This window comes from Capsicum annuum, chromosome 6, assembly GCF_002878395.1.
Source record: "Capsicum annuum cultivar UCD-10X-F1 chromosome 6, UCD10Xv1.1, whole genome shotgun sequence".
Classification (NCBI taxonomy): domain Eukaryota; kingdom Viridiplantae; phylum Streptophyta; class Magnoliopsida; order Solanales; family Solanaceae; genus Capsicum; species Capsicum annuum.
Genome location: NC_061116.1, coordinates 35,578,409 through 35,650,497, shown reverse-complemented (window position 1 = coordinate 35,650,497; position 72,089 = coordinate 35,578,409). Strand labels below are relative to the sequence as shown.

At 35.2% G+C, this 72,089-nt stretch overlaps 1 protein-coding gene and 1 long non-coding RNA gene across 3 annotated transcripts; both read left to right on the top strand.

Moving 5' to 3' along the window:
* The first annotated feature begins 46,414 nt into the window (after positions 1-46,414).
* LOC124899683 lies at positions 46,415-52,270 on the top strand. Of its 2 annotated transcripts, XR_007057021.1 has the most exons (5): positions 46,415-47,201; positions 47,268-47,522; positions 47,965-48,046; positions 49,220-49,277; positions 50,479-52,270. It is a non-coding gene; the product is annotated as an uncharacterized LOC124899683 (long non-coding RNA). The 2 variants fall into 2 exon arrangements; XR_007057020.1 differs by having other exon boundaries at positions 46,415-47,522.
* A 1,634-nt stretch (positions 52,271-53,904) lies between these two features.
* On the top strand, positions 53,905-54,216 carry LOC107874389. The gene has a single exon (XM_016721184.1). It carries the CDS (start codon positions 53,905-53,907, stop codon positions 54,214-54,216), a length of 312 nt encoding a protein of 103 aa, XP_016576670.1.
* Positions 54,217-72,089: the final 17,873 nt, after the last annotated feature.

The window sequence follows — 72,089 nt, the reverse complement described above, 5'->3', positions numbered from 1 at the left end:
GTAACTTCTAACAGCTTCCCCCTGAAGATCATCATGAGACCTGGTAGGGTTTAAAAAGAAGTTGATACAATGCCTGAACCATAACATAATGGATATTCATTTGATGGAGACTCTTTATCGGGCTTTGAACTCTATTATGAAGCCCGTCATGGATAATGTTGTAGGAGGGCCCTTTGTTGATCTTACTTTTCCAGAGGCCTTGGAGATGCTTGATCGAATGACCAAACAGAGAAGAGTTTGGCATACTAGGGATTCTTTGGTAGCAAGACCTACTGTGTTTGGTATTAGGACTGTAGAGTAATGCAAGAAAGAGGAAGAACATGACCAGGATATGGCATATTTAAAGACACAGATGGATTTGTTGACTAATCATCTATTGTCTGGAAAAATGGAGAAAGTGAAAGCTGTTGCATCCCAGGGAAGAGCTGAATTTAATTTGGAAGAAGAGGCGAACTATCTAAATAATTAGGAGGTTCTGAGGCAATAACCAAGGAAATCAAGGTTGGAATTATTATGATAAAGCTGGTTAAAAAGATACAGATCAAGGGAATTGGAAGAGCAAAAATGATAGGATTGAACTATATGTACCTCCTGAAAATAGAGATAATGGTGCAACTAGCTCTAGAAAGATGTCTATGGAGGATATGATGTAGAAATTATTCAAGGGAGTTGAGACTATCAACTCTGGGGTGACTACTATGAAGAGTGATTTTCTTCTATGAGTCAGGTTGTGGACTCACACTCAATGTCTATCAAATAGTTAGAGCAGAAAATGATCCAACTCTTAGCAGCATTGAATCAAAAAAAAGAGCGGAACTTTGCCAAGTGATAGAATTCAGAATCCTCAAAATAATGGCTCCTGTATGGCAATTACCACACGGAGTGGTAAGTTATTACCAGGACCATCTGTGGGCAAAGCTGTGATTAAAGACATGATTCAAGAGGATATTAAGCATGAAGAAAGTTATCCAATGGAGTCTGAGAAACTGGATAAAGTTATTGATAATACACAATCCAACTATCAGTAGGGTGATGAGTTGGAGAAGAGCAAGGGAAAGGAGAATGAAGTGGTGGTTACTTCGCTCCCAAAACTACCTCCTCTATTTCCCCATCGGTTGAAAAATAAGGTTGACGACACAAAGTTTGGCGAGTTTATGGCCATGTTTAAGCAGTTGACAATTAATTTTCCATTGGTAAAGGCATTGGAGCAAATGCCCAGCTACGTAAAATTCATGAAAGACCTTGTTACAAAGAAGCAGATAGTTAGTTATGAGACAGTGGACAATCTCTATCATTGTGGTGCTATTTCCACAAGGTCGTTGGTGCAGAAGAAGGCAGACCTGGGAGTATTTACTATCCCGTGCACTATTGGGCCTCTTGATTTTGCAAAAGGTCTATGTAGTTTTGGAGCCAGTATAAACTTAATGCTTCTTGATGTGTATAAGAAACTAGGTTTGGGGGATCCTACTCCCACGAACATGAGATTAGTTATGGCAGATAGGTCTATGAAGTGTCCCGTCGGGATTCTATATGACGTATTAGTTAAGGTGGCCAGTTTCATATTTCTAACTGATTTTTTCATTCTAGATTGTGAGGTAGACTTCAAGGTGCCAATAATCTTGGGTACACCTTTCCTCTCAACTGGGAGTGTACTTATTGATCTAAATGCAAATGAGCTACTATTCAAGCTGAATGATAAAGTAGTTCGATTCGATGTATGCCAGTCCATGAAACAGCATAAATATATGAGCATATTTTCTATTATGGATGTTTATTATGAGGAAGATAAGGAAGTACCTATAGAGGAAAAATTTGCTGTGGAGACTTTAACTATTGTATTAATGTATTTTGATGAAGACGGTATTGAAGATTATGAAGAGACTGTGTGTGCCTTGATAGTTATGGGGTCTTATTCTTATGCACCCAAGAAACTATATTTAGACTTTAAAAATCATCCAAGTCTAGCAGCCAAGCCGTCTATTGAAGAGCCTCCTACTTTGGAGCTGAAAGATTTGTCAGGTCATTTGAGGCATATGTTCCTGGGCATCGAGAATACACTAACTATTATTGTTGCGGTAGACTTTGGTGAGCAATGGGTGGAAGACCTTATCTGTTTTCTTAAGAGATATAAGAGAGCTATTGGTTAGATGATTGCAGACATTATCAGTATTTCTCCTGGTGTATGCACACATAAAATCCAGCTAGAGGAGGATTGTGTCCTGACTATTGAACATCTCATCTAAACTTACCTATGCAAGAGGTGGTGAAGAAAGAAATCATCAAGTGTCTAGATGTAGGAGTGGTATACCCCATCTCAGATAGTAAGTAGGTAAGTCCTGTTCAGTGCGTGCCCGAGAAAAGGGGCATGAGAGTGGTGGCTAATGAAAAGAATGGGTTGATTCCATTCAGGCCTGTTACTAGATTGAGGGTGTTTATCTCAACTCGTGGACATTAAAGGACCACTTCCCAATGTCTTTTATGGATAAATACTTGATCGATTGATGGAAAGAGGTTGGTATTGTTTCTTGGATAGTTATTCCTGTTAAAATTAGATTTCTATAGCCCTGGAGGATCAGGATAAAACGACATTCACGTATCCATATGGTACTTTTGTATTTAAGCGGATGTCGTTTGGATTATGTAATGCACCCACTACCTTTCAACGGTGCATGATGTCTATCTTCTGAGATATCATTGAAGAAAACTTAGAGGTGTTTATGGATGATTTTTCTATGATAAAAGATTTGTTTGAGCTGTCTTTGGTAAATTCGAGTAGGGAATTGCAGCGGTGAGAGGAGTTCAATCTTATGCTTAATTGGGAGAAATGCCACTTTATGGTGAAGGAAGGCATTGTTCTCAGACACAAAATTTCAGCAAAGGGGGTTGAAGTTGATCGAGCTAAAGTTGAGGTTATAGAGAAGCCTCTACCTCCTATTTCAATGAATGGGGTGCGTTGTTTCCTTGGTCATGCTAGCTTCTATAGGAGGTTTATAAAGGTTTCTCAAAGATTGCAAACCCCATTTGCAAACTTTTAGAGAAAGAAGTCAAATTCTCCTTTGATAATGATTGCTTGAAGTCATTTGAATGCCTTAAAGGGAAGCTAGTTGATGCTCCTATTATTGTTGCACCGGATTGGTCAAAATCGTTTGAGATCATGTGTGATACAAGTGGTGTTGCCCTAGTTGTGCTTGGACAAAAAAAAGAAAAATTATTTTATCCAATCTATTATGCCAGAAAAGCACTGAATAGAGCTCAAAAGAACTACACCATCACAGAACAGGAACTTATTGTAGTAGTCTATGCTTTTGAGAAGTTTCAGGCTTATTTTCTAGGAATTAAGGTGATAGTCCACATAGATCATGCAGCCTTGAGATATTTGATGGAAAAAAAGGATGCAAAACTAAGGTTGATTAGATAGGTGCTGTTACTTCAAGAATTTGACTTTGAAGTTAAGGATAGGAAGGGTTGCTAAAACCAAGTGGCAGATTATCTGTCTAGGCTGGAAGACGAGTAAGCAGCTAGAGATGAATTTGAGATTAATGATGCATTTTCAGATGAGGAAATCTTGGATGCTATTATGGAGAAAATACCTTGGTATGTTGATTTTGCAAATTATGTCGTGAGCGAGGTGATAACAAAGAATCTTTCTTTCATCAAAGGAAAAATTTTCTCCATGACGTGATCCATTACTTCTAGGATGAGCCTTATCTTTTTCGGCGATGTACGGATGGTATTATTAGATGGTGCATCCTAGAAGTAGATATATTGAGTATATTTGAAGCTAGTCATGCTTCCCTAGTTGGAGGTCACCATACAGGTGAGTGGGTACTATTGTCCCTCTTTGTTAAAAGATGCCTAGAGTTCGTAAGGAGGTGTCACCAATGTCAAAGGAAAGGGTCCATCTCAAAGAACCATGAGATGCCAATGTCTAAAATACTGGAGGTACAATTATTTGATGTCTAGGTCATTGATTTCATAGGGCCCTTCATGAGTTTATTTTGGATGAAGTACATATTAGTGGCCATTGACTACGTGTCAAAATAGTATGAGGCAGTAGCTCTGGCATATAGTAAAGGGAAGAGAGTTATTGCATTCTTAAGTAAAAACATCTTCTCTCGCTTCGGGGTGCCACGTACCATCATCAGTGATGAAGGATCACACTTTTGCAACAAGATGTTCAGAGCTGCCTTGGAAAAATATAGAGTTAAGCAGCATAAAATGGCTACACCATACCACCCGCAAACCAGTAAGCAGGTAGAAATATATAATTGAGAAACCAAAGTTATCCTTGCTAAGACTATAAATGCTAGCAGGAAGGATTGGTCTAGGAAGCTAGACGATGCCTTAGGGGCATATCAAACGGCTTTCAAGACACCTATTAGCATATCTCCATACCAATTGTTTTATGGCAAGGCATGTCATTTTTCGATTAAGCTAGAGCATAAAGCGTCATGGGAACTGAAGCAGCTTAACTTGAATTGGAATGAGGCAGCGAATATGAGACTGGGGCAGCTGAATAAGATGGATGAGTTCCATCTCGGGGCATATGAAAGAGCTGATCTCTACAAGGAGAAGATGAAGAAGTACTATGATTGGAGAATTGCAAAAAGATAGTTTTAGAAAAGTGATTGGGTTCTTCTCTTTAACTACAGACTAAAGTTGTTCCCAGGTAAGCTTAAATCAAAATGGCTAGGCCTATTCAAGTTAATCAAGTCTACTCGTCTGGAGTGGTTTAACTTGCAAACAAAAATAAAAGTGTCTTCAAAGTGAATGAGAAATGACTAAAGTTGTATATCGGTCCAATGGACTCTATAAAGTGCATATCCACTATCTATCTCGATGAAGCCTGAGTAATCAAAATGAATGCATCATGCTACAATACTAAATCAATCGCTAGTGGGAGGCAACCCACCAAGTGTTGTTGTAATCTTAGCTTAAGTTCTTTTATTAGTTTCATTTTGTGCAATCTAACGTGTTTGTGAAATGTGCAGGACTAAAAAACTAGGAAAGAATGGAGTTTCACAGTTGTGAGGAGGTTGACAGAGTGAACGACGAACCATCAAAATCTTGACAGACCGTCGCTCAGACCACCAAAGCTATGCCAAAAAGTTGAACTTATGGGATAAGGCTCGACAGTCGAGTTGGTGGACCATCGCAAACCTGGCAGACCATCACTTTTTCTATCAACCTGAGGCTAAGAATTTGACTTTCTGGAAGGAACTGATAGGCAGATAGATGAACTTTCACAGAATTGATGGACCGCCAGTGTGACCATCACAAATGGCCAGAAAGGTACACCTCTGGTAAGGCCTGACGGTCAACCTGGCGGACCGTCGCAATTCTGATGGACCATCAGGTTAACAGTCAACTTAACCCAAGTCATGGGCCAGGTCGTTTTAAGTCGGATGCCCATTTAAATAACCCGTTCTTCACCCAAAACCTTTAAAATAGATAAAATAGGGCGGTTACATTGTTTTAACCTTTTCAAATTCTAAAACTGTCTAACTTCTTTTGGATTCATAACATCTAAAGGAATTTACACCCTCTGGGACTCTCTAATTTCTTTCTTCTCCTCTATTTAAACAAGTCTCTTCCCCTCTTTTCTCCTCATCACAACAACAGAAAAAATCAAAAGATAAAGCTTAAATAACTTTTCTTTCTAAAGTGTAAACAACTAGAGTGAAACTTCTGCATTATCAAGGTATGATTTTAACTCATTTTCTTGCTTCTCAAAACTGCAGCATAATTGAAATAGTTTTGGGATGTAAAATTTCATCTTGTCTCTTTCTGTGGTTTAAATTGTTGATGCTCTGAGTTCTGAAAGTTAATATTTGTTGTTTGGATGAATTCTTAGTAATCCACATGTTTAGAGTAGAAAAATGTTTGTAAAAACATGGAATTATTGTTCTTTCTATGCTAAAAAGTGAACAAGGTATACCATCTATTCAACAAAATGCCAAATTGAAGTCTGAAATTGAAAATAGGAACTAACGGTCAGCTTGGCAGACCGTCGAATCTGTGATGGACAATCAGGTTAGCCATCGCAAATATCCAAGGAAAGTTGTTCACTAGATAAGCCACGACGGACAACTTAGCGGACCACCAGTGACCTGACAGACCGCCGGTTTGACCATCACAAGGCCCTGAAAATTATAACTCACTAGATAAAGCCTGACGGCCCAACCGACGAACCGTTGCATCATTGATGTCCCATCAATGTGACCGTAAGCCAATGTTTAATACTATTTTTTTTCAGATTGTTGGTTTGGTAATTGACTCCATACTTCTTTTTCAGGCACCATGGCATAAAAACACCCATTGACTAAAGGCGGTGGTCGGGCAAGAGGTCGAGGTGAACCTTCTAAGAGCGAGGAGGCACCAGCCTTCAACACTCACCAAAGGTATTGATCACTTCCATCCTTTCCCAATCTAAAAAAGAGAGTAACAGTAGCACCATCAGCACTAGCTCGAGCCCTAATGAGGATCGACTGGTCACATCTCGCCCCAATCCAGTTAGGGCCGAAACTGACGCTGCCAATGTAAAGGCACAAACTAAAGTAGCCAATATTAAGACTAAGACTGAGGATGCCAACTTGATCAGATGGAAGGATCCTCAAATCAAAGAGGCCTTCATATGGAAACTCGATGGAGCCAGGGACAAATTTTATAACGGGTTGGCACCCACAAAAAGTAGGCCAGTCAAAGGGCAATTTGCTGAGGAGTATAAGATTGTAACAATAGAGTTGCACGAATATCCTGAGTTTGAGCGTTATTTTAATGAGTACAAAATGGTATGGATAAGTAAACCCCCAGGATCATACCAGCCTATTTTAGTAAGGAAATTCTTTGCTAACTATTTGGTATTGAGAGAAAATGATATTCAAAAGGGCTCGAAGATTTTTGATCTCCCGAATAGGGAATCAGCACTAGTCCTTGGAGTTACCATTGATATATTATCCCAAACCATAAACAGGATGCTATTTAGGCCATATTATGAAACCTTACCTACTATTCTAGAACTAAAGAATTGACTGCGTAATGCATCCGCCCAAAGATCCTGGTTGGGTAGGGTGTTGACTGATGAGGGTAATCCCTCCTAGGATATAAACCCATATGAGCACATAGCGTAGTTATCACTTAGCTTCGGAGGTAAATTTTGGTGGGCTGTTGTCCAATTAAGACTTATGCCAATGTGAGGTGATGCTAATCTGGATATTCATCGAGTTTTACTTGTTGCTATTTTGATGTAAGGACTAAAGATTAATTTTGTTCAGATCATTGCCGATGATTTATTTGTGAAAGCGCACAAGATAGCCAGTGCTCTACCATTTCTGTGCTTAATTACCGAATTATGCAGGCAGGAAGGTGTGCCTCTGATCTATGGGATGGATAATGAGGTTCGTGCGATACATAGGCAGGACATTAAGAAGTCCAAGGATGATTCAAATTTCAAAGTGAGGGTCACCAAACCACCATCCTATCAAACTCAGTCTGCACCAGCCCCAGTACTTCAAAGATTCCAATAGGTATGCCATTGCTGAATACCACTTATGTACCACCTAATTATGTGCCATCAAGTTCGGCTGCAGGGTCATAATCTGCACCACCAATAGGTGGGGCAGAATTTGCAAAATATAGGTTGACACAGGAAAACTTCGCCAAGTCTATGAAATTGCAAAAGAAATTCAAAAGGCATCTTGACACTTGGGCTGCAGAATTCAAGCCTTTTATTGACAGAATTGTAGCTGAGGTAATCTATCTTCTTCAAGATATCCAGATGAGGATATATCACATGGAGGAGAGAATCAACAAAAGGCTGGATTCACTATCTATTCTAGACTTGGAAAGATTCATAGCAGAGTTTAAAAAAGTATACGCTGACAACAAAGAGTTGAAGAATAGGCAGCCACAGCAGCCCACTTTTGATCCAGCCTTAGTAATGAGTGATAATGATGAAGGAATTATTGATCTTATGGGGAGATCTATGAAAGATAAAGGAAAGCAGCAGGTAGATAAATGGGCTAAAAGGAAAGCTGAAAAGAGTAAAATAAGGGAAAGCATGACACCAGAGGAATAAGGGAAGTATGATTTGAGGAAAGCCAGCAAAAGATCAAGGAGAGAGGAAGGAATAAGGTTGAATATGAAGTAGCTGGAGTTTTTACTAGTTCTGCCCCAGTGCGGGGGCAAACTTCAGACCTAGTCTGGGATGCTATACCTCCAATTCTGGAGAGAGAGTTTTTGAGTACCCCTGCCACCATAGGGTCAACATTACACCATATGAGGATGTTGGAGCCTCACCACACTTCACAAATGCCTCAGATGAATAAGAGACAATACAAGTATACCTACTCCTTTGACCTTTTAAATTAATGCTTTGAGGATAATGCATATTTTTTGTGGGGGCTGGAGTACTTGTACCATGGGGGATTTTGTTGTCGTATTATTTTTAGTCCATGTGCTATCTAGGAGAATCGGCATGCCTAGGATTATTTTTAAGTTCTCATATTCTTTTCTTTTCTAGGATTATTTTTATGATTGTGTTTTTCCTTTCTTAAATCTTTTTCTGCTATTAATCTTTGTCCATGAAATAAAAGTTCCATTTTTGTTCGTACCTTGCTGTGAATATTGATGATGAATGATGTTGGTAGCAAAATATGACTATGTTCATATGACTACTTACTTTTGTCTTCTAGTATATGTTATCAATTGTTAGTGAATCTGTAGTCGGCATTAACTTGTAAACAGTGCATCACATGTGATGTAAATCTTAGGAATAGTAGAATGAGTATGACTCAATTGCCTGTGTGTGAGAGTAGTTGTATTAGTTCTTACTTAGTGTAGTACCTAGAACTTACCTGGTTCAATTGATGTTGTATTGTAGTTAATGAAATAAGAGATAATAGTAGGCCGCCTTATAATCTTAGTCCACTTAGCCAAAATCATTAACCCCTTTTAGGATTGCATTTTTCCTTTCTTAAATCTTGTTCTGTTGTTAATGTTTGTCCATGAAATAAAAGTATCATTTATGTTCGTACCTTGTTGTGAATATGGATGATGAATGATGTTGGTAGTAAACTATAACTATGTTCATATGACTATTTACTTTTTTCTTCTAGTATATGTTATCAATTGTTAGTCAATCTATAGTCGGCATTAACTTGTAAAATGTTCATAACATGTGATGTAAATCTTAGGAACAATAAAATGAGTATGACTCAGTTTCCTGTGTGTGCAAGTATTTGTATTAGTTCTTACTTACTGTAGTACCTAAAACTTATCTGGTTTAATTGATGTTGTGTTGTAGTTGATGAAATAAGAGATGATAGCAGGTCACCTTGTGATCTTAGTCCACTTAGCCAAAATCATTAACCCCACCAAAAAGAATTCTCCACTTTTGAACCCTTCTTTGAGCCTATATTAATTCTTTTTCTTCATCACCAATCACTCTAGTTAACTCTCTTTAAGTTGTTAACACTTAGCTCTATCCCTGGCCCAATAGTGGGCCTTGTGTACCTAAACTTAGGCAAAACACCTAAGTTGAGGGTGGCTATTATCAAAGCTGTTAGCTATCTAAGGAATAGTTGGTTTAGATCATCCGGCCCTGATCTGCCTAATATATTGTGTACCTTGACATATTGCATCAGCATAAGTTGAGGGTGGCTGATGCTTGTTTGTAAAAAAAATGGTATTAGTAGGTAGAGTGGAAATGCATGAGAAAATAATGAATGAGCTAGTTCAAAAATGGTATTGATAGGTAGAACTTGAGAAAAAAGAGATTTAAATCCTAGTATTGAGTCACTCCTTCCTAGAATTCCTTCCTCACTTAACCCCAAAGCCTTATTACAAGCCTGAAAAAGACCTGTTTGATCTTAGTAAATTAGTTATAAGGGAGCGTTAGATGATAAGGTCAAGCCTATGGGTATATGTACTATGTTTGTAACTTTCTTGACGAGTGTGAGAGTTCTGATTTGTATCCACAAAATAAATTGAATGGTGGATTTCTTTAACTATGAGCGCAAACTGAGTCACGCTTAATTTGGCTGATTTCTATAGATTTTTTTATCCATGTTTATGTATATGTATTAATTGTGAAATAATGCCAGCTATTGACTCTGATATGTTGAGGTATATAAGTAGGAGGACAAGTGAATGGTTGTGTAAAAACTGGTTCAGCAAATTTAACGCCTGTCATTTTACTGCTCATATTTGTAATCTGGTGCTGAGTTGTATGAGGAAAAGCAATTATCCTAAGTTGAGGGTGTTGATGTTTCGACTTTTGACGAAATATTTTGTGTCTTTTTCTCGGTAAAATTGCGAGTTTTCAAGCAACTAAAGTTGTATTTAATAGTGGATTTGAGTGATTTCAAGTTGAGGAGTCAGCTAAAGCAGAAAACTCTGGAAAACAACAAAAAAAGGCCAATGAGGCCGAAATAACGGACCATCAGTCATGCGACAGACCGCCAAGCGGACCATCAAAGCTAAACAGATGGTTCCAACTGGAAGACCCATGCGACTGCCCAAGTGGCGGACCTCTAGGATCTTGGAAGACTGCCAACTTGGCCGCTAGACTTATACAGTATGTAGGATTTTCAGAAGCCTAAGTGACAAGCTGTACGACGGACCATCGAAATATTAACGGCCCACCAAGATAGCCGTCAGACTTAAACAGAATGCAAGATCTCAGAAGCTTGAGAGACGGACTATGTGATGGACCATTGGACTATCGATGGTCCACCAAGTTAGCCATCAGGTTTAAGCGAAACATGATATCCTGGGACACTCAGCGACAGTCCATCACACGGACCGTCAAACTCCTGACGGGCCGTCACTTGGGACGCAGGTTTTATAATTTCAAATTTTAAATCCTTTTTGACTGGGAATATATAAATAGCTAGTCTTAGGTTTTATTAGGAATATCTTATCTTTCAATAGGTTTTCCATTCTGAAAATACATTGTACATAGTTTTTCTCAAAGATTCATTGGAGATTTGCGGATCTATTTTCTTTTGTCATATTTTTATCGAAGATTGAAGAACAATAGTTGTGACTTTTGTAAGTAAATATTGAATTAATTTATGAAATAACACAATGGTTTCTTCTCTTTCTTGGGTGGAAATGTGTGGCTAAGCTCCCATAACTAAGGTTATGGGAGACTTGATGTAAAAAGCTGATTTTGGGTTGTGAATCTAGTAGATTCCCATGATTAATTGACATTGCATAAGCCCTTCTTAATTTTACTGACTTTTCTTGGCTGCAAAATTAAAAAGTGAGCCCAAGAACAACACTTGTTTGAATAGAAAAGTGTTTGTTGGGAAAAGAAAGGGTTTACATAAATCAAGGGCTTTAACCTAGATAGAGGGTAGATGCCTTAACTGGATCAACCCATATGAGAATATAGTTGAATAAATCAGATGTTCCTTAAGTTTGAAAGAATTAAGGGATAAGTTACTCATTTAGGTTTAGATACTAATAGGTAAACCATAGAACTCAACTACTCTTGCAATTAGATTTGCTCATTAGGAATCAAAAATAGTTCACAACCCTAGCTGCTTAAGCATCTTGGTAACCATAACTCCAGTTTGACTTCTCTTATTGAATTACTATTAGTAAAATAACCTACAGTTGGATTACTTTCTGTGACAAACACTTGAATATAATTGATAAATCAAAATCCCCCTCTATTCTGGAAACTTCGATCAATAGTCTAGTAACAACCACAATACTTAGTGAACACAGTATTCCCTATGTGATTTGACACCCAACCCAGTTGGGTTCTATATTTGATAGTGACTGCTTACACTCTCTAACGAGAGTTGTAATTTGGGTGTATTATGCATTCATTTAGATATTTTGTCAAACACTTGAGAGGCATGAACTTATACATAAATGGGACCACATAATAACATGTCATGAATTCACTCTTTATTTTACATAGGCATTCTATCAAACACTCTGTGAGAATAATTAGTGCACATAGATATCATCTAGGTATAAACATTATGTCTACAACATTCAACTTGCAAATTCAAGGGTTTAACATGGATATCACATAATTCTACATACATGCTAATTAATTTACTTGAAACTTGTAATGAATCTTGATTTGAAAACCAAACATCAATACATATATGAACATAATCCAATTCAAACAGGTAAATCATGAAATCAATAACTTATAGCTTAAAAAGGGTTCTTGAACTCCAAGGGTTGAAGGAAACCCAAGGATGAACACCTAACATACATGAGTGACAGAATTCGTGAAAACTGTTGGGGATTTCTTAGAACATGATCTTGATCTTGATAAACTAAGGTTTCTTTCTTGAGATGATTTTGTGAATAAAGAATGAATTTTTCCCTTTAAGATATCAACTTTCGTGTTAAGGCTGAATAATGTAAGGGGAAAATAACCCATTTGCCCCTCACAAACCTAGATAAATGAATGATGGACAGGGTCTTCATTGTGTTGCGACTCCTTATTGGTCAAGAGACCCTCGCGATTCAATCCCTACTCAGGTCAAGCAGCCCTCGTGGCACGACCCTAAGCTTGGGTCAACTGGCCCTCGCGGTGTGGACCTATTACGACCCCTTGCAATTTTGGACATCCAAACTCACCCTTATGCTAGTCTAAAAAATTTAGAACTCGCCTGAGATGACCTACATGTGACCCTGATCATGAATCAACTTGAAAATCCACATACTAAGTTCAGAAAGGTCGAAAATAAGATCCTCCAATTTTGAAGTCTAAAATGATTTTAAGTCTTGACACTTAGCTGAAATTTTCTAAGTCTTGGAACTCTTTGGCATGCTATATGGGACTAAAATGACTAGGATTTTGTGGGGTCTTACATAACATGATTGTAACTAAAAGAAAATAAAGGACAAATAAAAGACCTCATCATGACCAGAATGGTTGTAAGCCCACGAAAATTAAAGCTAAGACTAGAACCATGCTCAAAGTATATTATGTATCAAACATAGTGATTTAGTAGTAGGTAAAGTGATTTAGACATGAATTAAGGCCATAAATAGTTCCTAGCTCATGGCCAAGTTGAAAGCTTCCTTATCAATTAAGTTCTTATGTAGTATCTTTATTCAACCAACTTCAAATGTGTGAAAGTTTTTGTAGATCAAGATACACCAAATGAAAGGTCTATGAATCTTGTTTCCAATGCCGCTGAGCATTCATTAATTTGATTCCTGACTAAAAAGTTATGCTTATCTCAACTAAGGGTTTCGGTCTATAAGAGACCGACGATCGACTTGATGAGCCTTCAATGGATTGAAGGGTCGTCAGATAAAAATTCTCTACAATGTTAAAACATTTTCTCAAGGGTTTTTTGGTCTTTTCCATCTTTTTAAACACCAAATCTATATCGTTTTAGCAATTCTAAAGCTAATTAATAAGCCTCAACTACCCAAAATCACTCATTACCCAAATAGTCAAGTGACATTTATCAAAAAGTAGAGAGAGGCAATTTTTATTCTCTAAAGGCAAGAATAATGGTTATTGAACTTTAAGCTTCAAATCTAAAGATTTCACCAAGGGTTTTGCATCGATGTATGAGGTATTTCATCTTAGATTCTTTTCACCCATTAAGTCTGATAACGGTCACACTACACTTCCTTAGAAGGATAAAGAGGTTGATGTCAAAATATAGTAACCCAACGAGGTATGGGTTGATCCCACAGGAAACGGGCCAGATATATCTCTCAAACTTGTTGAATCACTGGGTAGTACAGGAAAGTAAATGGGGGATTTGCGGGAATGGTAAGTGATAACAAGAATTGGATGCTTTTGACTGTAAACAATCTAAGATGAACACTATGCTAGTATTCCCCCTGGCTTCTAACTCCATAGATTTATCATGCACTATCAAACTAATCCAATATCTTGCATGCAAAATCTGACAAGTTATGTATCACCAACAGCCTCTCGACACACTTTGGTGAATTTTACCTCATCTCCTCTTGGTCTCAGAGTGTCGTGCTACTAACCCTATCCTTGTACCCTAGTTCGACTATCTCCTTTGACCTCAAGTTGATTAGATGCAGATAATTATTTTAAGAAGTTAGTGATGATTAGCTCATTTTGACAATTAACTAAAAATTACTGTTTTGATCTCCTTTTTCCAATCTCTACCTCCCTCTTAGGTTCATAGTGAATATAGGCGGGTTCTTAACCCTGACCATTGCTAGGAAATCAATTAAATAAAAGAAAATCACAATACATGTAAAAATCTTTATCTAGAATGACTTGACATTTACTCTAATTTATTAATCCCCCAAGGTTTCCAAAATCCTAGCTAAGGGATCTAGCCGCTCATATTTGCAAGACAATTCAAGGAATTCATAGACGAAATCATAAAATTAATCTCACAATAATGAATGAATAAAACTCAAAGTCTTAGATCAATTATTCAACAAAAACCAAGAACACAAGAATCCCCAGATCACAAGTCAATCTTGAAATCAAAAGATATTTTGGAATAGTATATATGATGTAAACTTAGCCCTAAAGAGCCTATCTAGGCATAAACTAACTATGAAATGTAAAAAGGGTATTTATAGATTACATGGAAACCCTAGAAATCAAATCCTCAATAAAAGAGAAACACCTCAGTAAATGTACATAATAATGACTAAAAATATCATAGGAACGTAAATAGGTTACATGGAAACCCTAGAATTAAATTTAAAATGATCGGGGAAAAGTGAGTCGGGGGCCACCTATGCCCCTTAGGTGGGGGCCGTAGTTGGTGCCCAAAATTTTACTCTTTGGAATTAAATTTATGATATATACGGACCAACCTATGCCGCGTAGACAACCAGTACATGTTACCTACGGAGCGTAGGTGCCAAGGTAACTAGAATTTTTTAGCTTTTTGTTCTGTTTTCTTTCTGTAAGTTTCCAACACCAAGTTTCCTACAAAATCACTCCAAAAACACATTAAATACAACTAAATATCCTTAAGTACATGCATATTCCTCAAGTTTGAGCACCATAAGTTCCACAAAACCATGGCACATCAAGACCATCAACTTAGAATATTGCATGTCCTCGAGCAACAAAAACACAACAAAATATATGACGATGTTTAACCAAGAGAAACCTAAGATACCTATAATTTAGCTTAAAATAGATATATGTGGGGATGTGAAAGCAAGGAACTCAAATGGAAGGTCAGAAGAAGGGAAGTTTTCTTGGTCAGAAGCATGTGAAGGGAGTTTTGAGAATCTTAAGGATAAGTTAACTTCGGCTCTGACTTTGACATTGCCTGAAGGTAATGCGGGATTTATGGTTTATTGTGATATGTCCCGAGTGGATCTCGGTTATGTTTTGATGTAGCATGGGATGGTGATTGAATATGCTTCTAGGCAGTTGAATGTGTATGAGAGGAATTATCCTACTCATGATTTAGAGTAGTTAGCGGTGGTTTTTGCTTTGAAAATCTGGCCACATTATTTGTATGGAGTACACGTGGACATCTTCTCTGATCATAAGAGTTTATAGTATGTATTCACTCAGAAGGAGCTAAATCTCAGGCAAAGGAGATAGTTAGAGGTTCTCAAGGACTATGATATGAGTCTTCACTACCACTCAGGTAAATCTAAGTGGTTGTTGATGCTCTTAGCAGGTTATCCATGGAGAGTTTGGCTCATGTGGAAAAGAAGAAGTAGGAATTGGTGAAGGATATTCACTGCTTGGCCAATCTTAGAGTTTGTCTCTCGGACTCCAAGAATGGTGGTGTGTTGGTACAGAAAGTGGTTCAATCTTTTCTTGGTGCGAAAATCAAGGAGAAACAAATGTTAGATCCTATTTTAATTAAAATCAAGAGTGATGTAGGTGGGCAAAAGGTAATGGTATTAAGATCAGTGGTGATGGTACTTTGCGGTACCAAGGGAGGTTATTTGTTCCTACCGTGGATGGTTTGTGTGAAAGGGTATTGGCCAAGGCGCATGAGTCATGCTATGTTGTTCATCTCAGTTGGACAAAAATGTATCATTATCTAAAAAAGGTGTATTGATGAAATGGTATCAACATGGATGTGGCTAACATTGTAGCCAAGTTCATGGTGTGCCAACTAGTCAAAGTTGAGCATATGAGGCCTGGTGGGTTCTATAAAGATTGAGTTACCCAAATGGAAATGGGAGGAATCAATATGGATTTCATTACTGGTCTTCCTCGATCTTGGAATTAATTTGATTTGATTTAGGTAGTGGATAGGATGACAAAGTTCGCTCACTTCTTTCCAGTAAGGAATAACTTTTTAGCGGAGGACTATGCAAGTTTATATATTCTTGAGATAGTATAGCTTCATGGGGTACTTGTTTCGATTATCTCTAATTGCGGTACATAGTTTTCATCTCACTTCTAGCGGTCTTTCCAAAAAGAATTGGGTACTATGATGAGTCTGAGTAATGATTTTCATCCGCAGATGGATGGGTAAGTGAAAAAAACTATTCATACATTGGAAGATATGCTTTGGGATTGTGTGATTGATTATGGTGGTAATTGGGTTGAGCATCTACCTTGTGTAGAGTTTGCTTATAATAATAGTTACCATTTTAGTATTTTAAATGTCCCCTTTCAAGGCGTTGTATGGTAGGTGGTGTAGATCTCCTATTGGGATGTTTGAGCTTGGTGAAGAGGATATGTTTGGTCTGGATTTGGTTTATTGGGCTATGAAAAAGGTGAAGGTGATTCGGGATAGGCTTAAGCCTACCTAAAGTTTCCAAAAGTCCGATGCGGATCTGAGGCATAGGACTTGGAGTTTGTGGTTGGGATAAGGTATTCCTAAAGGTATCTCCTATGAAGGGAGTAATGCGGTTTCATAAAAGGGAAACTTTGTTCCCGGTTTATTGGTTCTCATGCAATTTGTAGATGGTTGGGCTTATGAATTGGAGTTGACTTCTATTTTGAGCTCCATTCATTCGGTATTTCATGTATCTATGTTTAGGAAGTGTCTTGGAGATCCTTCTTTAGTGGTTCCATTAGAGGGCTTGGGTATCCCAGATTCTATGTATTATGATAAGGTCTCGATTGAGATATTGGATCAGTAGGTTCGTCAGTTATGCACCAAGGATGTAGCCTCGGTTAAAGTTCTATGGCGAAACCATAAGGTGGAAGAGGCTAAATTGGAAGCGGAGGAGGACATGAAGTCCAAATATCCGTATTTGTTTTCTGCTCTTGGGATTCATACGGAAGGTATGTTTTCTTCAACATACTTTTGTTTTCAAACTTTTGTAAAGGAAAGATTAATGTCTTTGCATTTTCATTTTCTAACTTGGCTAAAGGTTGGATTGATAGTTTGATAATACAAATGAGATTTACAATTTTCAATTGTCATCTTTGTCTTCATTTCCAATTGTTAGCTATGATTATTATATCCCTAATCCTAATGTCATAATGAGATTTACAATAGTCACACATATATACAGATCACACAATTCTAAAACAAATTTTTGGAGGGGTTTCATTTTTCTCAAAAATCAACAAAAAACATGTCAAGTGCCCTAGATACTCAAAAATCTCCAAAATACACAAAAATACATCACAATACAAAAAAAACATAATATGACACAAAATTTAACCTACACATGTCGATTCTTCAACCATACCGTGATCGACAGGAAAAGAAGTAGGTAATAAAAACCTTGGCAGCTATGGTATACCCTACCCCCCCCCAATTGAAAGACTATGCACTATCCCAGTATGTGAAAATAATGTAAAACAAGGGAAGAGAACATACCTGGGATACACTAGGTGTTCGTTTCATACTCGTCCCCATGTAAGGGTATGTCGGCTAGTGGAGGCGGTGATGGTGGTGGTACACGACTAGAGCATGAACCCGTAGCTATATCTTCATGCCTATACCTATCAATAAATGCAGTCTCCATCGATTCATGTGTGGCCTATTTTAGGGCCTGATCAAATGGCATGTTGGGATGTTGTAGCTCCACCTCTCTACCTCTCTTAGTCTCAACTATTGGGACTGTCTCCTCATCCCCCATGAACAAGTTAAAATATCTAGGTCCATACGAAGGTCTCGACTGAAAAATTGGAGGTATAACTGGAGGAATGGTCGTAATATTTCTCTAAGTAAGAGAGTATATCTTTTCCCGCAATGTGGCCACCTTCTCCCTAATCTCACCTAGATTGGGTGCCTCAATATCACAAAACTAGGTTAACATTTGGCCTTAAAAAGAATATATACGGGCACGCACCTCATTTCAGAACTTTGATATCTCATCCTTGTGTATAACGTGTAATTTAATCATTGTCTTCTCTAGTATCGTTTGAACCGAAGGCCGGATCTGCCCGTACAAATATGACACCTCGCTCTTAACATTCTCTAGTCGGGTGGTATAGCAAGTTGACTCTGTAAAAACTCTTATGATACTAACACCATACTCGTGGCAAAAACTGTAGTAGAGGGCTGAGAGGGTACTAAAGATGTCCCTACTGGCTCTAAAGTAGAAGCTGGGACTAAATTAGATGTGGTTGCGGTCCCCTTACCCTAATTGCTTATATGGAGGGCCTTTCTTTGTTCCCCCATCTCAAAATCGATACCTGCATTAACATCTTTTCCTTGTCTGTCACTCGGCTCCAAAGCAACTGATAGGCCCTTAGACTGGGCCAGAATCACTGTCAGAGATGTATGAGATCTCTGGGAAAGAACAGGTTTTTTGAATCCTTGATCATACTCCTCTGGGATACACTCTCCACCTCAACTCTATGGTCAATGCCTTTTACCTCCAGAAAACCATCCTTATCACACGATAACTGTATAAGGCAAGGAAAGGGCAGTATCATCATATCGCCAAATGTATGCTTATGAAGTTCATAATTAATAATGTCTACAAAATCAAAATCATCACCAGCCATCATTCTCACAATCAATGTTGCACCATCCCATGTAAGTAGGTTGTCCATTGTAATTAGACATAAATAATAACGCACTACCAACCATCAAAACTTTGCAGCCAAAATTAGCATTGCCTTGTTGAACATACCTTGCCCATTGACCTATGGGGAATCCACACCAAGGGGTGAAATATAACTAGCGATCCACCCAGCCAAATCTACCCTCTCACTCCTTGCTCAGTATCTTGCATATAACATCTGTCGCGTGTTAATCTTAACCAGTTGATCATACTCTACTGTCGACATAGGAGCTATATAATTAGGTTTGAATAGAACTCGATAGATATTTACTATAGAAATATCAACCATGACACCTCCCACCAGTGTCTACTCTAGTTGGGGCTGCTCTACATCCATACCGCCTCTAAGTATAGTCAATGATACTGTTGCGTCATTGAAAGCATAAAAATTTTGCACCATTGTTTGGATGTATGAACCCGGGGTCTACTAATCCACCCCAACTAATAATGATCAAACACTTCCTGCCAAAGTAGTGCTCCAGCCAACCTGGATAATTAAATCTGTTTCTCCTCCCAAATAGTCCTCTTAGGCTGGTAGATCCTGATGAGATGTTTGTGTTGTACCCTCCTCAGACTAGGGTACTGCAAATGATGGCTTAGGGACTAGTTTTATGTACTCATCCTGGGACCCCACCTCAAATAGGGGGTCCTGTGTAGCTACCTATGGAAGTGGCTTAGACTCCACTTCCTATTAATCATCATCCTTTTTCTCCTCGAACTGGGGAGAGTGTGCTAGTGAAATGTTGACTGACTTTATCCTCAACCTAGGTACTAGTATGTTGGCCTTTAGCTGAGCCCTAGGCCGAGTAAAAGTAGGTCATATTCCCCACTGTGATATTGTTTGGATCTGGATGCCCAAAGTAGCTCTAATAATCATCTCAGCCACCGCCTGCTTCTGACCCCTAGCTTGTGATCTTGTTGCTCTAGTCGGGGCAATTGGGTACTCTTCCACCAAGCTACTACTCTTGGAGGATTTTTCCAATTGCGTCGATTGTCCTGCCTTCTTTTTGGAATCCTTTGGTGCCATGTGTACCTTAAAACCAAGTGTTAGTCCCCGAAATATAGCAAAGGATTGTAAAATTTAAGAAAAATTCAAAGTCTCACAATTTTGAGTTTTCTTCACAATTGTGAGACTTTGAATTTTTCTTAAATTTTACATCCCTGTAACTTGTACTCAATACTACAATTCCAATTTTTGCACATTCAGTTAAAATCAACTTTTAAGCACAACTATGTCCTATAAGACTTTTGGGATTCCTCGACCTCTTCAACTTCTACTTCCAATTGGGGCATGATCATAGAGTATTTATTAAAGAACAATGTACCATTTTAAGATTTTAGGCTAATTCTAGGATCCTATACCTAAGCTTGTTGATTTTTATGTATTTTGCATGAAAATAAACATACCAACTCACTTATTTTAAGTTTAGCACAATGTAATATTATTAACAGCGATGAATTGTTATCTTTTGTGTCAAGAACCAGAAGTGAAGATTGAAAATATGAAGAAACCCTATCTTTAACATGAAATATGTGCATTATGGACAAGTTGGTACTGAGCCAAAGTAGTGTTCTTGCCTATTATAAAGTGTGGGTAAAGTGGGAAATTTTGAATTGAGAGAGAATGAAAAAAATTGAGGTTTAATGGGGTTTAGAGGCAAGTTAGGGTGTTTAAATAGCCTTAAGGGTCGAGTTCGAGTCAGGTTGGGGCTAGAATTTAAAAAAAGACTAGTCCCCAAAAACTGTCACTTATGGAACCACCTACTAGGCTTGGGTGGCACCTACGGCCGTAGGTGCGCTACCGTAGGTGCGCTACTGTAGGTGCTCCCAATTTTTCAACCTTTTTCCTGCTCTTTGGACTTCTTGTTCAAACACACATTGCACTACTTACAAGGTTATAAATGGTATTTATGACATCATAAGCATGTTCGCAAGTTAAAGTACAGAGATCCCCAAAAATCCTCAAAATTTATTTTTGACATTCAATGCACAGCTTACCTAGCCTGAGTAGGACTTATGACCTTCATGAGTTGGTCACAAAGTCCCCTTACCTGGAATATTCTAAACTAAGAAATGTATTACCATGTTCCAGGTTGTCCCTCATGTTATTTTACCTATAAAAAAAAACAACGTGAACACAAAAATAGTGTGTTACCTCCCACCCAACACCTGATTTAACATCGCGGTACAACATGGCTAAGTTGGTCACTCAGACTTCACCAACAAGCCAGGGGTTGCCTCCCATGCAATGGTTTATAGGGTCAGAATGTAGCTATTTGAAGTTATATATCTCCTCTTTCAATTGCAACATTCTGGTCAGGGGAAGAAACGGTCTAAAAATTACCTGTGCAACTCATTCCAAGTGGTAATCGATCCTCGAGAAAGTTCCCCCAACCGTAATTAAGCATCACCAGTCAACAAAAAAGGGGACAAACTGAGTCTTAGCACTTTCAAATCTACCCTAGGTATAGTGTATGAAGTTTATATCCCAATAAAGTTTGGAAGATGCATGTTTGCATCATCTGTAGCCAAGCCCATAAACACGTTTTCAAATTCAAGAGTTGAATCATAGCACTTGTAATGCCAAACTTCATACCTGGTGGCAAGGCGAGAGAAATGATCGCTCCTTTCTCATAGGCTCAAGTAACCCATATCCTTCATTGGATCATCATATGGAGGTAAATACTGGTAGGCAGAGATTACTTGAGCTCTACAAGCTTTAGCTCTATCTCATTTTTCGGCAAGTGCTACTTGACGATTTGCTTCTTGCCTCTGCCTAGCTAGCTCTGCCTCCTTAGCATCTACATTCCTCCTCTGGCTAGAAACTTCTACTAATATTTGCTTATTTATCTAATCAAAAATATTTTGAATATTTCCAGGAGAAGAAGGCATAACATTAGGATCATCCCAAACCCATTCAAGATGGCCTTCACATACGTGTTCTATCATCATAAGATTAGGATATAGAATTATTTCTAGCTTAGGATGTAGTAGGAGTAAGGGATTTCCTTGACTCTTTGTGTTAGGCATACACTAGCATACACCTAACTAAAAACAAAAAACAAAAAACAAAACCCAAAAACTTTAACAACTTTGATCAACAATCACCGTAATCCCCGACAATATCGCCAAAATTTTGATACCACCCAAAGTTATACCTCTAAACAAGACTAAAGAAGTCAAAGAAAAATATATAAACCAGACTCAGGTTGGGGTTGAACCCATAGGAAATACATAAGTTATCTCTCTATTTTGCTAAAATCAATAGGCAGTACTAAAAAGTGAATGGGGGGTTTCTTGTTGTAAATAGTAACCAAACTTAAATTCTTTGGTTTTAAGCAATCAGAAATAAGCACTAGGCATGTGTTCCCTTTGGCTTATAACTCTGTAGGATTCTCATGCTAAATCAAACTATAGAACAGTTGTGCATGTAGAATCTGGTAAGTCAGGTATCACCAACCACCTCTCAGCATACTTTGGTGAATTTCACTCATCTTCTCTTGCTCTCAGAGTAACCTTACTAACCCTTACCTTGGAGCCCAATTTCAACTATCTCCTCTCTGTCTCAAGTTGATTAGATGCAAGTTAATCATCTCAAGTAAATAGTGTGGATTAGATTATTTCAGCAATTAACTCCAAATCACTATTGTGATCGCATTTCCCAATCTCTACGGCCCTCTCGAATTCATAGTGAATACATATTGAATCCTAACGTTTGAAACCATTAAGAAATCAATAAGTATAAAGAAAATCATAATGCATGCAGCAACAATAATCTAGAAGGATTGAACACTTAACCTACTTCGTTATTTTGTCAGGGTTCTCACAACCCTAGTTATGGGAATTAGCCTCTCATAGTTGTGAAAAAACAATGGAATTCATTTTTGAAAGCATTAAATCAATATCACAATGATCAACAAATAAAAACCAAAGTCTCAAACATTTTAATTAACCAAAATCAAGGACAAAACAATCCCAAGATCTAAATTGAATCCTGGAATCAAATATATGTTTGTAAGTATTAATAGTGTGTAACCTAACTAAAAAATGTCAAAAGGGTATATATAGAATACAAGAAAATCCTAGAAAACAACTCTTGAACAAATAAGGAAAATTATGGTCGGTGGCCACTTACTAGGTCACCTACGGGTTATAGGTGGTCCCATGTAGGTTCCCTAGCCTCAAACTATTCTGAATACTCTCTAAACTTATCTCTTCTACAATATATTCTGGCACATACAAACCGTAAGTGGCACATACGGGCCGTAGGTGCCCTCCATAGGTAGCAGGGTCTACTTTTCTCAGTTTCTGAGCCTATGTTTCTCAAGTTCTGACACATACTCTTGCATCTAACCCTAGTAGGTAGTACATATGGGTTGTAGGTGCCTAATTTATTGGTCCAAAACTTCAATTGTCACTTCTTTTCTTTATAACAGTTCCAAAACCTGATTTCTTGCGAAACAGAACACAAAACACATCATATCTAACAAAAAAAACCTAAGTAACTTGCATATTTTTATTGTTTTAAGCGTCGAAAGTTCTATGAAACCATAGCACATTAAGTACCGGCTACTTTTTCTACCTCCCATGTATGCCAACCTCGATTGTTTTTAGAGAACCCATCAAAGATTTCTACAGGTATCTCCCAACGAAGGTTCATAAAAGCCCCACCAGTAATAGTATCTGCAATAACTTTGGTGTTTGCATTCAAGGATCTATAGAATATCTCAAGCAAAGTCCTCCATATAATTTTGTAATTGTGTACATTCATCAACTTCATCTTGAAACTCAACCAAATCCCACGCAACTCCTCTGAATGCAATTACATGAATTATAAATCTCATCCTTCAACATTAGAATTCTAGAAGGTAGGAAAAATGTGTCCAAGATTTGTATGTGCAACTCATTCCAAGAGTTAATGGATCCATGAGGTAGTTCCCTAAACCATAATGTTGCTTCACCTATAAGAGAGAATGGGAGCAACCTGAGTCTCAAAGCTTCCTGACTTACCCAAGGTAGATTGTATGAAGTGAAAATCCTAACAAATTCATGATGTGCATGTCTGCGCCATCCATCGACAAACCAGCAAACATACCTTACAGATTAAGCAACTGAATCTTTGTACTTATAATGACAAACTTCATCCCTTGGGCCAACTCAAGAGGAATTATAGCTCCTATCTCAATAGGCTCAACATACCCCAAATCTTCTTTCAAATCATCAAAAACTTAGAAATACCAATAATGTAGGGATCGTTGAGCTATCCCTTTTAGCTCTGTCTCTATCAAGTGCTACTTGACGTTCTTCTTCTTGTATCGCTCTTTTTTTTTGTTGCATAGTGATCAGCTTCCAACCTCACATTTTCTTTGGCCAATAATCGAGTAGTTATTTGTATGGATGTATCTTGAAAACCATGCAGAGGTGGTGGATTCAAGGTATCTTGGTCATCTTTATCCCTATCATGTCGAGCTCTATGCTCATACTCTGACATCTTATAATTCCTTCATAAGGTTCATTCAAGCTTGAGATCAAAAAGAATTGGGTATTGCCTTGATTCTTAGTGTTGAGTATACACAGGCGTACGCCTCAAGAATAGCAGAAAATTAAAAACGAAAACCTCAATCTATCAATCTGTAATAGTACTCCTCCACAATGATACCAAAATTTAATGTCACCTAAATTACACCTCCTAAAAAGTATAATGCGGTCACTATCAAATATAGAACCCAAAAAATGCTAGGTTTAAACCCATAGGGAATAGGATGAATCTCTACCAAGAACTTGTTGATAGAGCCGAAAGAAAGTAAATAGGGGGTTTTGTAAGAATAGTAGTAGTAGTAATAGTGCTTTAATACTTCAGGTTGAAATCAATATGAGACAAACACTAGGATTATGTTCCCCCTGACTTTCTAACTCCACAGACTTATCGTGCTCGTCAAACTATCTCGGTGCCTTACATGCAGAATGTAACAAGTTATGTATCACCAATCGTCTCTCAACTTTATTTGGTAAATTTCACTCATCGCCTCTCGATGTTAGAGTTTTTCCTTACTAACCCTTGTCCTGAATACCAGATTAACTATCTCCTCTAAGTCTCAAGTTAATTAGATGGAGGTTGGTAGCTTCAAATTACTATTGTGATATTTTTTTTCCTAATCTTAACCTTTCTCTCTCGAGATAATATCAAATACAAGCAAGTTCTTAATGTCTGTAGTCGCCAAGAAAGCAATTAATGTGAAGGAATTCATAATACATGAAGAACACCAATTAACAAAGATTTTGCACTTCCTCTACTTCATTATTCCATCAGGGTTCCCACAATCCTAGTAATGAGGTTTAGTTGCTCATTACTGCAAGAACATACATATAATTCATAACTGAAAGCATATGAATGATCTCACAAGTAATTATAAATGAAAACCAAAATCTCAAATTAATTTCAAACCCTAAAGGTCAAGAACAAGAATTCCAAGACCAAAAGTGTAACTTAAAACTCAATATAATATTGTAAGAATGTAAAAGCGTAAACTAATTATAAAACATTATTGGGGTATTTATAATTACTTATGAAAACCTAAATATTATAACCAAAACAAAGTAGAAAAATAAGGTCTATAGTGGTAACTCCTCAGAAAATGAGTCGTCTGGACTAACGATGACTCGTTGTCAGCTTTGTATCCTCAGCATCAATTTTGCTAGTGACAACTCTTCATGTCACTAGACTAGTTGATTCTTGACTTATAGCCTCTCTAGTAACTTTTTCCAATCTTCAAAACTTTAATCTATATGCTCAAAATGAGGGTCACTATGATTTGTAGCCTAACCCTATGACTCATCACCAATATTATTTCCACTGTTGTCAAACACTCTTTCAGGACTTTGTCTCTCTTTTTCTCAAAACGACCTTCACTGTGACTCTTAGTTTGACCCTACGAGTCATATCCCAATATTGAATTCAATGTTCTTCTATTATTTTTTCACTAGTTATGTAACAACTTGGATGACGAGTCATAGCATTGCCCAATGACTCGTGGTCTAAGCAGAAGACAACAATTTGGGAGCATGTTTTCTTTTCTTCATTCTTCTCACTTCCAACCCTAATTTTCTACAAAATAAACACAAAAACACATCACATCAAACACAAGGGCCTAAGTACTTGAATAATTCCATTGTTTTAAGCATCAAAAGTGCCATAAAACCATGGCACATCACTCGCATTTTCAAAATAAGGTGGTTGTACCATATATCACTTGTGCACCAACAAAATCCACTACCAAAAGTTTTTGAATGGATCCTCAAGATTTATTTAGGACCCCACAGAATTGTACCATATATGCAACTAGGTTATTTTTAACTTTTTAAACTCAATGGTACCATTGTATTTTCAAAAAGAGGTCACTTATAACAAATTAGGCCCTGGGACCCATTTTTGGCTTATTTCACTAGTTTTCAAGAAAAGGATTGAAATACACAATAAATGCTCAAGACCCAAATTAACTATGCTCCTAACCCAAAATTAACATTTTAGATCTAATAGAACTATCTAAATAGTCATCTAGCACTTGAAACACAAGATGTTGATTGAAGTCAAGCACATGGCTTTTAAAGCCTCTAAGAGTCTCCAACTCTCCCAAATTATTCCTAAATGTATCAGGGACTATGCCAACCATTCCTCAACTAAAAAATAGTATATAACAGAAATGGGGAAGGGCAAAATAGTCAAAAAATAAAAATAGAAAATCACAACTACAGTTGTTACATTATCTGCCAATAAAACACTAGCTCATCCTTAGACTAAAATAAAAATAAAGTACCTGATGCGGTAAAACGCTTTGTCTATCTACGCTTTATTATTATACTCGACCTCCCAAGTAGCCTCGTCAATAGGGAAATGTCTACACTAGATCTTCAATGGATTAGTATTCTTAGACCTCAACTTCCTAGTCTACCTATATAGGGTACCAATGGGCTCCTCCTCAAAGGATAAATCACGGACTAATGCAACAGAATCCTACTAAATCACATGTGCATCATCTAAATGATATCTCTTAAATATGGAAAGGTGGAATATAGGATGAACAACTGACAGATATAGTAGCAAAGCTAGCCTATACTCCACATCGCTATGCTTCATAAGGATCTCTAAAGAGCCAATAAACCTCGAACAAATCTTTTCCTTCTTTCCAAACCTCATCACTGTCTTCATAGGTGAAACCTTTAAAAGAACTTATCTCAAACCATGCAAACAACATTGCAGTCAGGACCATTGACATAACTCTTTTGCATATTATAGGCGGTCACTAACCTATGTTGAATCAGTCTTTTTGTCCATCAAGTCTCTTAATACATTTGTACCCCAAGGACTCACCTCAAAAAAGTCAAACCATCCTACTGGGATCTAAATCTCTAACCATATAAGGCCTCAGAAGGTGACATCTAAATATTGGATGGTAACTATTATTGAAGGTGAACTCCACTAAGGGAAAGTATTGGTATTAATGACTACCAAATCCATAACACATGCTGGAAAAATGTCTTACAATACCTGAATGGTCCTCTTAGACTGACCATCTGCCTGAGGATGAAAAGTTATGCTTAGTCTCTAAAAACTCATGGTAAACTAAGTACTTCTATAAGAAACAATGGAAAGCGAGACACCTTGCAATCGGACAAACTCCCTAATGTGGATTTTGGCCAACTTCTCCATTTTGTAATTCATCATCATGGGTACAAAATATGATAATTTGTCCAATCTAGCCACAATCACCCAAATAGAGTCAAACTTCCTCATATTTGGGGGTAGGCCAATAATAAATCCATAGTGACCCGCTCCCACCTCCGACAATTCACCTGCCGATAATTTATACATTTTCCATGAACTTTATAATATTCTTCTGTATACCACTCCAACAATAATGTTGCTTTAGGTCATGATACATCTTTGCTACTCTTTGTGAATGGAATATCTAGAATAATAAGACCTTTAGCAACAGAATCAATTATCATACACCAACTCTCGATATGCAGAATCAGACACTAATCCTCAAAATAGCAAAAGAATCAAGAGATACCGCCTTTGCCTCTACACTTAAATCATAATAAATCTATTATCATCAAATTGATGAGCTCAAACTTTGTCCATTAGAAAATACCTAGCCTCAACCATGGCCAAAATATGCTCGGGTGATGAAATATCAAGACTAACCAATTAGTTATCTAAAGACTGAACATCCAAGACTAAAAGTCACTCCTAGGTCAAAAATAAGCCAAACTCCCCAAAGTTACCACCTTTTATCTTAAGGCATTTGTTATTGGGTAAGGTCAGAATAGGGGTCGATGTCAACAACTCTTTGAGCTTTTGAAAGCTCTCCACATATGTCTTTGACCACTGGAAAATAATTTTCTTCTAAGTCAACTTGGTTAAAAGAGACGTAATAGAATATAAACCCTTCACAAAACAACAATAACAACCCACTAAACTAATGGAGCTCCAAATATAAATAGAAGAAGTCGGTCAAGCCTAATCATGAACCACCACAACCATGGTCGGATTAACCATAATGGCATCCTTAGTCACTACATAACCGATGAAAGAAATAGAATCCAACTAAAACTCATACTTGGATAACTTGGAATAAAACTTCTCATCTCAAAACCTCTAAAGCATATTCCTCTAGTGTCTCAAATGGTCAGCCTTATTCTTAGAATAAACCAAGATATTATTGATGAATACAATCATAAAAAATGAAGATAAGGTCAAAATACTAGGTTTATCAACTTTATGAATGTTGTTGGGCATTGGTTAATCCAAAAAAACTCGACCAAAACTCATAGTTATGATATCGAATCTGAAAAGTAATCTGAAGAATACCAAAGCTCTAACCCTCAATAAATGATACATAGATATTAAGTCAATCATAAAAATACTAAGGCACCTTAAAATTGGTCAAATAGATCAACAAGGCAAGGAAGAGAATACTTGTTCTTAATAGTCCCTTTGTTCAGTTATCGATAGTTCAATGTATATGCACAAAGATCCATCTTTCATCTACACAAAAAATACAAATGAACCCCAAGACCACACTAAATATAATAAAACCCTTATTCAACAAATCCTGCAATTGTTTCTTTAATTTCTTCAAATTAGTCAAATCATCATATAAGAAGGAATCAATATAGACTTGGTTCTTGGGTCAATATCAATAGCAAAGTCAATGTCCTAATATAAAGGCATACTGGGTAAATTTGTAGGAACCACATCCTGAAACTCCCTTACAGCTCAAATAAAATCCAAAAAAAGCAATGAGGCAACATTAGTATTGCAGATATAGGCAAAATAAGAAAGACACCCCTCCCTGCTATACGAAAAGCACATAGAAAAGATATAACTCCTTTCAAATGCAAACTTGGTGTACCATTCTATGCAAATCTTGGCATACCTAGAGTAACTAAAGTCATGTTCCTTGAAAAATAATCCAAAATTACATGATAAGGAGCTAATCCATACCTAACATAACATCATCATTACCATGTCTAGGACAATCAAATCAACTCAAGTTTTACGTCATGCAAAAATCACTACACAAGATTTGTACACTCGATTCACTACTAAAGAATCTCCTACTAGGGTAGAAACACAAATAACCAAAACAATAAACTCTTATGAAACATCAAAACCAATATCAAAAAATATAGACATAGATGAAAATGTAAACCCAGGTCAAATAACACATAAGCAAAATAATGGCCAACTCGGATGATATTTGTGATAATTGTATCAAAGGCCTCTACCTCCTGACTCCAAATTATAGCATAGCTCTTACCATGTATATCCCTAGACTAAGAAACTCCACTTTCACTACCACAATCTCCCTGAGCTCCACCTCGAGAACCTCTAGTACCACTCAGTCACTCTGTGAACTACCTCTAACCATTATATAACATAGGATAAAGTTGTAGTTATAACCCCTATTGAGTAGGACTCAATACACGCTGAGGATAGTCCCTTATAATATGATAATGTTATCATAAACATAACATCCTATGCTATCCAAGTCACATTAAGAAGGTCTACAAGAACTTCAATAACCACCGTGTCTCAAAGAGACAAAATAGAGCCTCTATCAACATAACCTGATCCTTGGCTACCTAATGCCACAAAAACCATAGACCTACTATCAGAACACTATAAAACTGCTTAAATTGGTCTACCATAATAACCACAAGCCCCTATTTTAGAGAAATCCCTACATTAGGATGCATGTCCACTAAACTCACCTTGTTACTGTATCTATTTAGTACTACCCTAAGTACTAGATGAATCGATTCAGTCAGCTTATCATGCTCTATAATACTCTAGAAAGAACTACTGAAAACTATAAGCTAAGCAAGCACCAATAGATAAAAGCCTACTAAACACTTGACAAGCTTCATAATCCTCTCAAACTCAAAAAAAATACTTATAGAAGAATATTTAGGTAATGCATGAAAGAGTACCTTATACTCAACAATAGATGTGGTTCCCTTCTCTAGATGATGAAACTCATTCCCTATCTAATCCCTCAAACTGTAGTGTACAAACCTCTCTAGAAAAGCCTCAAAAAATGGGTCCATGTCATAGCAAGCGACCTTAATGATCTATAACTAGAAAGAGACCTCTACCACTGTCTAGCCATATCAGTTAACTAATAAGTCATATAAACAACTCCATGAGACTCAAGAGATATAAGATTATGCAAACTCTCTAGAGTGTTAAGTGAAAATTTATAGGCATTTTCTTTAATGGCACTAACAAACTTGGGAGGAGTAAAGTGGGTAAATCTCTTAAATCTCTTTTGATCATTAGAAGACATCATAGGAACTAAAGCAATAGAAAGAACAGTGAGTATAGCAGGCAACAATCAATACGAGGGGGTATCAAAGTAAATGGTTGTACCCCTAAAGTCGAAATACCATAAGTATGATCCAGCCCTGAATGTGAAATACCTCCTGGATTTTTATAAATACCCAGCATACTCATGAATGGCCCACCTATTTAGGGGATGCCATCCAAATAATCTAACAGATGAATTAATAAATCCTATAACATTAGAGAAATAACTAACTTTGGGGAACTTAAGTCGACCCTACATCCTCTGTTAGATGTTCCTTATCATCATAATAAATCTCAAGCTCAAGAGAGGCCTCCCTAGCCCTTTCTCTTGTGAAAGCATCTCTTTTTTCCCACTCTATACCTCTAGCTCGGCCACGACCCCTATATTATCCCCTAATTGGGGCCCCAATAATAGGTTATAGCTCAACATCTTCAATATCTCTAGATCCAATCCTTATCATCTATATAATAAAGAATAGAATACAAGCTTTAGAATATTGGGTATATTTTTACCTATGAGACCGGTGAACCTACTGCTCTAATACCAATCTGTCATCATCCAAAAGTTGACGTTATGGTAGCACCTACCTTAAAACTAGACTTAGTAGGTAAACCAAATCCTACACGATTAAGAAAAACTAAAATATGAAAGAAAACCCATATAAGCAAGACTTTTAGAATGAAATCAAGCTTTACTGTGTAACATAGTGGAAATATGAACAAAATACATAAATCCTAGAAATGGTGTCATAAGTAAAAAGATCATCTAATACATAGTCAGTAAACTAAAATAGAAGTATCTATCTCTGAATAATAATAAAGACAAGATAAAGTAGAGGAGGTCCAGAATTAGACCCAATTCGAGAGCATACCAAATAGCTACCATGAAACTCACACTCAAACTGGGATCTACACCAAAAGAGCATAGAAGTAGAAGTCAATATAGTCCACATATACTCAGTAGGTATCATGGGCTGACTAAGAAAATTAAAAAACTAGACAAGTAAAAGATACTATGAGCATATCACCTGCATACAAAAAGATTGCAAATGGTAACTCACACCATCTCTTCTAATAGTTCTACTATATAATAAGGCAAATCAAGGCTAAGTACACACAAACAAACACAGAGGAAATACAAAAGATTCAAATACAATAAAATGTAATAAAATAATTGTGGGAATTTTGTATACAGCTTAAAGATTTTGTGCTTCAGGACAGGACCCAAGAGGGATTCACAACTCATATACTTTTATAATCACAATTTCATATCTGAAACAACCTTATCGGCATATCCCTTGGTATAGGCCTTTAATAAACGTCTCATTTTCTCTCAAAATTAGTTTTTCTCACTAAACCTTACCTACATATCCCTCTATATAAATGCTTTGTAAAATGTCTTACTTTCTATCAAAATGAGTATCATGACCAAGCAGAGATGAAATGAGGATGTAATGCTTATAAATAATAAGTATGAAGATAATGATCAATTCAATACATACATGAATGATCTCAAAATCAACTCAAACTAATGATATTTTATGATAAAAATCCATTGCATTGCACCACCAGTGTAAATAGTCTCATAAGACATCAATAATATTATTTTAAACCCCTCACTCAGGTATAATATAGTAATAAAGCAAATTAATTCTCAAGTAAGGCCTATCATCCACAATTCGAGCCCTTAATTGGGAAATACAATAAGAAAAAGGGCACTAAAAATGCATAAATAAGGCCCATGATATCATATAAAGCCCCTACAAGTCAATAATAATGTACAAATAAGCCCCCACATGGGCACATAATAATCATAAAATATAGGTGCCATGACTAATTCCTTAACCCATAACAAGCTTTACATGAATGATTAACTATTTAGCCTTGTCTAAGGAAAATTAAGCTATGACCTACCTCGAAGAGTCAAAAATTCAAGCCTAGACCTTTATATGGAGCCTATCCTTCATGAACAACCTCAGAAAGAGCTAAATCTTCCAAAAACATAATATATGCATTTCAAGAAAGTTAATGATAACTATATCAACTATATTTGAACCGGGTCCAAAGTTTATTTGAAAAACGAGTTTAAAATTGAAAGGAGTAGAACTGAAAATTTATTATAGAAACATGTTCTCCATGACCATAGAAGTCTACAGTTGAATACTCATACGAAAATAAGTTGAATTCAGTATTTAGGTTGATAAAAAATCTATTTTAATAATTTATCAAAAATTCCTAAATTTTAGTTTGAAAAGAAAATTAAAAGGTATTTTGAGGATATAATCAATAGAAATTAGTGGAAATAAGAGTTTTTGCCTTACCCAAGCATGAATGATGAATAAAACCCTAAATGTCACCCTTTTTTGAAGCTCCTATGTCCAAAAAAGCTGAAATTACAAAAATAGAGTATTTATACCATATGATGAATACTACCTCACGAACGTGAATGATCACCAGGTCAATTAAATGGACTTTACATTCACGGTAAGTATTTTGCTCTTGTAATGGCTGACGACCTAGACCACTTGCATTCATGATGAACTAATCGCATTCACAAAGAGGCAGAACCTAACCCAACCTCTAATTACCCTTCACGATCGCAGCCACCACCTCGTGATTGCAATAAAGGAGATTTTCCTTCTCCGCCTTTGTACCTAAGGTTTGCATTCATGAGAAAGGGTGGTTTCACAAGATATTAGCTATGCACTAGCTGAATCCAAGGCCAAAAGTGTAACGACCCTTCCCGTCATTATGTATAAGTCTCTTGTTTAAAATTTTATGCTAAAATTCTTCCCAAATTTAATGTTATAAATTTAAGGATAGGTTAGTTTAATATGAAATAAAAGAAAATTATGGTCTAGGGGAATCCAGGAATGAATTGGGTAAGTATGATGATGTTTGACTTATTTTGTAGTAATCTAAGATGATAAGGAACCCATAGAATTTCATAGAATTGAATTTGTATAAGTAGAACTCCCAAAATTGATCTTAGCGTAAAGGGTATTATTTGGAATGCCTTGAAATTAAGGTGTGTTATGAAAAATGTAGTTCTGGAAAAAATCAGGCATTCTACCTCGCTCATGTCGCTATAGAAACATTCTTGAAATGTGAAAAAATCCCACTGTAGCACCCAGTCAATGCGATCAATAGCTGTTGTAGCGACACGTGTCACTATATTGGCAAAAATTGTTGTTTTATTTTAAAAATCCCCCAAAATGGTTATTTTCTAAAACACATTTCTGGGCAAAGGTGAGGCAGTTTTAGGAAAAAATCACTAGCTAACCATCATTTTTCTTCATTACGGTAAGGATTTCATCCCCGTTAACTAGTAAATAAATAATCTAGCATTAGAATTGCTAGTTTGCATAGTTCGGAGAGGGTTAATGGCTAATTTTTTTTGAATTTCAGGTGAAAGAGAGTAATTTTTATAAATTTAATGGATTTTCGTTAATAATTGCTAAATTATCTTTGCATGTTTAATTCTCTAAATTATTCATGGAATTGATATTTTTAGATGAATTAAGGTAGAAAATTCATAAAACATGAAGGGAATGATCATGAACTTGGCCTTAGGGATTGGCTGTGAGTTATAATCTTGAACATGGTAGGCTATTTCATTAATTATGTGTTTGTATGTATTTCTAGACCGAGATCAAGAGGAAATTGCATGAAAGGACAAGACTTCAGCTTAGTAAAGTTGTGCAAGCTTAGTTTGAGGTAGGTAATGGTATTGTAGCTTAATCCAATTTATACTATATGTTCATGTTAACTACTTCTTAGTATAGTATGTTAGGACATGTTGTTTGGTGTGGTCAATTCAGTGAACCACTCTTGTTGTAAGACTTGGACCTACCGTATGGTTAAATGAGGAATGTTTTGGTATTTGAACATTCTCTTAGATTATTGGTAGAATAAGGTTGGCAAAGGTTTTGGTACATGAATAGAATTATTCCCCTATAGGTCATTACTAGAGGGTGGTTATGATACCCATATTGTGTATATATGAGGTTTAGGTGAGTTTGACAGTTCCATGAGTGAACCGGAGAATATATCTAATATATTTGGTAATTTCTTAACTTGTCTTAACTTGTCTTAACTTGTATTAACTTGGTTGTAAATGGATTGACTTGTTTCTTGTAATCCCTAGTTGCTTAATTGATACTTGTTATGCTTGGTGTAGGTTAGAATAAGCATGTATTAACTTGTTGTACTATGTTTTGGCTAAATGTTCATATTCTCATCTTGGGTTGGCCATATGACCCTACCAGTACACTGTTGTTCTTGTGTGCTAATACTACACCTGTTCTTTAATTAAGTACAGCATATATTCCAGTGGCTCTTGTAAAACCTCACTTGTGACTCTAGAATGTGATCTAGATTTCAGAGCTGAGCAGCTAATTCGGACAACCGTGAGATCTTTTATTTATGACATTATCCTTTGATTGGACTTATGGACTTTTCTTTAGTTTGTGGAATTGCATTCCCTTCTTAACATTCTTAGTACATTTTGGTACAACAGCTTTTGGATTCTAGGGGTGTTTTTGATTTAATACTTTTTTTCACATTTTTTTAAGTTCTTAGACTAGATGATCCTTAAGATATTAATGGGATAGTTTTATTCTTTTTCTCTAATTATTGATTAATGTTTTTGGTTTTTGGATTTATTAATTCACCCGCCGAAGAATGGGGTGGGTGTCGCTCACGTCTAATCTGGTTGTGACAAAAAGTTTCCGAATAGACCCTTGTTTGAGGATCCCACAGAACTGAACCATCTATGCTACTAAGATATTTTTTATTTTTTGGACTTAATGGCACCATTGGATTTTTGAAAAGAGACCTTTTAAAATAAATTATCCCCCGAGCCCTCCTTTTTTGGCTTATTTCACTAGTTTTTGAAGAAAGATCAAAATACAAAATAAAGGCTCTAGACCTAAACTAACTATGTTTCCAACCAAAAATGGACATTATAGATCTATTGAAACTATCCAAATTGTCATTTGGTGCTTGACATATAAAATATTGATCGAAGTCAAACCCATGGCTTCTAAAGCCCCTAAGAGTCTCAAACTCTCCCAAATCCTTCCTAAATACATCAGACACCATGTCAACAATCTCGACACCTCACAAATAGTATATAACAACTACGGAGAATGGAAATATAGTCAAAACACGTTAAAAGGGAAAATTACAACTACAGTTGTTACAGCCTCTCCTTGAACCTTACACCAAACCTCTTAACAATTAAATTGAATATGTATGCCACAGGATTCTCCCTTCCATCCATCAACTATTGCAGATTTTGTGGTCATCAGCATACCTATTTTCTAATATATATGCCCTGAGCACCTCTAAAAATTAATTTCATACTAAGGACATCAGCTGCCTTAGGGCATTTATCCTTGAATTTCGTAAAATATTCATTAAAATCCTTAAAAATATACCTTTGTTGTTTATTGTATGCATAGAGGTAATCTCCATATTAGTGATTTTCAGAGATTTTCACAAAGGTGTGATATCATCCAAGCGCACACGCAAGTGTACATGGTCTACCAAGTAGTAAAGTGGCCTTCAAGAAAGACAAGTATCGATCCCACAGGGACTTGATCGAACAACTATTCAATTTTAGTTTAACTTTTAAGATTAATTTAATGGAAAGGTAACAAGAAAGAGTTTGGAATATTGTAAATTGCAAGTAAAGTAAACAATGCATAAATTAAAGTACTTGAGACAATCAATGGAGTAAAGCCTAGGGTTAAATCACTTTGAACAATCATACTATGTTATTGAACTTCATTCGTTAACTTGTTTATCTTGGTTGTTGATTTGTAGGGTTAATTACATGATTATGGTCTCCCAGCCTCTAACCATTTACCTAAGTTGGACATTATGACTACATTGTTGAGTGGGGATGTAATAACCCAATTAAGTTCTTTAAGTGATCATCCTACATGTGAATCAAGTAAGGCATCTAAGTACATCCCTATCCTAGACGCTAATTTGAATTCCTTATTTCATAAAAGAATACAAACCGTACTTTGTTTATTCCCATGTTCTATCTCCCTATTCCCTCTCCCGAGATCACAAGATTGACAATAGATATATTTTCCAGGTGATCAATCCACAAAATAATTAAATCAAGAATAAACAAACAACCAAATATGATAAGCAAATTTAAATAAAATCAATTCAAAATAATAGTACTCATGTTCTTGGATTTAACCCCGAAAAAAGAGTTTTTAGCCACTAATATTCATAATCATGATCCAAATAATTGAATAAATGTTATTAATAATTAAAAAGCTAAAGAAAAAACTATATAACCTAAAGAGTAGTAGTAGCCACCTCCACAATATTCCACTACGTCCAAAAGATCCCAAGAACCAAAGATTCTTTTATAAAGTGTGCAAAGTGTGTATATATAATAAATTGATCCTAATCCTTGTAGGATTAAAAGAATGTCACGTGATTTCTAAGATATTCCAAGATCATTAGTGTGCAATGTAATATATATTTATAGTGGAACACTACCTAACTGTGTAGGAATAGGTATGTATTTTTTGTTGTTCTTGAACTACCCAACGCAACGTGTTGCTAATCTCGTTGTTATGTCCAATGTGAGGCATTGATGGAATATCCAATGCATCGGATTTCTCATAGTATTTCTGGAGTGGTGAACTGCGTCCATATCGCATTAGCTCACTGGAATTAGTCTCTAAAATAAATTCTAAGTGTTGAACGTCCTATCTTTTTTCTATGTCTTTTGTAGTATATTTTCAATGAACTTCCAATATTTATATCATAAATATATCACCATATTCAGCTCACAAACCTTACTACATAATCACACACCACATATTAGAGATCATACAACACAATATCCTCAACGATGAATCAAAAACACAAGCTAATTATATAAGATAAGGCTAGTTCCATCGATCTTCAACTTATTGCTCCGACTGTTAATCAAATTAAACTTTACACATTAAAAATGAGTTATTCCACTCATAATTACCTATTAAAACCATTTGGAACTTATTAAACATATTAGAATGAAACGAAACCAACTAGACACATAACTAGCTCAAGTTAGTAAAATTAGTTTTCTCGATTGTACTCTAAATGACTCAATTAAGTACAAACTTGATTGAAAAATACTTTGAACCATGATAATCATGTACTTAGACACTTATATGTTTGTTTATATAATATTAACACATAAAGAACACGAATTATCTTCAAAATAAGGCTAAATAAGCTGTAATAGTAACACTAGAGTACATAAATACCCCCAACATCAAGGTACGTTATCCAAAGTTCATGATAATCTTGATTGTATAAATCCTGAAAATGTTTTTGGCAATACTTTTATTCCTATCAAAGATAATGCACAAATCTAGTTCATCTACCGCTATAGACTTCAGTTTCTCAAAGAAGAAGGTCCAAGAAACATTCTTTTCTTTGCCCACATAAGAAAAGGCAATTAGATAAATATGATTCTTCGTATCTTGTGCAACACTAGATAGAATGTATCCTCATACTTACCTATAAATGAGTGTCGTCAACAACAATTTCCTTTCTCATGTGGGTATAACTCCTCATGCAAGCTATGAATGCTATGAAGTAGTACTAGAAGCTTCCATCATCCTTGTTTACAGTGATAGTAATAGTACAACCAAGATTTAGTGTGTTAACCATATAGAAAAATCCGGCAAGTATGCATACCCGTACTCTGATGTCCCTTAAATAATGTTCTTGGTAATTATACCTCTTCTCCAACACTTTCAAGAGCCTGGGCTATAATTTGAACTCGTAAAATAATACTCTCAATCTCTTTTGTATTTGGACCCTTTCTATCACAATATTTGATTCACACAAAGTAAGGCAATGTCATTGGAAAAGGCTTATTATGAGTTGTGTGTGACATGTTCAACAGCGCAATAGTGATTGTCAGTATGCTTATTGTTGTGAAACCTATCCAAGCATTCATGCTTGTTGGCTTGCAAAATCCATGCACAACTAGGAGATATAAATTTTGCCTTAATGAATTTACTACAACTCTTCACCATTGAAAAATTAAAAGACTTCCTCACTAACACTTCATCTAATAACAATTTCAACTCTTTCTTGTTATTTAAGGTTTGACCATTATAAGAATTAGTTCCATCAGAGAAGGTGGTTGAGTTGTGATCCTAATCAACAGCTTTCTTCAAAATATTTGGGATCTTCTATATCCATTGGATGATCTTCCATATCTATTGGATGATCACCCATGCTCTCACATTCAACCACATCATCATTGTTGACTGACAGGTGTGGCATGGGATAGAGATGAATTCAACAGTTCTTCCATAGACCTTGTGACGATATTTATCCTTAATATAGGCCTAGAGCTATCAATAACAACATCCATAATATACAAGGCACATGTAATACAACTCTTTATGAATATGGGATGTGTTTTACCCTCTTATTCCTTAGATAACTAATCCGTAAGTCAGTTGGCTCGCAATCTAACTCCTTTCTCTCTTTTATACTTTTAACCAAGTTGTCGTACAAAATATTGTGACACAACGCAATGGGCACTCTTCACCTTACCAAGTGATTTCCAATTCCAACATTTGGGATTCTCTACCTATTTTCTCATATAATCACCACCAACAATAATAAATTCTCCAATAAATATTATTGAACTACACTGATCAATTTTAAATTGAGGTCTTGACCTATAACTGATCAATTACTGACAAGATCTCTGTACAAAATTGTGAATGAAAAAAATTTGTTTCTTATCAATGTGCTCCTGGATACTGGAATGGAGAAAGGAACTTAATGCATCTGAACTACTAGAATCTATCTTCTAAAGAGTTATGCATATAATATTTGTGGAGTGATTTTGAAAGTTTGTAGCAATGATGGAAAAATATTTTTGAAAATATTTTTAAAATAATAGGGTAAAAATAGTAGTAATGGGAAAGATTATGAAATTTGCAGAGTAATTTTCAGGTATGAGATGAAAAATATCATCAAAAAAGTTATCTAAATCAGAGAATTTTGGTGGGATCTTAAGAATTCTTTTTTGTCTTTTAGAAAAACAATATTAAAGTTTATTATTTAAGACTTGTGTCCTAGGGTTGTCATTTTGAAGTCTAATTAATGACATCACAATTAATGGTTACATGAAAAAAATTAAGACATGTGTCTGTACGAAAATATATTTTATGAGCAAAAAATATATGGAAAAAAATATAAGATAAAGGGTTAGTAATATATATACACCGAATACAAAATTTGAGGTTTGAAATATGTGTGAAATATTTTTTTAAAATGATATTTGCTTCCTCCCCTCTCTAAGATTGTTATGAAATTATATACAAATAGTTTTAGTGGATATGACAAGCCTATTGAATTCTGCACTAAGTAAATAGTGAAAAATTCTTTTGAAAAGTAAGAACTTAAACTTGAATATTTTTGGAGAAGAAAGGAATTCTTTCAAAAAATTCGAAACATTGTTTCTCTGTAAAAGTTACATTGAAATGAGTAGTAGTTGAATTTAAATAGAACTAGTGAAAATCAAAGACTAAAAGGACAATTTTAACCAAAAGACACCTCTTCATAAAGACAACTCTCATAAAAATACTTATAATTATTAATTTAATTTAAACAAAATAGAATAATCCCCCATTAGTTTAAAAATAAACTGGAGATAAAGATTAAGTTATGTTCACGCATAGATTAATGTATCTTTTGATTTGAACAGTATCTTAGTGCAATGCCACAAGACGAAATTAAAATTTTGCGTAGCATAAATAGCCTTAATGTGTTATTCCTTGTGATAACACTGGTGACATTACATGCATAAACATTTTATTCCTGCTTTCTACTAAACATGCTTAGCACTTTTATGTTCATGTGTTATCCAAAATTTCTGAACATTCATGAGAGCAACTCCAACTCTCAATTAAAACGGCACCATTTCTATGTTCATATAGGTAACGTACTTTCAACATCTTTATCATATTTGAGACACTTATTTCTTGAACTAAACCTCAGTAAGAGTATTAAAACTCAACCCTCCAATCAATGGTAATCAATACTTGTATTAATAACTTATGTACTGAAATATCCATGTATTAATAACTTGTTGTTACCATAATAACTATTCATTAAGGGTTGTCATTATTGATGGGCCTAATTAAGGAGTTTTAACATAACCAAACTTTAAAATGTATTCAACAACTTCCTTTTTAAGAAAGTTTATAAATAGAATAGTCAAATTCTTTTGACTCATTTAATGTGATAGAAGTTATTCCATCTTGAATTAACTTTCTCCCACAATCATGTGAAGGACATATGCGTTTGGATTTCTCACTATATAATTTTTATATACTTGGGCTAGAATGACTTTACTATGAAAAAATTGAGCTCATATTTTACAAAATAAATAGATTTTCTAAATTATAGAAATCCCTCAACCACTCAACTCTTTTCCTTACTTCAACTAATAAAATGGTATTTCTTATCAATGCGCTCTTAGTTACTGGAATGGAAAAAAGAATTTATAGTGCATCTGAACTACTAGAATCTGTCTTTTTAAGAGTTATTCATATGACATTTGTAGAGTGATTTTGAAAGCTTGCAACAATGATTGAAAAATATTTTTGAAAATATTTGATAGATGATAGGGTAACAATGACAGCAATGGATAAGATTATGATATTTGTGGAGTGATTTTCAGGTATGAGAAGGAAATATCATTGAAAAGATGCCTAAGTCAGAGAATTTTGATGGAGGAAAAGAGAGCTTTTTAGATTTTTGGAGATTTTTTTTCGATATTTGTTTGGATAGAGTGGGGACTGAAGTGTATTACTCAAGCCTTGTGTCCCAGGATTATCCAAGTTTTAATGTCTAATTGATGACTTAATAATTAGTAGGTCATGGTAGAAAAAAACCAAGACGTGTTTATTCGCACAATTGAGTTTTCAAAGTGCGTATTTGGCCAAGAGACCCCAGTTAAATAAGCAAATAGATGCCTTTGTTTCTAATTCGGGTGCACACTGCAGTCTTCAAATTATACAATATGTATTCCTTACTAGTATTTTTCTTTTGGTACACTCTTTTATTCCTTTCACCCCAGTTAAATAAGCAAATAGATGCCTTTGTTTCATCTCATGTGCACAGTAAACCAATGAAGCAGTGCATAGAGTGTGATCACAATGTAAACTAGACTTTCTAATACTCCCCCTCAAGCTGAAGGGTGCAAAATATTAAGCACACCAATCTTGCTTAAGAGTGTAGAAGGTTGGTCATGGCCTAGGTTTTTAGTCAGTATGTCAGCCACCTGGTGCTATGAAGAAACCTGTAGAGTCTGCACTAAACCATTCTTTATCTTGTCTATGATAAAATGGCTATCAATCTCTGTATGCTTTGTTCTCTCATAAAAGATTGGATTTGGTGCTAAATGTATGGCACACTTGCTATCACTGCACACTGTAATAGGTTTAGGAATAGGCACATTTAATTTGGGAAACAACCCTTCAAGCCCGGTAAGCTCAGCTATAGCTGAAGTCATGCCTCTGTACTTAGCTTTAATTGAGCTTCTAGACACTGTATTTTGTTTCTTAGACTCCCAAGATATTAAGGAACCATGAAAATGCACCACATATCCAACCACTAATCTCCTAGTGTTGGGATAAGCAGCCCAATTCGAGTCACACCAACAAACAAAATTGGCATTAGTTTGATTCTTCAACCAGATTCCTTGGCCTATTGAGCACTTTAAGTATATGATCACCTGTAATCTGCTTCTAGGTGAGATCTTATAACGCTCTAAGAGTACACCCTGGACCTCACACGATGCTTGAAACTACAAGTGATTCTAACCTAACCCATGAACTAGCATACTATTAAGCAACTGGATTATAATACATTAAATAACAAATTGTGTTGTGTGAAAACATAATCATACTAAAAATCAAAAATAATATGTAACTAATGAAGTTTTACAATCTTATTAATCTAAAGGAAGAAACTAAAATTTACATGACTGACTCTGACTGACATCTATGAAACCTCTACTATACTGACTATAGATAGTTGGGGCATGCCTCCAACTACCACTAATTAATACATAAGAAAAATAAATGGATTGTACATGAACTAAAATTGTCTGAAGTTCACAAAACAAGAGAACCCATCACCTGCTGGCTGGAAACTGCAACTGTTTGATCATGATGCGTAGGCTATAACTGGTACCTACATTATGAGTTAATGTAGCACATAGACATATATGTGGATCAGTACTTCTGGGATGTACTGAGTATGCAGGGGTTAATGCAATAAGTAAAATTGATTTTATATGAAATCTTAAAACATGCATGCTAAGTGTAAATAGACCCACCCATAGGCTGGAATAAATTGAAAGCTGAAATATCTTAAAACATAAGTAACAAACATAATATGATAACCTGGTGAATCTTTACATATAATTATGTTTTTTTTTTCTTAGTTTTTTTTGGTATATAGACATGTATTTTGAAGAGTAATACTTATAGTAAATTATGGCCCGAATCTGACAGGGTTCAATCCTTTAAAAGATACAGACAAAAACCAAATAGGAAAACAAACAAATTTCTCTGTAATTTGTCTGAACTTAGAAGCTTCATTCTCATCTTAGGTTCATGAACATCGCAAGTTTTATTTTGCTATAGTTACATCTTATTCAAAGTTTAGCGTGAAAATTGATGTTTGGAGATAGCTTCTTTCCAGTTCCACAACAGATAATTTGTTATGGTGTTTCTCTGCTCCCAAATGGTGAGTTATGAAGGAAATAAGCAACTTTGGGTTTAGGATCTTCAATTTCGGAAATAGCTTTAACATATATATATATATGTAGCCGTTTATATCACTTTTGTGTAGTATTTAAATAAGTGTCTTGATTTTGGGATTTTGGCTTGATTTTGAGTATTTCAAAGTGGGTTCTTCGGTAGAACTGAATAATTACGTAATTGTTATAGCTTCACTTATAATATGTGTCTGGTATGCTTATTGTTGTCAATTTTGAATGTTTTGATGGTTACGTGTTAGCTTAGATAGTTGATTTTTATCTTAGGTTCATGAACATCGCAAGTTTCATTTTTCTATAGTTACAGCTTATTCAAAGTTTAGCATAAAAATTGATGTTTGGAGATAGCTTCTTTCTAGTTCCAAAACAGATAGTTTGTTATGGTGTTTTTCTGCTCCCAAATGGTGAGTTATGAAAGAAATAACCAATTTTGGATTTAGAATCTTCAATTTTGGAAATAGCTTTAACATATATATATGTAGCCGTTTATATCACTTTTGTGTAGTATTTAAATAAGTGTCTTGATTTTGGGATTTTGGCTTGATTTTGAGTATTTCAAAGTGGGTTCTTTGGTGGAACCGGATAATTACGTAATTACTATAGCTTCACTAATAATATGTGTCTGGTATGCTTATTGTTGTCAATTTTGAATGTTTTGATGGTTGCATGTTAGCTTAGATAGTTGATTTTTATCTTAGGTTCATGAACATCGCAAGTTTCATTTTTCTATAGTTACAGCTTATTCAAAGTTTAGCGTAAAAATTGATGTTTGGAGATAGCTTCTTTCTAGTTCCAAAACAGATAGTTTGTTATGGTGTTTCTCTGCTCCCAAATGGTGAGTTATGAAAGAAATAACCAATTTTGGATTTAGAATCTTCAATTTTGGAAATAGCTTTAACATATATATATGTAGCCGTTTATATCACTTTTGTGTAGTATTTAAATAAGTGTCTTGATTTTGGGATTTTGGCTTGATTTTGAGTATTTCAAAGTGGGTTCTTTGGTGGAACCGGATAATTACGTAATTACTATAGCTTCACTAATAATATGTGTCTGGTATGCTTATTGTTGTCAATTTTGAATGTTTTGATGGTTGAATGTTAGCTTAGATAGTTGATTTTCATCTTAGGTTCATGAACATCGCAAGTTTCATTTTGATATAGTTACAGCTTATTCAAAGTTTAGCGTGAAAATTGATGTTTGGAGATAGCTTCTTTTCGATTCCAAAACAGATTGTTTGTTATGATGTTTCTCTGCTCCCAAATGGTGAGTTATGAAAGAAATAAGCAATTTTGGGTTTAGAGTCTTCAATTTCGGAAATAGCTTTAACATATATATGTGTAGCTCTTTATATCTCTTTTGTGTAGTGTTCAAAGTTTAGCGTGGTACTGTATAATTACGTAATTACTATAGCTTTACTTATAATATGTGTCTGGTATGCTTATTGTTGTCAATTTTGAATGTTTGGATGCTTGCATGTTAGCTTAGATAGTTAATTTTGAGGTACCCGAACCAAGTGATACCCAGTTGAATCTCACAATTAGGCATCACAGTTCTATTATCTGCTTGTAGGTTTCTTTCGGAGGGATGCCACAAACATATTACTATGACGTCCTTGTGCGGATGATTTAAGTTCAGTTTTTTGGTTATAAATCTTTTATGTAATCTGTTTTGAAGATCTTAAATTAGTTTTATTTCTTGTATTACCATATCGTGCATGTACTTGAGCATGATTCAGGCAATTTCTGTTTATTTTGACAGAATAGTAATACCAGAACTTTTTTCGATGAATCTAACTGATGCTCATTCCATGCTCAGCTATATGTCTTTGTTTTCCTTTTCTTGGAATACATTATATGTCCTTAACATCATTGTCTTAGGAGTTTGATCAAATCCAACTGTTCTTTAAAGCTTTTTCTTTGAAGTGCTCCACATGTTAAATCATAGATAGATATGTAACACCTGATGTTGTTAGTTATCTTCGACATGTTCAATAATTGACCTGAAATTTGGAATGATCCAGTCTTGCTGATGTGCTGTATTGAATAAACCATAGTTGATGGCATGGTTTTCTTTGGTGTTTTCTTTGAGTCAGAGAAGATATATATAAGGTTGTTTGGTAGATGGCATACTTCATATGAGTCCAAAATGATGCTTCCTGCACCCCACTTAACTCGGGCTTACGTTCCTTCTTACATCATTAACTTAATTCTTTCTCTACCCATCTTGTTCGCTTCAAATGAGTCCTTTAGAAAAGATGTTCGATTACTCTTTTGTGCTGCTTATATTAGCTTGAATACAAGTTAAATACTGCCAATTTATCCAATTATGATCCCTACGACCAGCCTTTCATCACCTGAAATTTTGAGTTTTTCACATAAAGTTTGCCTCCTTGGTTGGTGAGTGGTGATAGAATAGGCTTGAATTCCTGACTCATCACCAACTCTTTCAGGAAAGTTGGATCTAGTAATGAAGTGATGGTAGCGATCAATGAAGTGACTTGAGAACTATGAGTTCTATGGTTTAAATCCCAGCGGAGGTAAAAGACATTAAATGATTTCTTCTCATTTGTCTGTCTAATGGATAAGGTTACCCGCACCTATAGAGGTAGCAGGTACCCATGAATTTAGGCAAGTTGCACGCAAGGTTGACCTGTATACCCATGACCCAGTCTTCCTGATGTACAGTATTGAAAAAACCATATTATTTCTCTTCATATTACTTGCTAAGTTTAGGAGAACAGGTTAATCCCTTTTCGTCTCTCTCATACAAAATGAAAGCACCTTTTTTATTTTTTTATTTTTGTACTTTACTGTTGAGGAGTCTTGACAGTAGAGTACCCCACACTACGTTTTGGAGGATGCAGATTTTGGAGCTTTGTGTATTCTAGGCTTTTTCTCCAATACCCTTTTGTTATCATCAGATCTTTTGATGAGTGTCCATTTCAAGTGGAATCATCCCGATGTAAACATCATAATTATATAAAAAAAGTTATATCATCTTCAATCATCACATAATGGAGGTCACACATTCATGTCGTGGAAAATAGCCCTCTGCATCAATGTAAAGTGAGGTTGCGCACAATTGACTATTGTTATTCGATTCTTCCATGGACCCTGCACGTAGCGGGAGATTTACTGCATCAAATGAGCCTTTAGTGAATGATTTAATAGCACACTGCATCAAATTGGCCTTTAGTGAATGATTTAATAGCACAGATGCTCTTAGTAATCTAAAATGAGAGCGATTTGGAATTTAGCACTTGTTTTCACCTATTAAAGAAAAAGACATCCGAACAGATGTGGTAGCAGTGATCTTGGAATTGTTTGAATTCCTGTTGCATTCTAAGGATAAATGTCATTAAATTTTGAAGATGAGATTTGTTGATTTTCATAGTGGTTCCACCATTTGAGGGAACCATTTTCCTAATAATTGTTGTACACATTTCTTTGTTGCAGATTAGTATGTAGCTTTAAACTGGTTGGCCTTATACCGAGAATGTTGTAGATTTTTCATATTCATCTTATACTCTTATTGAAGACGGTAATTTGGTCACTCTGTGAATTAGCTTCTATACCAGGATTTTGAGGACTTTAACATTTTATGCAGATGGCGTACATTTGACCACTTATGGAAGTATAGATGGTGCAGTTTATGATCTTGCTGATCAAGCCTTTATCACTGGTCAAATTCACTTGCTTCTTCGGTGTGAGAACGATATGCGTTGTTGTCCAAACCTAGACAGAGATGCTGAGAGCTGCTATGAGTTTTCATGCTAGCGTATTCTGGAGAACGATGATTTGGGCTATTGCTATTCTATCCTTGCCTATACGAAGTTTAACTGCTCTACGGAGGGAAAGGGCGGTGAGTTTCTTATTGTAAAGTTTATTGTATGTCCTTCTAATGTTTTAGTCTTTGGATGTTTCTTTCATATGTGTTGTTACCCCATTTTATATGTAGTGTTAATTTTATGTTTATTCTAGTGCTTCATGAATTTATTCTTTCTCATTTTCTGGTCTAACCTCTTTTTAGTACACGTGAGTGACGTTTTGCAGATATATACATATAAAAATGTTGTTACCCTTGTTTCCTTTCTCAATTTTGCATGACCAGTACGTAAGGTGTTCGAATTCCAAATCTAATATTTTCTGTAGAAATCTATTTGAATATCAATGTTTTAAGTATTGTTATGCATATGTGAACTTAGCGAAATATAAGTAATTCCGGTTGTTATCAGTGTCTATATATGTACATTTCAAATCTCTCTTCATTTCCAGAAGTGATTTCTGATTTTTATTTTTTCAAGTATATGAGGTGGTAGGTCTGCCTGAACTCTACTCTACTATGCTGGTAGCCACGGTATCATCAATGAGAGAAGACGTGATAAGGTAACTTTTAGCTTAAAAACAGAACAAATATTTAATAATCTTAATTTTGATTACAGAATTGGTCTGTCGTTGGTATTTGATAATGAGAAAAATAAACATGTCGACCATGTAAATGTTTGTGAAAGTAATTGAACAAATGCAATGACTTGGACAGTAATTGAATCTAAAATAACTGTGTATCTTCAGAACCTGCAAACACGAATATGTGAAGTTAGTCTGATATTACATAGTTGGAAGTGTACTTAATTTTTTGTATCAGGTAATCATATGTATTGTGTCTTACCTAATATCTCTTTGTAGACAATGTTTTTGTTGTATGTGCCTTTCTTGCGCTTTGGCTGCTTCGTCATAATCAAAACCTTAGTCATTAACATTGATACTCCCCTTAATAGTGCAACATATAGTTGTCCATATGAAAAAATGTGTTGTGGTAAGTACAGTCCAATAGTTGTTATTGTTTGTCCTTGTGCTTTGTTTATCGTCATTGAAAAGTATAGCCGCACTCGAAATTATTTTCTAATGAATTTGAATGGGTAACCTTCATTTTCGGGAGGTAATAGCTGAATTTGTGGAATAAATACATTCTTGAACGCATTTTGGCCTATCATTATTTCTGCATGTATGACGTTATTGTCAAAACCTCGACATATCATTCTTGTTCCATTACACAAGCCATTGGAAGCATCTAAATTTCTTAATAACATGATAGGCACATTTTTCTTCAACACCAATCTGCATAAAAGTAAAGCTACTTTGATAAACAATTTCACTTCAGAAAGATATTGAATTATAATTGAAGTTATATAATTATAAGTTTGAAATCAAGTACATAGCAATATGTTTGTGGAGTAAATAACCAACTATTTCTGAAAAATATTTAACTATAAGGGATACATCTACTCATATTGAAATCTTTGTACCTTGAGTGTTGCACGAAAAGATCTCATCCCTCTTGTAGTTCTTGTTGGCTGCAGTAATTAGTATTTTTTTTCTTTTTATCTTTTTTACCTGAAGTATTTTATGAGCATTTGGTTTTATAATATATTGTTAGTGTCCATTTGTGTTCAATTATGTTTAGTCTGCTCTATTTACTAAATTCTAACCCGTAATGCCCGTCTGCTAAAACATTTTATTTCTGTTTATAGTCTAATATGAGAATTTTGGTTACTGAAGGAGCTAGATTTATTGGTTCTCAACAGTCGACAAACTGATGGAGAACGAGAAGAATAAGGTAACTTGTTGTTCTAACTTTCAATCACCTAAAAGGCTCATCAGTTATCATCAAAATAAGAACATCACATAAAAATTAATAAGCTTCTGCATCCAAAAGGTGAAGGTGGCGGAGATGCGAATGTTGCGATGGATGTGTGGACATACCAGGAAAGATAGGGAAAGGAATGAGATTATTTGGGAGAAGGTGGGAGTTTCCTCGGTAGAGGATAAGTTGTAAGAAGTGAGGCTACATTGGTTCAGGCATATGATGATGAGGGCCCCTGATGCTCCAGTGCAGAGGTGTGAGACTCTGGCTATGGATGGTTTTAGGCAGGCTAGAGGTAGACCGAAGAAATATTGGAGGGAGGTGATTAGGCATAATATGGAGCAATTACAGCTTACAAAGGACATGACCCTTAATAGGAAGGTGTGGAGGATGCGGATTAGGGTAGTGGGTTAGGGGGTGGGAGCGCGATGGTAATAATAGGGGAGTGCTCCTTTGGGTCTAGAGTTTCTGCCTCATAGTGTTGGGGCTGTAGTTTTTGGGGTTAATGGTGTTGGCTTTTTTGCATCCCGTACTAGTTTATTACGCACCTATCTTTTGTGTTTGTTATACTGTTAGTTTGTTTTGTGTATCATACTAGTTTGTATCCGCTTACTTTTTGTATTTGTTATACTGTTATTGGTCCTAAGTTGGGGGTCTATCGGAAACAGCCTCTCTACTTCTCTTGAGATAGTGGTATGGTCTGCGTACACTCTACCCTATCTAGACCCCACTAGGTAGGAATACACTAGGTATGTTGTTGTTGTTGTTCTGCAAAAAAAGGTTAGGTTGAATACGGAATTCATCACCAGAGTATAGCAGCAAGGAGCTGCCATCATAAATCTTTTGCCATCAGACTAAATTTTTTTGTACAACTTTTGTTCACAGTATATGTGTGTCAATGGGTGTCTATTCTGATGGATCTTATTGCATCTCAACTGCCTTAATTTACTTTTTCCCTGTTAATTGTGAGAGGAGAATGATCAATTGTGCAAGGTTAGTTTCTGGTCTCTTTCATGATCAATTAGTTTTCTTCTTATAAAATTCGAAACATGTTCAGTGAGTTGTGGGTTACGCAACCTATTCGATAGTTTATAATAGTTACATCTACAAAATGCATGTCACTTTCTTATTCTTTTTCTATCAGACTAAATTTTTCTGTACATCTTCTGTTCAGGGTACATGAGTGTCAATGGAGGTCTGTTCTGATGGATCTTATGGCATCCTAGCTGGCTTAATTTACTCTTTCCCTGTTACTTGTGAGAAAGGAGAATGGTCAATTGTGCAAGGTTAGTTTCTAGTCTCTTTTATTATCAATTAGTTTCCCTCTTATAAAATTCAAAAAATGTTCAGTGAGTTATGGGCTACGCAGGAAAACCTGTGTACAGTTTTACACTCAAGTAAAGACAATCGTTCAACCTATTTATAAAACATGAAAGGTGCAAAAGAATAATAATTTTATAATTTGAAGACAATAGTTGAAAACAATTTAACATTACAACTCTCTTACAATTACAATTACGTATATACAGATAGCATTGTTGCAACGGAGAAGTAAATATACAATTTCTTTATATATCGTACTATTTTTAGTTGTTATTCTCCCTTACTTTCTAGGATCTATGAAAAACAGTTTTACATTACCTCCGCGTCAACTAATATCACAGTTTTTCGAAAGCCACCTCCATTCTTAAACGGTTTCATTGGCCCGCTTTCGATGATCAAGACTTTGATCATCCAGATACACTCGTTTGGCTTCAAAGTGTTGATTCCTACAACTTCGGTGATAGAATCCATCGTATGATAGTCTTTAAGAAATCATGCGTGAAAGTTAGAACGACAAGAACGTATAATTTGATAACAGAATTTGTGAGATGGAATGAATTATACCTGAATATGTGAATCTTGTTGGTAGATGGATAAACAAAGAAGATTAGTTATGAGCAATAGAAATCAAAACATATTAACAAACAGCTGAAAGTTAAATAGATTAATGAGCCATAGACTAATGAACACTTCGATCTAAGTAGATTAACGCACACCTTAAGCTAAGTTAAGCTAATTAATTGAAGCTGACATAACAAGTAACATTGTCTTCAAATTGATTTAATTTTTCATAGCGAGTAACATTGTCTTCAAATTAACAATGAAAAAAGGGAGTGATGTTGTGACATCAAAAATCTGGAAATGAAATTGTTGAAGCAGTTGCTGAGATAGAAACAATGGAACCTGAAACTAAAATTATTGAAGTAGTTGTTGAGATGAAAACAATGAAAAACGATGAATAATAAAAAATTACAGCGTTTAAATAGATGAAACAGATGAAAACGATGAAATAATATTTATGGGAAAAAGTAAATTTGGAAAAATACGGTTGTGAAAAAATTAGAACACAAATTTAAATTTGGACAAAAACAAATTTGGAAAAATACGGTTGTGAAAAACCTTGAGAGAATTTTGAAAAAATCAAATTCAAATTTGGACAAAAAAAATTTGGCTTGGAAAAGGCAGAAGGTTGTTTAAAAAAATACGGTTGTCACAAATTTGGACAAACTTGAATAATTTAATTATTGAAAATAATTACTATATTTAATTGTAGGAAAAGGGAAAAAAACGGCTTGAAAAAGGATGGCAGGAAAAAGAAAAACGACGGCTTGGAAAAGGAGACCGTTGTTTGGAAAAATACGGTTGTTACAAATTTGGACAAACTTAAATAATTTAAAGATAGAAAACAATTGCTATATTTAATTGGAAAAATACGGTTGCTACAAATTTGGACAATCTTAAATAATTTAATTGTAGAAAACAATTACTATATTTAATTGTAGGAAAAAGGAAAAAGACGATTGTTACAAATTTGGACAAAATTGGACAATTTAATTTTAGAAAATAATTGCTATATTTAGTTGTAGGAAAAGGAAAAGGACGATTTTATCTAAAGCGGAGTCTTTTAATGAAGGGTAAAAAGTTCAAATTAGGGTCTTCAGACTTTTAATATATTATAGATTATAGATATAAATATAGATATAGATATACATTATAGATATAGATATAGATATAAATTATCGATATATCAAGAGAAAAAGGAAAAATATCAAATTTTATGAAATATTTTAAAAAATAAGAAATTTAATATATTTATACCTTTTAAATTTATGTTTTTACATAATTTATCCTTAAATGTACAAAATTTGTACTACCCAATTGGGAGTGTCCAAATTAGGTATTTGTGCAATTGCCCCTGTTTAAACTCTGGATATTAGGGCCGAACAGTGCTTTGGTTTGGGTCAGCTTATATCCATCCAAATATACCCAAAATGTATACACCACAATCAAAAGGTCATTTTTAGTAAAAGATGGTTGGTGATCATTAGCATATGGTAGAATACAAAGTCCAAAAACATGCTAATGATAAGTTGGTCCAATATTTGCCACGTGTCAACTCCTCTATCACACATGCCAGGACGAAGTTCTCATCTATTTCTTCTTCTTCCACCTTAGAAAATTAGAAAACATATTAAGCAAATAAAAAAGAATCAAGAAAAGTATAAACAGAACAAGGCACGAATAAATTGAAGAAAAATGAAATGTAACAAAGGAATAATGGAAGATGCAATATTTAATTTTCTAAAGCTTTTTTCCTTTTTCATCAAAACAAATACCCTTTCCATTTTGATTCAAGTGTCTTACTTTCATTTTTTGTCTGAATCAAAGATGTATTTTTTATATATATAATTTTATATATTTTGTAAGTTTTCAATTTCAACATTCTATATCACAAATTTAAGATCAAAAGATTTAAGAGATTATGCATGTTTTTATCGAAGATCATGAATTTAGAAATTCTTTTTATCATTTTTTAAGATTTGTTTTCTATAAAGTAAGACATTAGAATTGAAATAGAAGCATTGCAAAATTCTACAAACACAATAGGGCAGAATAAGGCTGCAGCTAATACATATGTGACAACTTAGCATGAGTTTATTTTCATAAAATTACTCTACTATATGTATAGTCCAAGAGTAACGGGTGTGAACCACATACTACTTTATGTCCTACATTTGCGGAGTCAAAAATTCTAATGAACTGAATAAATTGTAACAATGTCAAACATCTAATTTAAAACTAGAAACTTTATTTCTCATATGGGTAGATTCAACAAATTTTATATATAATATTCAGTCCCAAATTAAGTTGAGGTCGGTTATATGAATCTTCATTTCTTCATGTAAGCTTTTTATGAGGATTCATCATGAATTGACAAGTTTTATGCTGGTTGTCAGCATAATATGACCTTCCTCCTTTATTCAGACTTAAGACTGACGATGTAAGCAACTCACACAAATAAAATTATATTAAAGAAAAAGAAGAAACCATTAAATACAAGGGGAGAAAAAAAAAAGACTAGGGAAAGGATAAGCCACTTGTGGAGAACCCATGCCACAAAACACATTCATTTAATTCTCTTCACAATCTTCACTCATCTGACCAAAATTTAATCCAAACAACTAAGATATATTACCTACACTTACAATATTGGTTCTTGCCCCTTTATTCATTACACCAAATTCCTATACAAAAATTCAAGAATTAACCAATTCGAATGGCTTCTTTGAACTTTTTTGTTCCTCCAATTGCAACTACTACCCAAAGAAGAGTAGTATATAATAGAGCTACATCAGCAAAAAGTTCTGGAGGAAGCAATGAAGAGAAGTCAATCTTGGATTTTTTCCTAGGGGCATTAACAAAAGAAGACCAATTATTGGAGACTGATCCAATCTTGAAAAAAGTGGAGGGTAAGAGTGGTATCACCACAACTGTCAGCAGCAGCAAGAAATCAGTTTCAAGCCCTCCTCCCAAGAAGAATTCCAATGGTTTTGGAGGCTTCGGGGGCCTCTTTGCAAAGAAAGAATGACTAGAGATGGATTTAGAATTTTAAATCAATGGATATGAAGTCTTATAAAACATTCATAAATGTCATGCACTTGATATTGTATGTCAATCTATATATGTCTTCGCTTTGTAATTTGATCTGCAATTCTATAATTCAATTGATATCAACTTATTTAAAGTGTTGCACAAACTCTAATGAATTTGTTGAAGTATGTAGCTTTTAAACTGTTGTAACTATCAATTGATTGGGATGATCCGAAGCATTAAAATCATCCCTAGATTAAAATCATCCCTAGATTAGTTTAGGGTAAGTATGAGCTCACGATTTTTCTCATCGGGCCAAGATGGATTGTTCGACCCTAAAGATGGTAGAAGAGACGTCTTGTCTTAGTTAAAGGATGTTTGGTAGAAGAGACGCCTTGTCTTAGTTAAAGGATGTTTGCAATTTAGTTTGGATTTATTTTTACTTATTATGACAAATGTCGAAATCAATCAAGTTAGTTTTCTAATTACAATTTTTTATTTTAGATATGCAATATTTAAAATAGGAAAAATTAGAGTTAAATGTCTCCATCCAAATACGTCAAACAGTAATTTTGTTATGACTTCCAACAAACGCTACGAAAAAATTGAAATATGTCATGACTCACGAATTTCATTGCTAAAGAGCTCATAGCTAATGAAATTTTCTAATAATCTATTGTTAAATATGATTAACGGCGGATTATAAAAATGTGTTAGATAGGACAAACGCTCCTCCTCAAGTTTCAAATTCTTATCAAGCTAAATGGTGTCCAGTTGTAATCCTCATAGCACTTCAATAACCTAGATAAATGAAAAACTGGATTAACACCTGCCAAGCTGGGTGACAACGCAAGCTCGTAGACCAACTCCCCAATACACGATAAAATTTCAACTGACCAACCTATAAATCTCGAGCTCAAATTGTCCTCCTCAAAACGCATGAAAACCTTCATAGGTGAGACTTTCAATAATATCTGCTCAACTTCTATGAACTCCATTTTACAAACCTTCTGATTTATGTAGCTTTTTAGCCTACTTTGAGTTGTGATCGATCACTCAAAAATCAAGTTGACCTTATTTAAGGCCTCATTCTTCAAATCTGTACCGTATGGCCTAGCCTTAAAGGACTTAAATCAGTAATTAGTAAACGACACCTCCTATTATACAAGACCTCACATGAAGCCATCTGAATGTTTGATTAGTAGCTGTTATTCTAAGCAAACTTCACCAAAGACAAAAGTTAGTTCTAATGACCACCAAAGTTAATCAAACTAGCTCTCAAAACGTCCTTGAGAATTTGGCTAGTCTACTCGGACTAGAATCTGGCTAGTCTACTCTTTACTGGTAAAAACTTGTGACAAGCTTAATATATGTTCTTGGGTCCTTTTGTACGGACTTCCTGAAATGACGAGCTTAACATATGTGTCCTCACCATCTATGCTGAAATAATAGAGTGCAAGTTTAGAATACTGGACAAACATTATACACAATATGGAATCAAATTAAAGATATTTTCATAAGGACTTTCCATAGGCTCCTGAATATAGATATATATGCTAATGTATCAATCAGCGGGACAATATTAGACATATTGATTTTTTACTTAAGAGACTAGTGAGCCTAGCACTCCAATACTAATTTGTCAGGACCTAAAAGTCAAGATCATGATGACACCTACCTCATCCCAACCCTGGATAGATAAGCTATACACCAAAAGAGATAAAGATACAGAAAGGATCCATGGGGCTTTACAACCCATATACTATCATAATACCATAATCAACTCGACCAGTACATCACTTGGTCAAGTATCTTATTTATTTCAAAAAAGTCAGTATCTCTCAGTGATTCCAGTTCCATAAATTCTATGAATGGAATAAAGATGCATGTTGAAAACCAAACAAATGTCATGTGATAAATTAACATAATACTGATATAAATATGCTCAAATCTCCTCAAATCTAAATAGATCATGATATATAATCCAACATATAGTAACATGGTAGTAAAGAGTTATGTTAGATATCAAATATCAATTCAAGCCCTCACTCAAGCATCACAATAATACAACAACAACAACAAACCCAGTGTATTCCCACTTTGTGGGGTCTGGGGGGGGTAAGATGTACGCAGTCCATACCTCTACCTCTGATGAAGTAGAAAGGCTGTTTCCGAAAGACCCCCGGCTCAAGTTACGAGATATCAAACAAACACATAGTACAGCACAGAAGCAGATGACATAACATAGATACTGCAGCCATAAGGAATATAAAACAGAGTAAAGCAGGAATGCAGGAATATAAAGCAGAGGAAAGCACACAGATTCGTAACAAACATAGAACACGGAACACGGAACAGAACATTGAATACGGAATCATACCAGGAATACACCCCCACCAATTACCTCCCTACATTAGCGACCCGAACAGGCCCTAGTCCTCTGCCGTAATTCGCGTCTTCCAGACCTTCCTATCTAGGGTCATGTCCTCGGTAAGCTGTAACTGTTCCATGTCCCGCCTAATCACCTCACCCCAGTACTTCTTCGGTCTACCCCTACCCCGTCTAAAACCATCCAACGCTAGCCTCTCACACCTACGGACCGGGGCATCCATGCCCCTCCTCTTCACGTGTCCGAACCATCTCAATCGTGCTTCCCGCATCTTACACTCCACTGAAGTCACCCCAACCTTCTCCCGGATAGTCTCATTCCGAGCTCTATCCCTTCGGGTCAGTCCACACATCCAGCGCAACATCCGCATTTCTGCCACCTTCATTCTTTGGGTGTGGGAGTTCTTAACTGGCCAACACTCCGCTCCATACAGCAAGGCCGGACGGACTACCACCCTATAGAATTTACCTTTAAGCTTGGGCGGCACCTTCTTATCACACAGCACCCCCGATGCAAGTTTCCACTTCATCCATCCCGCCCCGATACGGTGCGAGACATCCTCGTCAATCTCACCGTTACTCTGGATCACGGACCCGAGGTACTTGAACTTATCCCTTTTCTTTACCTCCTGCGCTTCTAGCCTCACCACTACCTCATTCTCTCGCCTTACGTCATTAAACTTACAATCCACATACTCTGTCTTGGTTCTGCTCACCCTGAACCCTTTAGACTCCAGAGTTTGCCTCCACAGCTCTAATTTGTCGTTCACACCCCCTCGCGTCTCATCTATCAGGACTACATCGTCTGCAAAAAGCATACACCACGGCACCTCCCCTTGGATACGCCGCGTTAACACATCCATTACTAGCGCAAACAAAAAGGGACTAAGAGTAGATCCCTGATGCAATCCTGTCAGGACAGTGAAATGCTCTGAGTCTCCTCCCGAATAATACTCAAACAGGACCAAAACCAACCCCCTACTTAGACATCACAGTAATAATAGTCTCTCAAGACAATAATAAGGTTTACATAAGCCCTCACATGAGAATATGATATAATGATGATCTCAAAAGTTGAATCACACGATCAAATCTCCAACCCATAGCATACTTCACATGAATGATTAATTACCCAACCTGGTCTGAAAAAAGTTAAGTCATAGCCTACGATGGAAGCCAAAACTCTAGCCTAGACCCTTCAACAAGGACCTATTTATTTCGTCTGGCCTCGTATCAAACCAATTTATCAAAAACTTAATCAACATATCAAAAGAAATCTAACGATACTCATATTAGCTACATTTATTTTGGGTCAAAAAATAGTTTAAAAATTGATTCCGAAGAATAAAGGGTGAAATAGAAATTTTATTTAAAAAATCAAATTTTTCGTACTTCTTGAATTCTAAATATTAAAATCTATTGAAAAATTGAAATTTTTTCTTTTAAAAAAGATCATTTTCTCACTTTTACCGGGTGAAACCCTAAAAATTCAAGTTTAGAAGTTATTTTTAAGATAAAATCAATGAATGATGATGGAGATCATTTTTAGAATCTTACCTAAATACTCTTGATGATAATCCTCTTTAAAACTCTTAAAATTGAGCTCTCAGAGCACAAAATGGTGAAAATAGACAAAAATTATGAATTTTTTTTTTTATATTTCCTAAGGATTAAATGTCCTTCGCAAACACATGTCGCGAACATGTGGTTGAACCAACACAAACTTCCATGAATGCAATAAGACCATCATAAATGTGATGGGCAACCGAACTAGACCCAAACTGCTAACGCTTTGCTAATATGGCCACCATCTTGCAGTTGCAATGACCAAAAACTCCAACCTTTCGTAAACACTGAGCCATCTTTATGATCCAAATAAATAATAAAATCCTTTCTAAAAAGGTGAAAGTACCCCTACAAATACAAAGAAGAAATATTGTTCTATGCGATGCAATAGCTCAACTAAAGAGAATTATGAAAATTTCTACTTCGAGACCTTATTGAAGTAAACTAATAATTCTACTAGGGTAATTTCAACGTTATGAACTCAATGAAATCATCAAATTTATTAAAAGAGATTTTTTTCTAAAAGTTACCCCCGAAAATTCTTTTAGGATGATTTAACTAGTTTCTCATCTAAATGCTCAAATTCTAAATAAAGACTCAAAATCCAAACTAATTACACTAATATCCAAAAATCAACATTTCAAATCTAATAGAACTGACATAATCACCATTCAATACTCGAATCATAAAGTATTGACTAAAGGCAAACTAATCACTTTCAAGGCTACTTATCACTCAAAATCACTCTCAAATATTTTGAGGACCGCACTAACCATCTCCACAACTCACTAGTGACATAAAGCAATACAATGAAGAAAAATGATCAAAATACAAAAAAAAAAAAAGGATAAAAATTATAATAAGAACTATTCTAATTTGATAAAAATAATGTGCGGACCTTGATTTCAAAACTTGAAACACGTTCATCATTGAAACCAAATGAGTCTTCAAAAACATAATGAATGAATCAAATAAGGTAGTTTGAAATAAAGCTCAACTGATTTCTCATGGCTTCTCACAATAAAAAAGGGTCAAGTATGATAAAACATTTACACCAATAAAAAGATTAGAATTCATGCAGATCTTACTTGCATATGTTTCTTGTAAAGATTCTAAATTATTTTAAATAGATGTGAAAAATGCTTTTTTAAAAATTTTTATTGAGAAATAATTTTTTGTAAAACAACCTCCTGATTCTAAAAAATTCAAAAAATCTTATCATTTCTTCAAACTATCGTAGGCTCTCTATGTTTAAAACAAGTACCTCAATCTTGATACAATAGATTAAGCAACTTCTTAACTGATCATGATTTTACAAGAAAAAAAATTTATACTACTTTGTTTATCAAAAGAACTCCCCCTGAAAATTTTATTATTTAAATTTATGTTAATGATATTATATTTAGAAGTATTAATGCCGATTTATGCAATAAATTCTTTGAGTTGAGCATGATTAATGAGTAAACTTTCTTTATGGAACTACAAATTCATCATCCAACAGAAAAAACCTTCATTTGTCAATGTTAGTAGAGTAAAGAGCTCATTCAAGTTTGGCATGAATGATGTTAAATCTACCAATACTGCAATGAGCTCCATATGTATCCTTGAAGTTGATGATAGAGGTAAATCTATTGCTGAAACTAGTTATCATGGTATGAATAGTTCATTGTTATATCGTACAACCAGATGACCAAACATTTTTTTAGTACCTATAAATGTGCTAGATTTCTGTTAGTTCTCAAGGAGTCTCACCTGACTGCAGTCAAGTTTATTATTCGATATCTCCTTAAGATTGTCTCTTATGGACTATGACATCCTAAATCTAATTATTTTAAGCTAAAAAGTTTTTTAGATTCAAATTATGCAAGTGATAAAAGTGATAAAAAGGCACAAGTGACACTTGTCAATTCATGAAAAAATCTCTCATTTCATGGAATAGCAAGAAGCAAAATTGCATTTTTCTTTCTACTACTGAATCTAAATACGTATCCATTGGGTTATGCAACATTCAAATATTTTGGATGACTCATCAGCTTAGTGATTATGACTTATATTTCAAGCCTGTGAAAATTTTTTGTGACAATTTTAATGCTATCTATTTATCTTAAAATCTTGTGCATTTTTCTAGAGAAAAGCATATTATTATTAAGTACTCCCTTCGTCTCATTTTATTATGTGTCATCATATTTTTTTTGTCCATCTCAAAAAGAATGTCATCTTTCCATATTTGAAAACTATTTAAAGACATAATTTCTCTTTTTCTCTTATTGGTCCCACTTAATTAAAAAAAAAAATAGTAACACATTTTTTAATAAAGGACAATTTGGTAAATATTATCAAGTCTTTCCTTATTTCTTAAGTTCCGTACCCGGTCAAATGCCGGCACATAAAATAAAACGGAGAAAGTATTATTTTATTAGAAATCATGTTTTAAAAGGAGATATTGAACTATCCTTTGTTAGTATTTTTTTAGTTAGCAGTCATGTTTACAAAACCTTTGTTGGAAGAAAGAAAATCTCTTGGTATTATTCCAAAACCTTTTGAAATCATTTATTTTCTTATCGCATTTCTAAAATTATGTATAAAAGTTGCTTTGATTAATTGCTTGATATTAATTGATGTACTTGCTTTTATTACTTGTTCTTCCTTTTTGCCAACAGACACAAAAATTTTGTGTATGTTAATTATGACGACTCATTTCTCTGATTGTAGATGTACCTTTATTTCATTTTCTTCTCTTCTCTTCTCTTATATCTTTCACTTTATTCCGCCTGTCACTGTCATCTCTTTATATCTATTCTCCTATATGATGAAAACCCCTGATTCCTCTTCCATGGGTAACTAAAAAATCTCTCACATTAAGGAAAAAGGAAAAGTCTCCTCCCCTATTTCTCTTGGCCCTAATTTCTTTGAGCAAAATCTCAAGCTTCTAGTGATTCTTCTCGATCAAAATGGTGTTATCATCCTGATGAGTCCGCATGCTCTATAAAAGGGTAAAATTCGTCTGTAACATTTATTTAAATATTAAGATTGATTTTTAAAGACCCTCTAATTAAATTCATTTTTACTCTCTCAAATATTTGTTCATTGCTCATGGTAGAAGTGTATATCTATATCTTTTGGAGTCTTATCACTGCCCTCATTAACCCTCTATTTAAAGTTCAAGGTTGGGCAGATTTTTTCTCTTCTACTCCATAAACTACTTAGAACCCCCTGTTTGTCTCTTTTTATGTTAACTTGAGGTTCTTTTGTTCTGATGAATTGTGGGCCCTGTTAATGGGTAAAAGAATTTATCTTGACTATGGTATATTTGATTCTACCTTTGAACTACATTGCACTGGTTATTCCACCTTCTTTAAGAGTCCCTAGCACTATGATTTTGATGTTTCTTTTGAACAAGCCAAATGATTCATTGCACTGGATTACTCAAACTCTCTTCCCTTAGCTTTTGACCTCAAAGAATCTTTTCTGTAAAGCTTGTTCATTGCTCATGTCATTTATCTTGACTTTGGATATCTCTCAACCTTGTCTCAACGTTATAATCTATTTACTTACTATCTCATTTCTCAGTGTAAGATTAATCTCTCCTCTTTCATTATCAACTTTATAACTGAAGTTGATATTGATCACTCAAGCATTCTCTATGGGTTACTAATTGCCCATTTCTTGGAATCCAGCAACATCTTTCTTAATGGCATTCACTATATTACAGTGAAATAATGTTATAACTCCAAATACTTTATTAGTATGAGGTATATTCTTTTTGATAATAGTTGGGTTCTAAAGACTGATGGTTTCCTTATCAGTACTCTCTCCTCTCTAAATCTTAGGTCTTCTCCCTCTCATAATCCCGATTCCTCATTAATATCTACAGATGTTCTTAATCACATTAATGATATGGATTCTAGGTTGGATGTTATGAAGGAGCTTTTTCTTACATCACCACTTTCAGATGGTTAAGATTCAAGCTACCAGTAAAGAGACCAGTGCAGACGTCGCTCGCCTTCACCTAAAGTTGGATAAAGTGACTAAGGAGGCTATCAAGATTGATGGAAAAATTCAAATTGTAGCTAATTCTTTTTCCAACCATTGTTGATCAATTCACTAATATGAAAGATGACACTACTAATATATTGACATACTTTCTTAGTTGTTTTGTTCCTCTTTCTCCTCCTTCTACTTAAGACTTTATTTTTGCTCTTTCATATAATGTTTTGCTATCTTTTGCTTCGTATTTGAGCATAATTTCATGAATACTTATTTCCTGTATAATTTAATTATCTGCATATCTTAGCAATATTATCTTTGTGTGCATATCTTCCTTTTTGATTGATGTCAAAAGGGGAGAAAAAGTAACATACATATATAGGTCGACTATGCTTAAGAATGTAGCAATTATGGGGAGAGGGGGAACAATCTCAATCAATCAACTATTCAAGAGGAGCTAAATAGTCAGATGATTAAATTAAATTCTAAATTGTCATTCATAAAAAAAAAATCGATTATTGGTAACTAATTTTAATGTTTGACAACTTGCATGATCTAGGTACATTGACTAGAAAACGAAAAAAATAGTATCAATCACAAGCAAAAGATACTTACCAAAGCTACTTTAAAGAAAAGCAATCAACAACGGGCTTAAGGATAATTTTATAATTGTAAAATCGAGCAATTTCAAATCAGCCTCTTTATTAAAGATCTAGACACCCAATTTTGTCCCTTTCAAAAATCTAAATTTTTACCTCACGTTATCATACACCCTCACCCATGTAATTATACCCCACAAAAGTATAAAAATAACAAAATTTTAATAAATTCCTAAAAAATTAAATCCCTAATATTCCCTTATCCTAATAAACTTTATCCCAACCAACTCATACCCCTCACTCCTACCTCACCCTACCCCACTGTACCCCCTACCCCACCCCTTTTATCATATTTTTTCCCTTTTAGTATATAGGGACAACACACACCATAAATACACACATCACAGCAATTTGGAGGAGAGCACGCAGAATATACACACCACACATACACAGTGGAGGGGACTCTATTTTCCCTTCATTTTCTTCTTCTTATCGCACATACACAGAATACGCACATACATATAGACCCAAGGGAATAGCTTTTTCCCTTTTTCTTCTTCACCATCTCACAAACACACAAAGCATACGCACATACATATAGAGCTCATTGGAATGGAAGCAAAAATAGTGAAAAGATGACGGATTAAGCGAGAAACGAGAGTTGATTGGAGAATGGGGAGATAGAGAGAGAATCAGGGGAGAAAGAAGAGCCAAAAAAGTAGAGGGTCTCCGGGAAATCCACTGGAATGTATGAAAACTGGTTGGGTATGGTCTTTTTTTTTTGTGATATCCGTTTTAGGTCAATTTGGTTTCTGATTTCACAATTTCGCTATTGGTGGTTGATTCGAATGGAGGTCAGGTTAAAGTTTGTCGAGTTGTTGTTCATTATTGAGGTTTGACGTTGAGGTTTCATTTGGGTCAAGGTTCCGTTGCTTCATGAGTTTCGATCTATCATTGGTTTTTCAAAATAAAATTATTAAATTGAGGTCCAATTCTACTTCCTCCATCTTTTTGTTTCATTGTTTATTTTATTCGATGCATTGAATTGAACATGGTATGAATTGTTGTTGTGGCAATTCTGTGATTAATTTTGTGATTATGGACTGCGTGTTGAAATGAAACTTTATTTGTGTTTAGAACGGATTTACGAGGGGGCTGAGAATTAAAAACGGATAGAATAATGAACGTGATTAGTTCATATTGATTAATTGATATTTGTTTGATGCAAATAGACGTCGAATTTTCTAAGTTTGATAATATCACGTTTTAGATCGAAACTAATAGGCAAAAATTTAGGTTCGGGTAGGCAAAGTTTAGGAATGGTGTTTTGATTAATGTTTGAATGTATATATGGTAAATGTTTTCTAGTTTATCGTACTCGATTCAAGTGTATTCATTTAGCCGGGGAATGCCTAGCGGACTCATGTATTTATTCATTAGGGAATGCCCCGACGTATTATGTCTTCGAAGGAGGTTCATGATCAAGGTTCAAGGCATCAGGTAAAGCATTGGAGCATAGTTTAGTATTAGTGTAGGTTAGCGTAGGTTTACATTTTTGCATGTTTCTATATTTGAACTGTATAATTGGACTGGACTTTTTATTTTTGAGATTTGTTTTGTTTGTGTTTGTTTTTTTAATTGTTGGTATTTTATAAGGTTGATACATTCGTAGTGTCAAAATTAGTCGATATGCTCCACAAAGTGATTGTGTTCAAATCAAGGGATCGAGGGGTGCCTAACATCTTCCCTTCAGTTAACAGAATTCCTTAACTAGAATCTCTGTTTGCAAACCAGTTTAAAGAATCAAATCATTTTGAAAAGGATTTTCCAAAGGTGACTTGGCACATTGAATTATGCCAAGTGGCGACTCTGAGTTTTGAATATAAACAATCCTTTTTCAAAAATAAATTTTCATTTTTGTCACTTAATAATAAGAATCCTTTCAAACTTAAAATCGAAGTTTTTCGGTTGAAAAAGTTAAGGGTGTGACAGCTTTGGCGACTCTGCTGCGAAATTTTTCAGAATCTGAGCTTATTTTTGTGGAGTTGTATCGGCTTAATTTGACATTATGGGTGTATGAAAATTATTTGTGTTATCGTTTGTTTTTGTTTTATCGTTGTTAAGTGCCTACTTGCTACGTGTTTACAGTTTTTCCTCTTATGTGTTATCGCTTAATATCTGGCATCATTTGCATAACTCGAGTTAATTCTTTCTGCAACAACTTTTGTAGTACATGTTGTGTACATGACCTTTAGTTGAGTCACCCTTATTGTAGGAGGGGGAGCCGTCGGCTGGTATGGAGTGGGTGGAAAGCTATCACAGCCACTATCAACCATACACTTCCCCGAGCAGCCTTGTTAGTGAACCCCAGTATAGGTCAGCCTTTAGGTCATGCTTATTTGCAGCATATTGAGACCTAGCGGGACCCACATGGCCCTTTGTAGGAGACTCATTCCTAAAGTATTTCTACATGCTAAATGTTGCATCTTTGAGGGTAACAGGGTTATTTGACGGACTGATTTGGGAAAAACATGTGCTGGAATTAAAAAAAAAAGTGTATAGGCAAGAAAAAAATTGAAAAAAGAGGAAAAAAAGAAAAGTGAATCAAAGAAAGAGTTTTGTAGTTTACTTTTAGAGTTGTTTATGGCTTTTGTTCTTCACAACCCAAAAAATCAAAAAGAGTTTTACCTTTTGCACTCATTTTCTCAAAACATCAAAAAGATTTACTTTTTGTTTCTTTAGTAAGCATTTATGATTCAAAATTTTCAAAAAAGATTTTTTTCTTTAATAGGAGCTTTTTATAAAATAAATTCAAAAAAATGGTAGAAGTTTTGTGCATTTCATATAACGAAAATACCAAAAAGATTTTTCTTTCATAGCTGTTAGTGCCATTTTTATGTTTAAGTGTTAAATTGAAAAATCAAAAAGATTTTATTGGGGTTTTTCATCGTCTGCCTTTGCCGTGTTCCTCAAGTCATGGTTCATCAGTATCTTTAATTGTCCAATCTGGACGAACTATGCACCCCAGATTCTCCTCTCTCGGGAGTGAGATATGTAGGAGTCTATTGTGGGTTCGGAGATCTTATTCAAAAAAAATTCAAAAAGATTTTCTTTACTCTTCATTTAGAGTAGGTGTTAATATACATCTCTAAAAGAAAAGCACAGAAAGATTTTTCCTTTAATAGTTTCAAGTTTCATTTTTCATATGAAATTCAAAATTGAAAACCCAAAAAGATTTTTCTTTGGTAATCATAGATTTTGTTTTATATAGGAATCTGAAAATTCAAAAAGATTTTCTTCACTCTTTATTTAGATTAGGTGTCATATACATTCTTAAAAGAAAACTACATAAAGATTTTCCTTTAATAGTTTCAAGTTTCATTTTCGCATGAAATTCAAATTCAAAAAAAATAAAAAAGATATTTCTTTGGTAATTATAGGTTTCATTTTGAATAGGAATGTTAAAGCAGAAAAATTCAAAAAGATTTTCGTCAATTATTTTGACAATTTGTTATTTTCTTTTCTTCTTAAAGTTTCAAGAAAAAAAAGCAAGAGAGTTTGATCGGCCATGTTGTACCAAAACTTCACGAACTAGGCATACCTGATTCTCCTCTCTCAGGAGTGAGATAAGTAGGCGCCCTTCTAGGGTTTGGTGATATTTTCCAAAGAAAAAGAAAAAGGCTTTGAGAAAGTGTTGAACTCTAACGTATTTGTTATCTCTTGTTTAGTTAGTTTAAGGTGGTTGGTTTGTGGCATTTTGGCTGGTCCCCCATATTGCACCAAGTCGAAGAGAAAGTTATGACCAACAAGGATACCGAGGCTATTGTCACTAATCAGATAGGGAGTTTGAGGAATGAGAATTTAGGAGCTAATGAAGAGATTCGAAAATTAAGGTAGCAAGTGATAGAAATGCTTCGAGCTCAAGCTAATGGGTTCCACCTTCTCCATTTCCAGATGATAATTTGGAATATCTTTCTAGTTTGCCTCTCGTGTCACATGCACAATTTCCTATTTTTCTTGACATGCCACAACATGCATCAGGGTCTACTCCGGGGCAACACTATTCAAACACTTTCAATATTCAATTTCTCACTCCTCAACACAAAGTTACCATATACTCGAATCTACCTACTGTTCATATTTTTGCAATGCCACCCCCGCCAAAAGCCTGTAGAGTGAAGAATCACAACTTGGGGGTACAGAAGTGTCTCATATAAAGATCTGTGCATATTTCCAGGTGTTAATCTCCCTCTTGGCTTTAAAATACCAAAGTTTGAGAAATATAACGGGCACGGTGACCCAGTGGCACATTTGAGGCATTATTGTAACCAATTAAGGGGCACTGGAGGGAAGAAAGAATTGCTCATGGCTTATTTTAGTAAGAGTCTTTCAGGCCTAGCTTCAAAATGGTTTGGGACCAAGACATCGACAAGTGAATTAGTTGGGATGAACTAGCTAATGAATTCATGTAACAATTTCAATATAATGCGGAGTTGATTCCTGATGAAAAATCCCTAACTAACATAAGGAAAAAGAGTACTGAAAGTTTTAGAGAGTACGCGATTCGATAGTGTGAACAAGTTTCTAGGGTGAAACCTCCAATGAAAGAAAGCAAAATAGTAAGGTGTTTATTCAAGCGCAGGATAAAATATATTATCAAAACTTGTTACCTGCATTAGGCAAGCTATTTATTGAGGTTCTCAAAATAGGGGAGATGATAGAGGATGAAATTAAGATTGGTCGCATTGTGAGTTTTGTAACATTGAAAGCAACAACTCAAGCAATTCAAAAGGGTTCAGAAAGTGTTGGGGGAAAGAAGAATGAGAAGATTTATCTATTATTGTAGTTGGACAGCGGGTACGGTCAACAAGACCACGTCATCGTTATCCTCAGGCTCAAACCCATGTTCATGCCCAACCTCCATAGAATCTCTCCTAAAATCCATTATACTCCATTCCCTGACCTCTATATCTAGTGTATAATGTACAACCACATGTTCAACCCCTATCTTACCCACAATGGCATGCACTAACATCTCAGAGTTATCCTCCAACTCTACAAACATACCAAAGCCCTTCTAGGCCTAATTTTCGATCCAAGCCAAACAATGAAATTAGGTAGAGGGATAGTTTCACACTAATTAGAGAGTCATATGCCAGTTTATTTCAGAGATTAGTATAGCAGGTCATGACCACTTCTCCCCTTAGATATACTCCTGACCTGTATTTAAGAAGTTTTGATCCCAATGTATGATGTGCATATCATTCTGATGTTCAGGTTTATAGTATTGAAGATTATCGTGCTTTGAAAAGAGAAATAGAAAAGATGATTCAAGATAAATCGATTATGGTGCAGACCATTGATAGTGGTGAATGCTCTAGTTATGCTGATGTGCAAATCAGTGGCTATGATGTCAAGCTTGGCAATTGGAAAGTCACTCCTATTGTTGGTAGTTTTTTTATTTTTTTTGTCTATTTTTTGAATTATTTTAGGGTTGTAATTCAGAATCTATCTTGTTTTATCCTTTGTTGTTTATGTTCAAACCCTTCTATCTTTTACTTTAACTAAATGTAGTATCCCCTTTTCCCTTTGTGTTTTAAACATGTGTTGTTTGTCTGTTTTCTTTACATAATACATTTTATGTTGATTATAGTGTTATGACATGCCTACAGAATTTTCATCTAGATCTTAAAACTCAGTTTAAGCATGAACTTTGAATCAGAGGGTCAATGTTAGCAAAAAACATCTGAGAAAATAAGTAGAGTGTAGGAAAATTTGGTGACCATGTTGAAGCCTTCTTTCAAAATCAAGACAATTAGTTTGAGAATAACAAGAATAGCTTGGTCATCAATTGAAAATCATAGCTCAATTAGGTCAAATAATGGACGTGTGATCCCTATATCAAACGGAACAGAAAGAAAATCAGCTCCACGAAAGCATGAGTCATTTGATATGAGGAATGTACAATAAAGGTGGAATTTGCTAAAGAAATAGCGACGCACAGGATCAGTTAAAGTTAGTGTTGCAAAAAATATCACAAGTGATCTTCATCTTTCACTTTCATATTGCATGATGTGTACGTGAATTTTCAAGGATTGATATGACGAAGGCATTTCATTCTGCTATCCAAACATCGTGTCATCCTTTGTTTACCCCATTTGAGCTGTAGTATTATTTTATTTCATATCCCTCTTTTGGAATCAAGATAGAGTCAGCAAATCTTAAAAGAAAATTGTCGAGCAAAAGAATAAAGTCTGAAAAGTTTCAAAAAAAAAAGAAAAAATGTATCCAAAAAGAAAGAAAAGAGAAGAGTGCCAAGAAAAATAAAGTCATAAAAAAATCCAAAAGGAAAAAGAGTCAATAAAAGAAAAAAAGAAAAAAAAAATCTGAATCAAGCAAAAGAACAAGTTGGAGGAATTACGTGTGACCTGATTCTCCTCTTTTGGGGTGAGATGTGTAGGCTGCCCTACTGGGGACTCGGTCCAACTAAATGAACAATTTAGAATTGACCAGTCAAAAACTGGGGCATGACTTAATCTTCATTATTTGAGTCGATTCCAAAAGTTGTAAGTCCCACCCTATTTCATGTGTTGTTTGGGCCTCATGTCATCCTTTCTTTCTAACCTTATCCAAAACCCAAGTTATAACCAAATCAAAACCTTCATATCAATCTTTGAGGATGTTACGGCTAAGCATGCAAGGGAGATGATGATGCATTTGGGAACTACTCATCTTCCTCCGCATAAAGAATCAAGAGAGAAATAAAAATGAGAGAGTTTTATTGATGAAAACCCTCCCGAGCATCGTAAGATGATGGTAAGTTGAGAGAGATAAAAATGAGAGAGTCTTATCGGTGAAAACCCTCACAGGCATCATAAGGCAATAGTGAGCTTAGAGAAAAATGACAGAGGCTTGTTGGCAAAAACCCTTTAATGTGTCACTAGCTGAACGAGGTCTTAAATGTAATTGACCTAAGGAAGCAACTCAGTTTCAAGACCATTAACTCAACAACAATTGGTAGAAAGTTTGGATAGAAAGATCAGACAGCTTAATCCAAAAAGCATGGCATAATTATTAGAGTTGACTTTCATTTTTAGATAAATTTTTTGTTTCTTTGTTTCAAATGGGGACATTCATTGTCTTTTCTTTCTTCTCTTTATTTTGATTTTATTTTCTTGAGTCAGTTATCCAAATAAAAAATCATTGTCATTTTTCTCTTGTCTTTGAGTCAAGTCCATGTCAAAATAAGTGAGAAAAGATCTCAAAACTGACTACCAACTTTTTCAATTGCACAAAGTAAGGCAAAAAAGCCAGCATATGAAAGAGACATGATTGTGAGCCGAAATAAGGCATGCAGAAAGTTTTGTCAATAGAAAAGTCTAGAAACTCATGGAAATACCAAGGTTCAAAGGATTATCTGAGAAACATGGCAAAGCAGAAATATTGTATTTGTTTTAGAGTCACTCTTAATAATCTGAGTTCGGGTCAATGATGCAGCATGTCCAGGACATATGTTAATGGTTTGAAGCAAGAATAAATGTGATGGGGGAAAAAGCGATTGTCATGAAAGCTAAAGCCACAAATCAGCCACCGTGTTTTAATCTCACAAGTTTTCTTTGTATGAAATAGGAACACTTGTTACCTTCAAATCAAGGACTTCAAATGATAAACATCAAAGGCCGTAATTTCTCACTTCTACAAATGCAAGAGGCAATGTTGCTGCACAGATTTGGTAATCAAAACCAAGGTAAAACTCATACTCCAATATCTCTAGGAGACTCACTTTCTTATCCAGGAGATGTATTTTCTTGGGTAATTTAAGTGGCATTTTTAAGGAGATGCATTTTCTTGTATGAATAATTTAAGTGACATTTGTAAGGAGTCGCATTTCCTAGTCTGAAAATTCAAAAGTGACATTTTTAAGGAGATCCATTTCCTTGTCTGAATAATTTAAGTGGTATTTGTAAGAAGACACATTTTCTTGGGTAATTCAAATAGTATTTGTAAAGAAACGCACTTTCTTGTTTAGATAATTCCAATGACATTTGCAAGGAGAGACATATTTCCCTGTTTGAGTAATTCAAACGACATTTGTAAGGAGACACACTTCTTTGTATGGATAATTCAAGCGACACTAGTAAGTGTAGACACCTAATTTTATCCATCCCGATAACCCAATTCATCCATTTTTTTACCTCACGTTACCTTACACCCCCACCCACGTGATTATACCCCTCAAAAATACAAAAAATAATAAAATTTCAATAAATACCTTATATTCCCTTATCCTAACAAACTTTATCACAACACACCACTACCCTATACTACCTCACTACCCTACCTCTACCTCAACCACCCTACCCCTCACATTTTATTCCACTTTATTAACAAATTGACAAAAAAGACAAAAATAGAGGACCTTACCATTTTTCATTCATATACAAGACGAATTCGCACACATACAGTACATATATACACCAACACGCACCTCACATACGGGGAGATACGTAAAAAATCCATCTTCTCTTGGAGACCCACATACGCACACTATATCAAAAAAGAGGGGATTTCCCCATTCGTCTTCCAATTCTACTCACAGCACTAATCCTTACAGAATAACAATATAAAAAGAGACTATACAACACCATATAGAAAGGGACCCACGGGAATCTTCTTCACTAGAATTCACCCTCACAATCCACAGATCACACATATAGAGAGGGGAATCTTTCTTATCTCTAATTCATCATGAACAATATAACCACACACAGAGAAAAATAGAGAATTCATCTTCTTCTCCGCAAATACATACTGATTATTCATCCACGCATTACTCATCCTCACCAAATACACTCACCGCTCTCTCACTATTACATACACACATAGTAGAGTTTGAAAATAGAAAAGAACAGATAGCGAGTAGGGAGATAAGAGAGGGAGAAATAGAGAGAAAACAGAGAGAGATCGAGGGAGAGAATATAGAGAGAGAACAAAAAATAGTGAAAAGTAGAGAAACTAGATTGGAAAACATATTTACCGGAGCATTCTCACCGGAAATAATATCATCAATAAAATACGATCCCCCCACCCCAAAATCTAATGGGCAAACTTCCTCGGAGCATCGACAATGGGGATCTTCGCTAGAAATTATTGAACCTGGCTTCCTCTCCCATCTTAAAGTTCATAAACTAGCAACCAAAAATCAGTCATAGCAGCGTCGGTGCTTCCGTTTTGGGCTTGGGATTGACTGGAAGCCATCGAAAAATTTTGAATTGGGCTTGGAATGGTTATTGGTCTCGGATTCGAGCTGGATGTTTGGGTTGAGGTTTGA

What these genes read in the sequence shown, in the direction of transcription:
- LOC107874389 (XM_016721184.1), top strand. Translation starts at nt 53,905, where the DNA reads ATGGCTTCTTTGAACTTTTTTGTTCCTCCAATTGCAACTACTACCCAA.